The 72,089-nt window shown below is 33.7% G+C and overlaps 3 protein-coding genes and 1 pseudogene across 8 annotated transcripts; all 4 read right to left on the bottom strand.

Annotated features, from left to right (window-relative positions):
- Positions 1–36,267: 36,267 nt before the first annotated feature.
- Positions 36,268–36,905, bottom strand: LOC128230867 (uncharacterized). Its single transcript, XM_052943298.1, has 2 exons — positions 36,617–36,905; positions 36,268–36,449 (listed from the first exon to the last, which is right to left on the bottom strand). Exons 1-2 carry the CDS (start codon positions 36,903–36,905, stop codon positions 36,268–36,270), a joined length of 471 nt encoding a protein of 156 aa, XP_052799258.1.
- A 2,533-nt stretch (positions 36,906–39,438) lies between these two features.
- Positions 39,439–43,886, bottom strand: LOC128230173 (universal stress protein in QAH/OAS sulfhydrylase 3'region-like). Of its 6 annotated transcripts, none has more exons than XM_052942231.1 (5): positions 43,814–43,886; positions 42,979–43,387; positions 42,183–42,263; positions 40,478–40,584; positions 39,439–40,269 (listed from the first exon to the last, which is right to left on the bottom strand). In XM_052942231.1, exons 2-5 carry the CDS (start codon positions 43,043–43,045, stop codon positions 40,048–40,050), a joined length of 477 nt encoding a protein of 158 aa, XP_052798191.1. In that variant the 5' UTR covers positions 43,046–43,387; positions 43,814–43,886; the 3' UTR covers positions 39,439–40,047. The 6 variants fall into 6 exon arrangements, with proteins under 6 accessions (XP_052798191.1, XP_052798189.1, XP_052798190.1 ...); XM_052942229.1 differs by having other exon boundaries at positions 43,798–43,882; XM_052942230.1 differs by having other exon boundaries at positions 43,810–43,838.
- Positions 43,887–53,376: 9,490 nt separating this feature from the next.
- LOC128230175 (universal stress protein in QAH/OAS sulfhydrylase 3'region-like) lies at positions 53,377–56,481 on the bottom strand. Its single transcript, XM_052942233.1, has 4 exons — positions 56,187–56,481; positions 55,838–55,918; positions 54,416–54,522; positions 53,377–54,243 (listed from the first exon to the last, which is right to left on the bottom strand). Exons 1-4 carry the CDS (start codon positions 56,251–56,253, stop codon positions 54,025–54,027), a joined length of 474 nt encoding a protein of 157 aa, XP_052798193.1. The 5' UTR covers positions 56,254–56,481; the 3' UTR covers positions 53,377–54,024.
- Positions 56,482–58,862: 2,381 nt separating this feature from the next.
- On the bottom strand, positions 58,863–64,603 carry LOC128230176 (universal stress protein in QAH/OAS sulfhydrylase 3'region-like; annotated as a pseudogene).
- Between the last annotated feature and the right edge of the window lie 7,486 nt (positions 64,604–72,089).

Here is a 72,089-nt window from a genome sequence, read left to right as displayed (position 1 = left end):
AATTCATCCTTGTTTGAACACATCAGAGATAATGTAACGTTACGTCTAATTGGGCACGGTTTGTCTTACCTTGCGCATTCATGTTTTTTACATAGTCGCAAAACACAAGGTGTGACTCATTCTGTCCCTCATTATCAAAACGTAATGCCGACCTTTATAATCGTTATCATTTATTCGTAGTTTTATAAAATTAAGTAAACCATACCCAAACCATAATCTTTGTAAATCAATCAAAATAATTTATTCCTTGTTATGCAAAATGAGTAATAGTATCGAAGTAAATCTCTATCATACGAAGCTAAGTAACATGAGGATTACCATCCTCCAACATTTCAATATATTAACAATTCTCAGCAAGTAAAGTCTACGCAATATCGGAAGTGATTATTGTTTGCAAGTAATGGAGTATAGAGAATGTATCTATGAAAAGCTTATTACTCTTGCGATGGGTTTGTCCAATGACATTTATTGCATGCATTAGCATAGCAGTTTCGCAGAATTCTGAATATTTGTGTAGGCTTGTAACCAAGCGAATACCGGTACTTTGCGTGACAATGTAATATATTCAATCCGTGAGAGCCCAGACGATTTTAGCTTTCCAAATTAGGATGACACATCCATTTCAATATATAGACATTCAAATAAATGGATATTTTAGCAGCTTTTAGTGTCTCTTCATTCGTATGGAGGTATTTTCCTCATAAATACTCTCCGTTCGTACCTTGTTTTGTATGTTTGTCTTGCCTTTGTCGTGAAATACTGACATAATGCGTTGCCAGCATATATATTAATTCTTTTTGAATATTTTGATGTTTGACAGCTTCTTTGTTGACTGATCCGAACAGCATTGCTGTAATGATATAATACCCTGAAGAACAGACCAGTGAACTCGTTGGCAAATACTCAAAATGCATCAGAAGCAGGTATACGTTTTGGGAGACTGTTGTACTATGATGATGTTATATTTGGAAATGGTAATTAGCTTATTGAACTTTGGTTTGCCCAGTTAGTTTACATTTTACTGATCGTTCCAAGGCCGTGCCCTAGTTTTTTTATTTAGTATATACGATTACTGTACTTGTTTGTGTAGATTTTCATATAAATATTGTACCTGTCTTAAATATGATATGGTGTTAATTGGTGTGACATATCTGAATATTATTCTTGTTTTGCAACTTAACCCCGCTTAAACCTTCAGCGACTTTTTCCACTTTTCTTACAGTTACATGGCCAGCGAATGCATGTAAACATTGTTTCCTTGTAGTTTCGTGCATGAAACTGGATATTGACCATAAAACATGGATATGGTCACATTGTCGTTGAATTAACAAAACAGAAACTGCATTCGAATCAGTCAGGCAATCTATCTGAAAACATTGTAATATTGATACTTCTCCTGCAAAATCTCCATCTGACGTTTCTAACTTGAGAACTGTCATGAATCATTCTCGTGTGCTTTTCCAGGGAATAATTCCGTACTCGTGTCCTTTCCAGAGGCCAAGATTATTTGTCCCTGATGAAACTTTAACAAACGACCAGATATATGTAAGATAGAACCTTGAGATATCATATGAAGAACAATGTGAAGTTTAGATGTCTAATGTGACCAAATATGTTAATATTTTATCGACGGCACCTTGTTATTAGAGCGATTTGTATGCAAGTGACAGGATAAAATGTTGTAGTATAATTTAAAAAGGTTGAAACTGTTAAATGTAAGGATTAAAGGTTCGAATATAAGATAATTATTAAAGTTTGTCAGAAACTGATCATATCTACAGTGAATACCTATATCGCTCATTATTTCAAGGTAGGTAACCCAACTATTGTTAAAAGGAAATGTAATGTGTGTGCACTTTTTTGTTCCAATTTTCTCTTCGTTTTAATTTACCCATGTGCCATGAAAAATCTGAAGATTCGCCATGACTTTATAAACAACCTAACTTTCTAACTTTCTACAGCCAACTAGATTATATATATTTTCATATATTGTATTCATAATATATATATTCATATTCATAATATATATTTTCATATTATGTTATATATTATGTTAATAATATATTGATTGTGGATACTTTTTATTATACATATTTTGGTTTATAATGACTTTCCATGTGAAACAAATACTCGACGAACTAATAATACGAATATAATTAATGATATTATGATTAATTTATTTCATTTTTTTTAATGATCAACATTATAAATTGTCCAATGAAAAGGCTATATTAATGTAGTTTTCGATACATTTATTTCAGTACGTCGGCAGTCAATGGTATATATATATGACAGTGGCTGGCCCAATAAGTGGGTAGTTTACACATAATGATTTTTTTTAAACCGCAGATACCCTTCGAATGTCTCAATTGAAGTTATCTGTCTGTTTATGCAGTTTTTACCTTAGATACACCATGAGGCTTCATCTATTGATAGACGTAGACGTTAAAAAAATCATTTAATTGTACTAATAATTATTTAATAAGCTTGATACCTAATTATACCAGATTTAATGGTATGTTTTTTTTATATATGAACAACTGATAGTATGTGAATAAATGCAAATGTATTTGATTCTCTTTCGTATCAATCGGCAAATAAGCTATATTATCAAAAAATCTACAATAATAGAGACGAACCGAGTCTCATGAGATAATTGCTTTTTGATCTTTAGATAAACAACGCAATTTAGTTTAATGAAGATGATCTTACGCATTTTAGTTGGTTGAAGATGATCTTACTCGTATATTTCAGAGTGATCTAGGGTTAAAATACAGCATATGAATAGCTTAATTCGTAAACCTGATACATTTAAGGTCACCGTCCCTCCACATTTGCAAATTTATCATTGAATCACCGTTTGTGTCGTCTGAGTAAGAGCCGATGTTTTACATGACATTAATATGACAAAGTATTGAAGTATTTTCCTAGTGAACGACAAGTGTCATCTTCTCAGACTTGAGTGTATTTTCTCATAGTTGTCACCATCTCATGTCATCGTCTCAGGCATTACCAACAGTGTAGCAAAACGGTTACAACATTGCAAACGCATAGATCTCTACTATAAGGCAATGCTTATGTTATAACAACCTTATTGTCACGGTTAAGAAATGATTAAAGATGCACTTTTACTTCCAGAAAAGATTTACCACAATTAATAATATTGTTTTAATATTCCAGAAAGGATGAATAAATGTCGAAAACAATGGTTCTTATGAAGGAAACCGAGTTTAATTTGAAAGAAATGAACATAAATCACGGTATTTATACCTTATGAGACTATAGTAGACTACAGTAAATCTTTTAGCATTCAATATTTTCGTGCTTTCTGCTATTAAATACACAGTTACGCTCTTGTTATCAGTAATTAATGTTTTTTATCAATACATTATTTAGTAAGTAGTTAAAGGTTTATCAGTCAAAAATTATGTTTGTTATACATGTGTATGTATTAATTTTGAATAAGAGTGTCACTTTAAGCATATGAATAATGCATGTGTGTGTTAAAATGTATTGAATATATAAAAAACAATAACATACTTATACTTTCAGAGGAATTTTATACCAAACTTCAATTTAAATACTATTCAAGTTTTAAACTATGACTTTTATTTTACATTCCTACATAAAGTAATGTAGGGTAAAGCATTGATATTTTGTTGCATTAAATTTGGTAAAAAGTAGTCCTTCAGGTCAATTTTACATAAAATGGTGTTATTTAAAGGTTTATGTTCCGAATGCTACTAATATGAACATCACCGCTATGATGAATTCAACCTTTTCCAACTCTAGCAAAAAAGATGCGCATCTACTGAAAATAATCTAGAATCGATCGAAATTAAAATGAAGCCAGTTTATCATCATAACTATTTAACTTTCGCGTGATGGAAGTTATTTACTGATAGTACAGAGTGTAAATATATAATGTTCTCTTCTGTTATTCCTACAAGCAATAAATGTTTCAAAGTAGAAAAACAAAACGTTCTATTTCTTAAACCGTTGTAGGCATGGGAACCGATTGCCCAAAGACAGTGTTTCTGAACTTAAATTGAATGGCACGTACTATGTTAAAAGGTGATAAAACTCAGATAGAAGTAAACTTTACAATATGGACAACACTTATTTCATCCATCTTACAAAATGTATTAGTTGATCGCCAACCTTCTACTGTATGCTTATGAACGACAGAAATGATTGAAAATTCAATCGTTAATATTTAAGACGCAAAACAGAAACTTTCTACTAAATAAGATTTAGGATTTTTTCGAAAGTATTTTTCTGTTATATCTGTCAGCATCAATATATGTGTATATTGTTTTTAGATCGCTGTATCCAAAGATTTTGTTTAATTAGTTGCAAAGAGCTGTGAAGGTTAAAATAATTCCAGAGCTTCGTAAGATAAACTGTTAACAAATGAATTAAACATTTTCGTTAGCCTTGATTGAAATTGATTTAAGCATTCCAGGATTCATCTATTGTAATACTATTTGCATTTCCGACTTCCGTGTAAAGAGAATTATCTTTGTAAGTTAGTTTAAGTGTGTGTGTTTTTTCCAGGTAAGCTTTCAAATTAATTTTGACACTCAATTGCAATCAAACCATTAAAACATCCACAAATTTCAGACAAAATGTATATGTGTTCAGTACACATTGTCTCAAAGTAGATTGATATTAAATGGATCACAGTAAATGTATCATACTTTGCACTTTATTAAATCGTATACTCTTAAATAGCCAATGTATTTGGGGGGGGGGGGGGGGCGTCAGTGATAAAACACGACAATTTCGCACGTTTGGCTAAATATCGCGGTGATAGAGTACGTTGCATGACAAATAATTTATCTGCAGCACGCGTGTATCGCAATCGTATTTGTCCTCAAAACTCATAAGATGAATCAATTGAAAAAAGACAGGCGTTCAAAGAAACAGAGTAATGGAATTTTTATGACCATTTGTTTCCTGGGGGAATAGGGTTCAAATGACCATTTAAGTTCATGTAATTATGTTGATGATGTTGTTTGTGTTGTTTTGTTCTATCTACTAGCTCAAAAGTAAAACAGTTTGCAAAAAAAACATGCGAATAATACAATGCATGTTTTAAAATCTCTTTGTGTTTTTCAACCCAACTGAGTACTACAAATACTGTAGAGTTTTCGATTTATTTATTTTTGATCTCTCGAAGAACATTAGCCTTCATAATTTTGTTCTTGCTATTTTATTATATTTTCATTTTGCTTTTACTCTTTATTGGTACAATGATGCATTCGTAGTAAATCTGTATGAAAACATGATGTTAAACCCTAGATTTACTAAGGCGAGCAACGTCAGATTGTTGATTTTGAATGACTGAATCATGCGTTTTAAGAGTTGGCCCTGTTGCTCCGACGTGATCCATTGACTTGCCTTTTACTGACCATGCCAGGGCGGTAATCTCACCATTTAGTGATTTTAGTTTAAACATATTTTATTCATCAGCGTATACACACATATTATAAAGACAAACAGAAAACACATGTACAATCTAGAAAAGGATTAGAACGAAAGATATTGATGAATGTCTTGTTTGTTTGGGATGTTTATACGTTTGTGTCTGTCGTTCAGTGTCGTTGTCGCACTTATACACAACAGAACAACCATCTCGTTGGAACTTTCAAACACCATGCCATAGTAATCATAGTCATCATAATATTGGAGTGCTGATCTGTAAATCCAGACTAGTTCGTAACCACACTCATTTTCATTGCCGTCTACAGCACTGTAATCAATCTATATCACCAAAGATATGTAAAATACCATAAGCATGTCTACCAGATAGTACCGAATTTTTACTTATGAAACGTCAAAATTTCGCGAACTAGAAGTCTCTACTTGTAAAACTTTTCAACCTCAAAACCAAACTCCAAGTTAGCGCCGAAATGTTTTTGTCCATTTTTATAAATTTGCATGTGTACTCATGTTTGTTACTGCTCATGGCTAGTGTTATTTTTAGTTCGTGAGATGGAACTCCTTTCTCATCGGCTGAATCCGGCGGTTGTGAAAAGTCCAGTAACCTTTGCGCCAAAAATAATGCATTTTATAATTGCTAAGCAATGATGGGTTTAGCAAGTTATCACACAACGTTTGAACTGCCACAAAATTATGAAAATACGTATTTACACCAAGGTTTTACAATGGAAACAACAGTGACAAGATAAACATGTGTTGAATTTGCAGGGTTAAGGAATGACTTTCTTTGAAAACAAAAAGGCCAACTGATTTGCAATTTAATTTGCAAGGTAGTTGAGGATGATTTCCATCTAATTTCATACATCACCGTGTTATTCAATGCCTCAATATATGTTTTTTGTTACAATTTGTTCTTATGTTTACATATCGTACTAACATTCTAAGACTTGAACACATCCGATGTGAATCTGGGATTGATTATACTGCATATGGTTTTATCACATACCAAATGCGTAGATTGCATTGTATTCATTTTGTAGTTTCAGCTACAAGCTCTAGCCTTTCCTATGTTAAATGTTTAGTCAAATTCACTATAATTATGCCAGTTTCATCCTATCATTACAGTGATTTGGGCATATCGCGAATATTGTTAAGTTACCAGTTTGATCGTTTAAGTACCTCATGAGTGTTGACTGCCAAAAAAAAAACAAAAAACAAGCAAACTATCGAATTGGCTCTATTTAAATCCACGTATTACTCTTATTGGTAACAGTAGTTGGCATAATATCATAACATTTCATTACTAGCTTAGTGGCTTTAGTAAACATTGAGGTATGATCCTTTGTTATACAATTTGATCAAAAAGGTGTTGTTTCTTCTTTCATACATTTGCCACCTTTGACGGGTATCAGATTGATTCATATCTTTTATCGTTCCTTTCGGGTACTGAAGTGTTAAACTCTATACTAATCCCCCAGACCTTTCTTCGGATCAGACCGTGTGCATTTACTTATCTCTGAAAACATTTTCTTGTCCATGAAAACATGTCAATCTGCTTCTTAAGAAAACATTACAGAGTACCATATTTCCAATCGTGATTTTCAGAACTGGCAGTGTTTATTGTTAATTATTACAGTGGTATGATGTTTTATGTCCATGTGGTGTTTAGCCATAGTGTGTTGCTTGTTTCTTATAGTCTGGGAAATTGAACAGTAACAATACCATTATTTGTTTACGTCCTTTTGTATTTAGGGTTGTGTCAGTATTTGCCTTTGTCTATATTAATAAACATTCGAAAGGTACGGAACCGAAACAAACAAAAACATGATTTGATATACAATCTGCATGATGATCTGCGATTGGCGTTTAAACGGTCACCGTCAGGCAATAAAGTGCCTACATTAGGCCACAACAAATTGATCATTTGTTCGTCGGATTTGCCGCACCTAAAATTCGAAAAACGAAAAAAAAATAAAAAAAACTTTTTTTTGCGCCCGCACTTACTATTTGGCCGCGCATATAATTTATTTTTTTTACTTCTGAATTTCCTCTATTATCTGAAGTTTTTTTACTTAAAATTTGAACCTGCAGCGTCGACTTCGCCTTTTTTGAAGGTATTTCCATGCTTTACATTCTCCGCGAGCAAACTTTTCTCGTGTCAGGACAAAATCAGGTCCGGGTAACCGCAAAACAGCCGATATTTGTTGACAGTCTTTTTTGTCGGGAATATTTTTGTTATCTATTTCCGGTATTAATTTGCAGGATACTTTCAGTTTTCGTACACATATAAAAATACACATTTTTAATTGAAAATCAATGTCATAGTCAATGGATTATAGTCTTCAGTAAACAACAACAGTTTCACAGCGTCGAAGGCAATAATTATATATGTGTGTTTTAAGTAATTCATTGTTTTGTACTCAAAATTTAGTGTTAAATAATAACTTAATCAGATTTTGAGTGCAAAACTTATATTAAAATACACGGACACTCGACTTACAACAAATGAACATGTTTTCGTGAGTTATTTTTTAAATTCTAAAATGCATTTCTCAGTTTTATACTCGTAATTGTTAAAAATAGAAGGACTTGTAAATGTTTCAGAAACAGTCTGTATTTATGCACCATTCAATTGTAACCATGCCCCCCCCCCCGGGGTTGGCTGGACCGAAAGTCAAAGTCCCCTCTATTCCCCGGACCTTGGGGGTTGTGGTTACAATTGACTAGTGCATTACACATACATGTACAGTATAAAAATAACATCAGTAAAATCAGAAAATAAAACCTTTTATAAGTAAAATGACTGTTTTAATTTTCTCAATTCTTTGTTCTTATCCACTTGGTTTCTTTGATCGATTTGTAGTAAAGTGGCCTGTTATTAAAGTGGCCTGTTTCTTACGGGCATTGAAGCTATGGAGGGTGTCATGATTATTTTTTTTCAAGGCACGGACCTATAAACCATTGGTTCGTGGTAAAGGCGAGGTCTTGAAAGGGAAACATCTTTATTCCACCACCTGCTCTAATATAATGACCGGTGCCACATTTGCAGATTTGTTTAATACTGCTTCAATTGTGTTGTCCCGCAATTTAATCGGCAGTGTCTTAAGTAATAGTAAAGCACTGGATCTTATTGCCATTTGTTATATATTGAGACAGATTTTCATGTGATACAATCAAAACCTTTTCATTTATATTTAAACTAAGAACCTATGTTTGCAATTAAAAAGCATTTCTTAACATATTGCAAGATAAATTTAGTAAGAAATAAACTTTTTAATTTTTATTTTATTTTTCGCCTTGCGCTCGCCTCTGAATCGCCTTAAATTTAAAAAAAAAGTATTTTAATTTTTTTTTCGCTCGCTCGCTCCTACGTTTTTTGGGCAAAATCCGTAGAACAAATGATCAATTTGTTGTGGCCTTATAATCGTTGAGAATGAGCGCTGAAGTTGAAACTATAACACAAAGCTTATCATTAAAAAGGATATCTTTTTTTTTTGGTAATTAGCTTCAGCATGTAAGCAACTGTTTAATATTGATTTGTGTAATTTGGTAGCAAAAATATGAAACATTATGTCAAATATTCGTATCTTACCATATCCACTGTTTGTATAAATTATGTTGTTGTTTTATCCCCGAAAACTAATTAAAACAATACTTTTCTCAGTTCATTATCATACGGTTATTGAGTACTGTAAATAAAGTGTGTTACGTAGGTACCGATAATGTTTCTTTGGAATGTGGATGTTACCACATATGCACGAATATTAAACATAATGGGACATCGGTTTAAAAAAAAACCATAATCATAAATATTTGCTAACATATAAACAGCATTATTTAAATTCTGATCATTCACAAAATAACTTTCGATGGGTGGGTGTCAGATTTTCCCTCAGGCAAGGTAGACCTCGGACGTAAGTCCGCTTGAATCAAGCAAAAACAGGAATTTAATTATGTGACGAGCTATGTGATATTGTTGCATTTAATAGTCTTATAGTAGTAAAGTGTATATCAATTTACAGCATCGTTTTTGACTGACCCTAACATAATTGCTGAAAAGCTAAAATATACCTAAGAAAGGACATGTGGGCTCGTAGAAAAGATGGATGAAACCGAATGTAGTATTTCTTTGCAAAAACATTCCTCGATGTGTTTAAAAGCATATTGAGGATTTTCACCAATAAAATATGATCGGAAGGCCAAACACATTTCTTTTTTAGTTTTGTGTTTCAACAAGTTTAGATTCAAATACTCGTTGCTCCACGTTTAAATGTGTTGTGGGGAGTTGAGCCAAATTTATATTAAGTACTATTTTTTCCGATATTCTTTGAAATTCGGTTTGCAGAATGGTAGTTCTTCAATATGAATATTTGTTTGTGCCAAAATGCTCAAGGCTGTTCCATCAACAATGTACTTTGGCGTTTTGCTGATATACTTTTAAATATGATACGAGGAACGTTCTATAGGTAGCTGCGACGTCAACGTAGCTGCTATATCAGGATTTTTTGTAAACTTACATATAAAGAATACTACTATAAAGAGCATTGGTGTTTCTATTTTTTGCACGTTTTCCAAGTGCACAAGTACTTTAATTCGATTTAAAAGGCAACATAACATTTTATACTGTTTGAAATATCTGTTTCAAGAGAAATTATCAGAGAAATGCAAGATTAGCGGCCTACTGGGTAAAAGCGCATTAGCAATTTGATAAAGCGTAGACAATGCGTAAGGGGAAATGGCACGTTCGTACCATACTGTTGCAAGAAGAGTATCCTTGTTTAAGAAGAATGAGCGTGAAGCATGGCTCTATTTTTCAGACGGCTAGCAAAGAAGATAGCAGTAGTTTCAAAGTTTCAAACTGGTCATGTAGAATCTATTTTTGATATCGACAGGATTGTAGATTGAGCACAGTATTGTAACAGGCATATTTAATAGGGATCATGCTCTATCAATTTCATACCATCTCTCTGAAATGTATATTTCGCTTTTTATCAATAGCTTTACGGGTTTTACGGCATTTTCAGATTGAAATTCACGCATCAAAATGTGTTCTTTGTGGAAAACTATACACGTTTCTGCTATGACACTAACTATAAATGTACGAACCGGTCTTGCAACAACGTAATATATTGAACTTTGAATGAACACAGAATATTTTAGAAAAAACAACGACAAAGCTCCAATCCTTTGTCACTATGGTTATTTATTAAGGATATATATGTGACAATGTTACTTTTGGCAGCCAATACACAACCTTCATACAACGTTGCTACTACGTTTAAACAATCATGCATTATAGCCGTTGTAACAACGTTTTATGAAAGCTGTGTATTGATTGACAAGGTGAAGTTGCCACGCCCACATTCATAAGGTTATTATAACTGTATGGTAGTCACAACGTTATGGCAAATCGTATGGACAACGTTATCGATTCCGTTGCTACAACGTTGTCACAGCGTTAACTTTGCTGGCTTGTTGGTGCATTTAATACGGAGCTATATGTTGAAATTTCTTCTGAATGTTATACAACTGTTTGTGGCTATATTTACATTCCAAGTTATAGCACTAACATATTTCTGTCATTGCAGTAAAACAAATATTAGTTAGGATTTGGGAAATGATAAGTTTGACTTTTAAACGTTTTAAAAAAACAATAGAGAAGTTCCATCTTCGTGTATCATAGCAAACACATAACGGTACTTTTGGCAACCGATAAACAGACCTTCATACAAAGTTGTCACAACGTTGAGACAGTCATGCAGTATGCGTTGTAATACCGTTTAACGAAAATTGTGTATTGATTTCCAACGTGACGTTGCCACATTCATAACGTTGTTAAAAAACGTTGTTTCAACGTTATGGCCTAACGTTAAGACAATGCTAGCGGTAACGATGCTACAACGTTGTAACAAGGTCATGTGTTTGCTGTGTTTGCCGTAACTTAGAACATTATTTTATCTGAGTATGTTGTTTTTTTGGTGCAAATGTACAGTCGGACCGGATAAGGAATAAACGTTTTATTATTACAAATCTAATGACAGTCGTATTGATAACGCCATTAATATATCACTCAGAAAAAATAAATTTGAATGGCCATGCGGATTGGCGAGAAATAAATTTATGATTTTTTACCACATAATGATCGTATACCATCTTCATTCAAATATAAAAAAACAATTTGTAGTGATTTCGTTTTTAACCAACAGGATTCCGAAAAAAAACTTGCTAACAATACAATTTTCTTCGTAGCAGGTGATTCCGGGGTATAGTTTAATAACATGTTAAATGTATTAGATCTAATTTTGTCGGATCAATGAAAATGCCTGACGTTAAAACCAGTGGTTGCTTTGAGCCAACCCCCACTCATCCAATTTCTTAACAATTAATCTTATTCGAGAGGGACATTCAATGACGATTCCGTGAAACATGTCATTGCTCAACACCACTGGAGTATTTTAATAACCTGCGATGTTTTTGGTTAATTCTCACTTGAGCTAACTGTTTCTTTTTGTATCCCAAACGTGAGGTGCAAACAATTAGTATACTTAACTCGACGCGATGCAAAGGTATATTTATCAAAACCTTCCTCGATTCGAGCAGGCTTATTCATAACTACACTTCCTTCAATAATTAATTTGTATGTTTGTCTTTTTCGCTTTTGACGAACAATTTCTACGTAAATACATTGCAAGGATCTTCGTACTTGTTAACCGATTCTTTAGATCTTTATTTTCATTTGTTTCAGCTTCTTTTTTGACTGATCCAAATATAATTGCTGAAATGATAAAAGATACCGAAGAACTGACCAGCGAACTCGTCGACAAATATTCGTGCAAAATGCAACAAAAGCAGGTTATTGTTTTGAAAGATGGTTTACTATAATACTGCTTTGGCAAGTTTGGAAACATAAACTCGCCCGTTCCTGTTGTTATGACGTGATTTGTTATGGCTATGATATATCTGAATGTAGAACTCACATAATCCAAAAATTGGGAACAAAGCACTCATTTCACTTAAAGCTTTCAGCGACGAGTATATATACTGAGCTTTACTTACAGTTACAAGGCCACGTGAGACAACAGTGTGGAAAGCCAGGGGAGGCGATCTTAGAGTGTGCCAGGGAAGAGGGCACCACCATGTTGATACTAGGAACTCGTGGAATGGGATTAATGCGTCAGACCTTCATGGGAAGCGTTAGTGATTATTGCCTCCCCCATGCGGCATTTCCCATCCATGTCTGCAGACATAAACCGTTCAAAAATGACAATTATCCAAGCTTGATCTAGAAACATTTATATAACAAAAATGCCGCAGTAAACGAGATTTAATATAAATTCTTATTTGCTTTTGTACAATCTTCAGCTGAATCGGAATACCAAGCCATTGAAGAGAATCATACAGTGTGCATTTAAGAGAACGACGCGTACTTGTCATACGTGGCAGTCTCTAGAGTATGTTTTCATAAATGTCTTTAAAGTGGGCTACGTGAAACACATATTACACTACTGTACTAATGCACTTAAACACATTCGGGATTAAATAAAAAAGAAACAACGGCATCCATGAAATTAATCTACATATAAATTGTGGAACATAATAATAATACGGATTTTGGAAAGATGGAACGGCAGTTCTCTTATTTAGCATTTATTCATCCTCTACTGAGCGCGTTCTTTATGCCAATGACGTGGAAAGGGATAAAATAATTTATAAGCTACGCCTTTGTCTGTTCGGATGAAAATAAACACTTTGTTTTTGTTGCAGCGTGAGACTGACCATTCGAAATATGGATCTCCATTGTTTTCTTTTCACATTTTTTGCATGCAGAAGCGACAAAACAGTCAAGCAATTTGATAACATATTAATCGTGATACTTCTCCAACGATGTCCCCGTCTGTGGGTTCGATTTTGAGAAACTAACACGAATCACTCTCAATGGTTTCCTTTTCGGGAGCAAAGAAAAAGTGCATCTGGTGCAGAACGACCTAATGTGTGAAAGCCGGGCACCTTTAATGAATTGTTTCTTATAAGTACTAATATACGTTGTGATATTACAATAAAATAGTTTAAAAAAATGCTACTTGGTATTACTGAAACGTCCCAATCGTCGGTTATTATTAAACATTGAGGTCCCTGAAATTGGGCAAAGGTGGTTTACCAAACATCTACTGTAAAAAGAATTTTTAAAATTCGTGCGCTCTTGATTATCTGTTTTACCTCGTCTTCGATACATGTGTCATATAATACATATGTCAGAATATTTCCCATGTAATTTCAGGCACGCTAATAAGCTATATTAAAGTTCCACTAGAACACATATATTTTTTGCGGTACTTGATATTGTACCCATTGTCGATTATATTGTTTTACCACGCATATCTGAAGCTCAACAAACTGATGCAATCTAAAACTTATCCATTTTCTTCTCTTTAATTATTTTTGTTCTTGAATATGTATTTTTTTTTTCAATCTGATGGAAGTACTCGAGGCCCATTTTATATTGATTTATGCATTACTGTAGGCTTTGACCTTTATTTAAAATAATGCAGAGCTGAAGACAGAATGATATTAACCGCAGACAACATTTTCGAATGTTATCACTCAAATTGTGTGTCTGTTCGTGAACTGTTATCACTAAAATGGCCATCGGGATTTGTGTTTCATAAAGATGTTCAGGTAACAGTTTCTTCATAGATATTGTGTGACATTTTAAATACCTGGAATATTCAAATATTCATAAAACATGTCCACTGATCCTAGTGGTTTTGAATCTTGAACAAGTAAAATCAATCTTAAACATTCTTAAAAAGTTTTAGTTCGGGCACACATGCAAAACAGCCTTTAGTTTGAAGTGTTTGTAACTGTGTAAATATTGATTGTACATTTGTGTATTTAGTAAAGTGTTGTTTGGGCCATTGCCTTTTAAACAGGTTTATTTTTGAATATTCGTCTACTGCGCTTGTCTCTGTAGTTTAATAAAAAATAGTCAAAGTGGAAATCTAGTTTATTCTAATGAATCTAGGTCCCCATGCAGACACAGCTTAGTTAATAAACAATACATTACTTAATTAAAAAAATACATGCATGTAGCAAAATGCATGTAATGTACTGGTTTTTATTAAATAACTAGTTCTAATAGGTTTTACCCGATTGGGAGACTATGTATTCGAATGAAACGTACATGCGTATTTCTTTTTCTGTTCGTATCATTTCGTTTATCGGTAAATAAGTTATAATCAGATAAACTAGAACTATAGGAACGAGCCGGGATAAATCTATATTTGTGTTGTGATAATTTGATTTGGATTCATAGATAAATGACGAAATTAAGATTGTTCTTCAGATGATTTTTATCATATACTTCAGAGTAATCTAGGGTTAAACTCAGGTCTCGAATCGCTTAACTCGTCAACCAAAAACCGTTTTGATCACCGCCCCTCACTATCTTTAAATTATTTTACAGTTTAAACACCGTGTAAATGTCGAGAAATTACCATTGTTTAAAAAAGAGCCGAGTATTAGCAGGATGTTTCTATAAGTTCCAAAAGTATTGAAGTATTTCACAATTGCAAAACAAACAGAGTGACAGAACGGTTATACCATACGGTTTACATCACAGTCGCATAAATCTCCACTTTAATAGTGTCTACTAACTCTGATATTCATCTCGAATAATGTTAATATCTTTAAACAGAAAAAGGAACCATGAAATAAATTTTGGTTACCTGATATAGCGTTTAAGCGCCAGACCCCTTGATATAAAAGTCTCATAGTTGTATATGCAAATTATATCCAAACGCTTTGTCATTCATGTCCCAAAATATTTATGCGAAAAGCTACAGAAGCAAGCTCAGTAGCAAAATGTTTAAACATAAACCCGATTTAATGGCACTGGGTAAACGCCAAAGACATAGAACATAAACTCACAAACAAGAAACATGGAAGAACAGCACAAAACTCCACAAGCAGCACAGTGCATACATACTATTTATAAAAAAGCTTTGTCATCTAGTAATGGCTCGAGATGACTCACATTCTGTTTTTATCAAACCAGTGTTAAAGTATAATACTCGTTTAATCTGCTAAACCTCAACGCAGCGGTTTGCACATTGCTTTGATTGAACCAAATTTAACGACATGGTTAAACACCTCACATGATGGTTTGCCCTTCACGGTAGTTATCCCGATACCCTTTATCTAACTGCAGCGACACCCTTTTTAGGCTTATGTCGTTTAACTGGTCAAAGTTTACAGTTCTTTCATTGGAGGATGGCGTTTTGAATATTTGAAAATTGTTCTCTTAGGTTCTTTCCTACAGGGGACACCCTTCCTGCTACCACCCTCTAAACATTCTTAGAGCAAAATAATGACGTTTATATTTTGCCGGCTCAATCAAGTAAACGAGTGTACAGTTTAGTATGCTTCTAGTACACTCTACCTTACTACTTCAGATCGATGACGAAGTTAATTCGTTCCTCTTTTCTAACGTTGATGTAATAGAAAGCATCAACGTCGTTTGCTATTATGCTTTCATTTCATCGAAACCTCGATTTGTCATCTGAATGTGTCTTTTCATTTACGCGGTATGAAGATTTTATCAAGAAATATGTTCATTTACCCTTTTACATAGCGACAGGGGAAATCACCATGCAATCATTGTCATCAGTCCCGGCGTTAGGTTTATATTTTCGTTAGACATGCATTTTTTCCTAAGCGGTTTTGACCCCTTGATGAACACAATGTAATTAAATGACAAATGAACTAGCAGGGTCCGTTTTTCCGTCTAAATGATATGCACTAAAAATGAATAGAAACGGCGCCGTAAGGTCCTTTGTCCAGAAGGCACATCTGATTCGGTACGTCCCTTGATTCATTACCAACCAGGTGTACCATTATGGACAATGGGCACACCAACGCCGTTTTTAACCTTAATATAACTCCGTTAAATACGTAACTAATTGCAGAGATACATGTCTTCGTAACTTGTGAAAACTCAGTTGAATCAACTAATGAAGATGCAATTTTATCTGGAGTTATTTAAGAACTCTGCAACCTCATGTTAACATCATATGCATTATAAAAGTTACATTTCATTTTTTATTACAACAGGTAGAACAGGTAAAATATTTTTGTTGCCTCAGCGTGTAATAATGCAATTTTGAAATTATCAATCTTGCATATTAGATGATGTTTTATTGTTTATTTCTAAGTAAACTTCCTGGTCTGTTACGTTCTTGTTAAACTTGGTTATGTGTTTTTCAGTTTTATGTCTGTACTTTATAAAATGTTAAGATCTCGACAACTGCATTGTTAACGTCGTGTTTTATAAAGGTTATGTTTCATTTTGTTAACAACAAGTACAACAGGTTATGCAATTAAGAATCTTAATTGTGACTAATATTGCGTTTTTAGAAATAAAATTCATGCATATTTAAGATGCTGTGATATCTTCAGGAAAGTTCTATTTTGTAAAATAAGGATACAGAAAATACGAGGGAGCACTTTATTCTGTTTAAATTTAGTATGAGACAACTGTGAGGTTTGGAGAAGCTACTTATTATTGAATTATATATATATGATTCGCAGGGCCTACGCTTTCCTCTTGAGTCTACCAATTCACTTATTGAAATTAGCTGAAAGCACCTAAGAAGTAGGAACTTTTCTCTATACACGCAATTGGAACATATTTACAAAAAAACTGCGTATGTAGTTTAGGTAAAACTATCTTAATTCCTTAATTGCAGAAAATCTGCATGAACATACCAAAGTACAGTTTCGAAAAACATAATATTCATTTCAGATACTGACCTAAAATCGACAATTCTGCATTATATCAACACAAAGAAAAATGAATAAGTATAACACTGATATTTGAAATGTTATGCTTTCATCAAAACACTATTGGAAGACTATTCAGATTATATTTTATTAAAACAATATATCTCCAATATGACATTCCATTCCCCTTTACATTTGCTCAAAATTTATAGGGCAAATTGCACCGATTTGGAAATACTACTCAGTGTTACATGTGTATTGTTTTTGTTTTATCCTATTAACACATAACAGTGTTGTACAATGTCAGACAATTGGCTACTTTCCATATTTGTAGGTTTTGAAACTGAATAATTAGTGGTTTAAAAAAAACTGGATCTACTTTTTGTTGTTTACATTTTCACAACATTGTTTATAATCCTACGTGATATTGCGCATCTTTGTCGAGTTCAAATATAGTTGTTAAGCCAAACAATTCTTTTTTTCAGATAAGAAACGTAACTTTCTTTCAACATTAGGTTGTTTGATATTTTGTACACAAAAGAAGCGCTTATCTCATATCTGGTGTTGGTAGATTGATTTATGTCATGCATACAAACGTTTGCGGAACATTATTATATAGAGGATATTTGTTTATTTCAGTGTAAGATTGTATTTTATTTCACGAGTGTCATAGAAAAACATATTTTCACGAATGGCTAAGCCACGAGTGAAAATATAGTTTTTCTATGATCACGAGTGAAATTGAATACGATCTTACACTGAAATAAACAAATTTTCTGTTTATTTTATGCTTGTTTTTGGAGTTTGCTAGTTCCGGTTTGTTGAGAAAAGGTTCTCTGCTTTTCATTCTTAAAGTTTATTATTCGCTCGTTTTTTAGTGCAAAGCTCTTATGAACAGTAATCAATGAAGTTTTATAAGTGCATATATGTTCCAAAAGTAACGAAAACACTTTTATTTTAAGCGGGGCAAGAATACATAACCAAACTATTACGCCGCCATTTAATGAATGAAAATTTGGAAGGTCAAATGTGTTAGCAAAACAAATGCGGATAATCATTGGATTGAAACATTTTTCTTAGTTTTAGACTGTGTTTCATGAAACATAAATATTCAGAACTGTCTGTCAGAGACCAGTCTGTTTCGCTTGAAAACAGGTTTGTTTTCCAGGTAAAGAGCGAATACCACGCTAGTTGACAAATTTTTAGGCGTGGGTGGGGTAAAAAATATCAGATTATCTCTAAATTGTTGAGTGAATTCTCTGAGAAGCTTGTTTTACGTATTATAACGACATACAGTTCAAAATACATTTGAACGATGATATAAAATTATTTTTATGTTCGAACAGTTGTTTTTGTCTGTATTTGTACGAAAGGAAATGTTCGAACATTCAGTTTCAAGATCAAGAAAACATTTGAACAACGGGATAACCGGAAATAAACGGTAAGTTGTTAATTTCCAAATACATATTTATTTAAAATTATAAAACATTTCTTTAACCTTTAAACATTTTTTGCCCACATTTTCTGGTTCAAAGTGAAGTGTTCTGTTTTGATCAAGGGGAAGTAACTACAAAGGATTTTAAAAGTAGTTCTGAAAGTTGATTTTTTCACTCCTTATTTTGCAGTGAAAATATCACTGTTGTTATTTCACTGATAAAACCCCATATTTCATCGAAAAGCATGAAAGAAAATTTATTATTTAATGACTCATTGAAATATGATTCAGATAAAAGCACGATGCATACAGCTGTCAGGCATTATCGTACTTAGCAAAAACGGTGAACAAAACGTGTCACCATTAAGGGCAAATTCATCGATTAAAAATTTGATTTACAGATGTTCGTCATTAAATGCATTCATCATGAGACCCAAAGAACTCATTCTCTTGATTAAATATTATGAAGGTAGTAAATATTAAAATTATTCGTAAAATACGATGTTTATTTCAGTCGAGAGTTAGGCTTTGGGAAAATATCTTGATCTTGAAGTTTCCACAAAACACATAAAGCTCAACGCATTACTTTTCTGAGAAATATTATACTGCTTTTTACATTCCAATGTGTCGAAGAAAAACGCAGACATAGTTTTATCTGTGAACGAACTGATGGACAAAGGAAAGGGATTTTGACCTCTTTCAGGCGCCACAAAAAGTAAAATCAGCCTATATTACCCTTTAATATCTCAATTCCAAAACAAGCCGGCATACTGGATAAACCATTATATGTTGTTATTTAGGCCAGTCGTCCTAATAGTTGTTATCCATAAGAAACAAATTTGATTTTCGCTACGAATACACCATCGCGTGATACACGCAATAACATAGGTTAAGGTGTGCAGCCTTGTCAATGGGAATGTTCTTTCCTTTTTTCTGTGCATGAAATGGTTGTCTAAAATCTGATTTTCTTGAACGTTCGTCAGAAACAAAGCCAGATTTTATATAGACAAAGTTTTCGAATGTAAATTTCATTTAAGGCGTTGTATGTAGAACATGTATGTTTCTAAAATTTGAACTACAATATGGCGTATGAGATATAATTTGCTGGTATTAGAAAGTAAATAAAAGCACGGTCTTCAATATGAGTAGCACTTGTGTCACAATCATCATACAGGATACATTAATTGATCGCTAGTTCCATTCTGTAAGTTTTTGAATGTCGCGAAACGTTCAATGGAAACATGTCAGACGTTTTATCAAACTCGTATCATATACCGAGTTTCTTTTAAATATGTATGTGCAGCAAAGCGAACTGCAACGTATTTTAAACACACAGATGATAAATTGACAAACACCTCAACTAGTAATACATGCATACTTTGCTTTTTTTTTCAACAGAAGCAAAGCATTAGGCGCGGCTCATTTTGTGACGCAATATTTACAATTAATGGCGTTCATTATAAACGCGATTCTTTATTCGTAGGTCTGTGTTAAAATGAAACGTTTGCCAATATCAAGACCTCCAAATAAACAATAACCAGCCCATAATCGACTATCTTTGCAAATTATTAACGATGACATATTTTGTTATGCTAGTAAGTTTTAATTTGTTGAAGTAAAGCACTATCATATCAAGCCAACTACCGTGCGCTAAGGACGAAAGCACCATGTTGATTTATTACTTATAAATAACAGATGAACGGCGGAAAATTATATTTGCGTTTGCATAACTTAAAGCTCAGTCAGAAGAAATGAATATACAGTGTACTATTAAAGTGAACGACATCTTATTTTCATGCTTGTCTGTCAGTGAGGGTCTGAATTCTTAATTCAAAATCTTCTAGAATGCCTTGTTTCTATTATTTAGATAGTCAGCCACGTGGAGCAGGTGTTAAACAATTATGTTGTAATGCACTAGGCTGCAAGTCGGAACTCTGTGAAAACGCAACAATTTCGGAAAATGCTTTTATGCATCCTTTTAACTGTAAATAGGTAGAATAGGTGAATAAGAATAAGAATACTATATCAGGTATACATTGGAACACTGAAACGGTAGCTATCCTCTTACATTACTCCACACAAGACTCATTCTGCAACCGGTTTAACAGCGTCAGTGTATAACCGTGATGCTCTTCGATTTAGGAAATGAAAAAACAAGTACATTTATTGAATCCAAATATTCATCATTATTGGAAATACACTGTGACGTTGAATTTTGAAATTAAAGCATTGTATTGGTGAAAAATCTTTAAACATGTTAAATTTCAGTACAGCACTACCATTCAGAAATATTCCTTGTTTGGCATGTTTCTAATTTTGAAAATCTTAATATACAAGAGTTATATGATGAGCGAAAACAAAACCACAACAAATTTAAATTTAAATATTTGCATTATATCATAAATCCTGATAAATACAAAATAAAAAACAGCATATTGCATCACAATAACTAAAGTAAATGCCATAGGAAATTATTCAAGATGGCGTACGAATCGACAAATCACCGTGATGTTTCCGAAGTGGGATTTAATACATAACACTGGGTCACAACAGCGTTTCATTAGTGCATACGAGGTAAATCATGGATAATTTACTAAATAACAAGCTCACCTGCAATTCATGCTGATTTCTATGCTTTACCAATAATTATTAGTTAAGTTTCGAGATATGTTTATCATGAAATCTCGAGAAAACCTAAGATTTTGTGGTAAAATGGCAAACTTCTCAAGGAGTAACAATGAAACATGTGAACAACTGAGTGAAATTCTCATCAAGTATTGTTTCGTTTTGTTAATGCCCTAGGACAACAGGTTTGAAATCAGTACATGTTATGCGAATAATGTTAAAACCGTACATCCATAATATACAAAATTACTTACATATTTATCAAGTATCACATTACTTACAGTATTTAGGTTGTATGCTGGGCACATGGCTAGCTCGTCTGTTATATCGGAACGGCGCATAGCCGTCTAAAATGTCATGCTTTGAGATCTTCTATACACAGGTTAGTGTAAATTACCTATATTTTATTTTATTAAAGGTTAATGCATAACTAAATGGTGCATAATATGGGTAATCAATATCTTCATTATTGGAGGCAATAGGATATTGAATTGAATTGAATTGAATTGCCATCAGGAAAGGTGCGTTGACGTAAAAAGGGAACAAGTAATTTTACGTATTGTTTCTTTGTAGTTACGTGAATAAAACCTAAAGCCTAAAATTTGAAATAAAACGTGTATCTGGTCGTATGTTCACATTTTTCAAGAATACACAAAACAGGAACTTTGTTCGAATCAGTCAGGCAATCCATCTGAAAACATTGTGATATTGATATTTCTCCTGATACTTCTCCTGCGAATTACACGCCTTACATGATCCGAACTTAATAATGGGAAATGAATCACTCCGATTTTCAGGAAATATTCAAGTTTTCGTGTCTATTTCAGAGACCAAGATAACTTGTCCGTGATGAAACTTTGACCAACGACCTGTTAGGTGTAAGGTGGAAAACTTGAGATATACTATGAACAACTATAATTATGAACCTTAGATGCCTGATGTGACCCCTTATTATTGTGGTATTATTTGAATATGTTTTAAGTGTAGAGAACTTATATTTGGATATTAGTCAAGTCCACAATGAATGCCCTATATGTATGCCTTTTATTTCCCAGTTTTACTCCTCGTTTTGCTTGATCATGTGACATGAACAAATCGATAGATTCGCCAACGTACGTGTGTAATGTTACTTTTTATTTGATTATACTTATATAAGTAACGGTTACGATGTACTACACACACACACACACGCGTGCACGCACGCACGCACGTTTTAAATCATAATTTATTTATTTCAATTTCTTTTATTATATAACATATTTAACACTGGATACACCATGCAGTTTCATCTATTTGATCATAATATCAGATTTAATCGTATCTTTAACATATGAAAACCTTATCATATGTGGATGAACGTTCTAGTATTTGATTATCTGCCTTATCATTTCATTAATCGGCAAAACAGCTATAATTAGATAACCTCAAGCTATAGGGACGAATCGGGTTTCATGAGGTAATTGTATTTTGATTCTAAGATAAACAACGTTTGTTGAAGATGATCTTTATCGTATATTTCAGAGTAATCTAGGGTTTGGATAAGACATTCGAATCGCTTATTTCGTAAACCCAATACAATTCAGGTCAGAGTCCTTCCCCGTTTTATTAATGAAACGCCGTGAGAAAGAGCCGATGTTTTATTAGACATTTTTATTAGTTTCCAAAGTATTGAAGTATTGTCCTAGTGAACAACAGTTGTCATCTTCTCAGGCATAACCAACAGTGTAGCAAAACGGGTTCATCATTGCAAAAGCACATATCTCTACTATAAGGCAATGATTCGATCAATCGGTTAAGCAAGTGATAAAGCATATGACTAGGTGCATGTTTGTGTGTTAAATAATATTGATTATAAAACACACACGCACACACGCACGCACGCAAATACGCACGCACGCACGCACACACACACACACACACAAAACGTATTCATGTTTATAATATAAGTGTGTGTAATAAGTTCCTACCGCATTACGCAACTATTTAAGAATACGTTCAGACATATAAAAGGGTTTAGCATTGACACTATTTTTTACATAGTATTTGGTAACAAGTATTCCTTCGGGTCAAGCTTTAATAAAATGGTGCTACTTAAAGTTTCGTGTTCCGAATGCCATTTATATGAACAACACCGCTATGATGAATTCAACCTTTTCCAACGCTAGCACAACAGCTGTGCATCTACTAAAATGTTCTAGAATCGATCAAAATTAGAATTAAACCAGTTAATCGTTATAATTATTTAACTTTCGCGTGATGGAAGTTATTTATTGACAGTATAGAGATTAAATAAAGCATGTTCTCTTCTGTTATTCCTGCAAGCAATAAAGATTAAAAAGGAAAAAAATAAAAACAAGATTTATTTCTTGAACCAATTTTCAAAGACAGTGTTATGGATTTAAAGCGTATGGCACAGTATTGTGTAAAAGGTAATAAAACTCAGACAGAAGCAAAACGTACCATATGGACAACACTTATTTCATCCATCATACAAGACGTATTAATTGATAGCCAACTTTCTACTGTATGCTTATGAATAACAGAAAGGATTGAGTGGAGACGCAGAACGGAAACTTTCTACTAAATAGGATTGGTTTATCGCCATGTTTTAATGTATTTTGTGTTTTATCTCTCAACATCAACATATATACGTAGTTTTTTTCTAGATCGTTGCATCCAAAGATTTTGTTCAGTTAGTTGCACGGAGCTATGCATGCAAAAAAAATCCAGTGCTCTGTAAGATAAACTGTTTACAAACGAATAAAATATTTCCGTAAGCCTTGATTGAAATTCATTTGAATCTTTTGTAAGAACATTTGCATTTCCGCATTCCGTGTGAACAAATCATTAACAGGACCGATTCTAATGATGGCTGCAAAAACGAATAATTGCTAGTGATACAGATGACAGCAAAAATTCGGAGTATGCTTTTACTGTGAGTTTCTGAATTATAGAATTCTAAAACGAACCACGCTTTAAGAAAGCAAATCACGATCATGATACTGTTCTGAGGTTAAGTGCCAGTATTGTCTTGACTTGTCAAACACATTTTCAATATCTGAAATTGTTTCAAAATTATTAAAGTATCGCTCGTTTGCTTATATTCATTTCGTATATTTGATATTTTACAGTTTACGTGGACAATGTCCATCGCCATGGCGATCGCATCGTCCTTGTACACGTGCCGTTATTCAAAAACATACCCTCTGCTTGTGAGAACTATATTGCATCGTCGCCAATGGTTAATATGTATGTTTATTGATTATGTTATCTTTCTATCCTTTGCATTATTATTTCATTTGATACTATGTATTGGTTAGCCAGTCAAGCTATGACATTCTTTTTTATTGTAAATATACGTATGCAGCATTTAATATCATAACAATTTCAAGAAATGCAAATATAATCGGAAATATGTATAGGCTGTCATTTAGGATAAAGTGGACACATTATCCCTTTGCCGGATAATATAGGTTAAGTAAATTTACATTTTACTGATGGCTCCAGGGCGGTACATAACAATCCTTGATAAACACTCCTAGCTTTGTTTATTAGATATCATGTAGTGTGTTGTTTGTGGAGTTTTGTGCTGTTGTTCCCTGTTTCTGGCTTATGATTTTTTATGTATGTTTTGTGGCGCTGACCCTGTGTCATTAAACAGGGTTTATGTTTAAACTTTCGACTACTGGACTTGCTTTTCATATCAATATTGACGAAAATAAAAGTAGCCAACTATTTAATTGGTACCATTTTAAATCAACGTGTTACCTTAATTGGTTACACTATTTTTGGCATTATATTTTGGGCACATTTCATCATTAGCCTAGTGGCTTATGTAAACCTTGTGTTGAACGCCTTTGTTAGCCATACTGCCTGCAATAAACACTGCAATAAATACTGTTTAACTCTATGCTCGTTACCTCGTTTACTTTGCATTTACTTATCTCTGATAACATTTTCTTCTCCATGGAAACATGTCAATTTTTTCTCCAGAAAACATGACAAAGTACCATCTTGCCAACCGTGCTCTTCAGAGCTGTCAGTACTTAGTTTCTATGAGGGAATTATTACAGTGTTTTTATATGTTTAATGATCATGTGACGTTTAGACCCATGTGTGTTGATTCTATTTTATGGTCTTAGAAATTGAACAATAACACTTCATTATATGTTTGTGTCCTTTTGTATTGAGGTTTGTCCCAGTATTTTTATTTGCCTTTGTTTACATTTTTTACGTTTGAGTATTCGAAAGGTAGGAAAGCGGAATAAAAATAAACATAATGGATGGTAACCATCATCCATTAAAGTGCTTACATTATAATCGTTAAGAAAAATCGTAAAAGTTAAAAATATCAGCCACAGAGCTTGAATTCCAAAGTTGTTTAAATATTTAGTTTAAACATGCAAACAAATTTCTCAATATTTATTTGTGTAGTTTGGTGGCCAAAATTACGTCAAATATTCGTACCTTACCATATCCACAGTTTGTGTAAATTATACTGTTTGTATTTTTTCCGAGAAATAATTAAAATATTTTATTTGTCAGTTGGACGAACATAAATCACAAAAATAAATTTAATGCATAGCTCAAGTCGACGTGATAAAAGTCGAAGAAAAAAACATGCCTGTAGATCGCCAAACAAGTTATTTACTTCAGGGATAACATGTACACACATAAGCTCGAAACATTGATTTGTTTTGATAGTACTGTAACAAAAGTATTTGTTTTCGTGAATACACTTTACTCATATGAATAAATAGAACGGAGATAAAAAAAACAACTACTGCACATAATGAAGGAGTAATCTTAAAATCATTCTGTTCGGTTAACATTTTGCAAAACAAACATTTAAGGTAAAAAAAATGCTCCCTTTGTCGCTGATCGCCAACATCGTCGGCAACCGTGGTACTTACTTCTGTTACACTTCATATATATCGTGGGACAAATGACTGACAAAATCTCGTTTTAATGAATATGCATGAGGCAGGAGAGACAACTCTTCTTCCAATGATTTCGCATATGTTACACTCAAATTACACTCAAATAGTATTTGATAACTTAACAGTTTTAGTAGTCTCCTTGGCCTTGTGGTCTTGACTAATGTTAAATATTATTGTACTGAAAACGCAGACCAGGCTCACCTCCGGCAATCGCCAGAATATTATTCAACCGAAAAGCATGTGGTACTTTGCGGAAACTGCCTCATCAATTATGCATGATTACGAGATTTTCCTAGCCAATTGCCCACGGTACACAATAAAGCAAAGAGTAGTGTGTATCGGGGGTATCCGACGATGCTCGTCAAGGGGATTGAGAAACATATAGAATACTGTTATATTACCGTATAACCTTCATCTATTCGGGGAAAAGCTGATATCTAAAATCAGTACTTACAAAAAGCAACATTCAGGGCGGTTTTTATACAAGGCTTCGGATTCAATTAAAGTATATTTTTTAAACACACCGTACTTCAAATTCAATCGTGCGAGCGAGAGTATATCATTTCATGTGTTTTCTGCACCTCTTCTTAATTGAACACGGTATCCTTCAAATGTACCACTGTTTCCGATATATATTAATCCTTTTCTGTAAATTAAAACAATTGCATAAACTGTGGTACTGCTTTTTGGGGGGTATGAGTGCTGGGACAAGAACTTGTTGTCTTCCAGCCTGATGCAACATGGATTGCTTGGAAAATTATCGGTGAAAAACTTCAGTAAGTGCATCTTCTTGGGAGAAAAGCGACATACCTATTTAGGTTTAAACTGAAAAAAAGAAATGTCTGGTTGTCATATACGTTAAACGCTAGAAATGGCATTCTTCCAACCTGAATTGTTGTCTGTTTGCATTGAATGTATAGGTAAATTAATTAGTAGTGTGTAACCTAAATTGCCAGCATGTAACGTGAAAGATACAGGGCTAAGTTTATGTGATATATAAAAAAATTCACGTATTACCCAAGACAGAGGCGAAATACTTTGTGGAGCATATTACATTTATTTTGTTTTTGCTTTATAGTGTCTACAGATTACAGTGTACAATATCAAAAGCGAATGTCATAGTTTGACCGACTAAGCAAGACATAGTATCAAAACAAATATTGCAAAGAAAAGAAAGTTCACATAGTCAATAAACATACATATAGACCTTTAACAATTGCTAAATCTATATGTTTAAATAGGAACATTTCAATTTGAGACTACAGCGACGACGACAATGTTATAACATAGTACTCAGAGGCCGAGAGTATGTTACTGTATTCAGGCACGTGTAAAAGGACGATCCAATCGCCACGACGAAGGACATTGTCCACATACACTGCAATATAAATTAAGAAACTCACAGTCAATAAGAAGTGTTCGTTTGTCGGACATCATTAGAGTCGGTCCTGTTGAAGAGGGCGCTTTGTTCACATGTTTGAATGGTAACCGCAGTCGCCTCACCACGTATATTGTGTAATAACATACTTAAGTCATTAGGTGTTTCAGTGGTCTACATAATTTATGTAAACCTCCCACCAACAGGGCCAGCCACTGTATTATCTACCTTCACCATATTAAATCGTTCGACAAGGCAAAACAATACTGGCCCTTAATCTCAGAACAGTTTCATACTCGTGATTTGGTTTGATAAAGCGAGGTCAAATAAAGAAATCTATAATGAAGAAACTCACAGTCAAAATCAAACTGCGAATTTTCATGGCCAATTAAAGCAATATCAATTGTACGTTTTTCAGCCATCATTGTAATCGGTCCTGTTGTAAATATGCGTTTCATTCAATATGGAAATGCAAATGTTGTTACAATATATTAATACTGGAATGTTTGAATCAATGTCATTCAAAGCTTACGAAGTAGTTGTTTAATTCACTTGTAAAAACGTTATCTTATAAATATAGTTTCCTAACAAATAACTGTGCAACTAATCAGACAAAATCTGTCTATACGACAATCCATTAATAAATATATTTTTACTTCGATGTTGGCAGATAAAGCGGAATAATACATTAACTACTCAACTATTTCTGTCATTCATAAGCATACAGTAAAATGTTGACAATGTTTATATATCTTGTATGATGGATGAAATAATTGCTGTTCATATTGTAAATGTTGCTTCTTTCTGAATTTTATTACCTTCTACACAATACAGTGCCATAATACTGTCTTTGGAATACGATTCCTCCGCCTACATAAGTTCAGGCGTAATCGTTTAAACACGTTCTAGGGAAATAAAACTTGTAGTTTTTCTACTTTTAGACCCTATATTGCCTACAGGAATAAGAAAAATGAAAACATGATACACTATATCTAAACTCAATACTGTCAGTAAATAGCTTTGATCATGCGAAAGTTAAAATTTATGATGATAATCTGGTTTAATTCTAATTCCGATCGATTCCATATAAGGCGATACACAACAGTAATGCTAGCGTTTGCAATGGATAAAAGGGGACTTAATTTTCATAGCGGTGTTGTGGAAATCAGTTGTACTTATGTTTATATACCCCATTTTATGTAAATTGACCCTAAGAAATACTTTTTCAAAATCATATTTTAAAATTATTGTCAATGCTTAACACCCTTTTATAAGTCTGAACGAATGCACAAGTACCTGCTTTTTGGCAGTGGGAACTTGTTTTTTTCAGGTTATAAAGCAAAAGTTAAAGTTGAAATGAATTAATAATTTAAAGCTTGTATAGTATTTACAATAAAGTTTTATATAAATTTCACCTGAATTTACGTTTTTTTGTTTGTTCAATAGCCAATACCACACACACACAAACACACACGCGCGCGCACACACACACGCACGCACGCACGCAAGCACGCACGCACGCACGCACGCACGCACGCACGCACACACACACACACACACACACACACACACATGTACTAGTCATAAGCTTAATCGTTTGCTAAATCTTGATTTATAACTATATCATTACCTTATATAGTGTGTGTATACCACGTGATAAATTACGTCGTATAAGCTTTTTCGGAAGGCAAGGTTTTGCTTAAAATGAAGACTTAAATCAAAGACAACTTTTCTTATACTACACAATTTTCAATACAACAAAGTGCAGTCTATGCCACTAAAAGAGTACCGCCTTTGTTTTATTACCGAAGTTTGATAAGGTGGTTAGTTTCATCCAACACTTCGACAAACCTGTTTCCAAAATAATGTTTTGACAGTGCTCCGTCAGACGGCCGTATTGTGAAAAGGTTTGTCGAAGTGTTTGAAGAAACTAAACTCTCAATCAAACTATGGTAAAAGACCGAAGGCGTGTCTCCTTAAGTGGCGTAGACTGCGCCAAGTTTCATCTAAAATGGTGAAGAAATAGTGAAGTTATCTTTGTTTTAAGTCTTCATTCGAAGCAAAATATTGCCTTCCGACGTAGCATTTATGACTCAATTTATCACGTGGTATACACACACTGTTATAGTAGAGATCTACGCGTGTGTAATGTTTTAACCGTTTTTGCTTCACTGTTACACTAATGCCTGAGAAGATGTCAGCTGTCGTTCACTAGGAAAATACTTCAATACTTAAGAAACAATTTTTTGTCAAGTAAAACATCGGCTCTTTCTCACAGCGTTTCAATGATAAAATGGGGAAGGACGGGGACCTTAAATGTAATGGGAGTACGAATAAGCGATTTGAGTGCTGTATTTTAACCCAAGATTACTCTGAAATATACAATTATATTATCTTCAACAAACTTAATTGTGTTGTTAATCTAAGGATCATAATACAATATGTCACTATTGTTTGAGATTATCTAATTATAGCTTATTTGCCGATTGATGAAATGATACGAAAGATAATCAACGTTTATTCGCATACTATAAGGTATTGATATGTACAAAACACACCATTAAATCTGATTTAATAAGGTAACATGTAAATCGAATAGATATTAGTACAGTTAAATGTGTGTATTTAAAAATCGGCATTTTCAGTAGATGAAACCTCACGGTGTATCTAGTGTAAAAAAACTGCACAAACAGACAGATAATTTCAATTATGATATCCGACTATGTATCTTACCATCCATTAAGTCTTCATTAAATGTGATATAACTGGGTATCAAGCTAGTTATTGAATACAAAGTAGTACAGATAAATGCATATACCTATTTAGAAAAACGTCTTCATGGTGGTGTATCGAGTGCTAACATCCAGACGAACAGTATACCTGGTAAACAATTGATTTGTTTGTTTATTTGAGTTTATCAAGGTCTGCCCGCGCCCATTGGCTGCATTATGGCTTGACCCCGCCGTGACGCCATCACGACTTAAATTGTGTTTGAATGCCATAACTGACATGAGATAGAAGTGACAGCAATTCGCAGTCAAATCCAGACATTGGGAGACTTGAAGAAACAGAGTGAGATACAAGAAATCCGGGTGCGATACCCTAGCTCTTTGCGAAGAGACCTCTTGGTTCTTTAACGTGCTCAGTGTAAAGCACCGATACACGGGATACAACTTTCCTGGGTAGAACCAGTACTGAGTACACCACTTTCCCAAGCACTACCCTTTAAATGCCAAGCGCCAGGCAAGGGAGCTACTTGTACCAGCTTTTAACGTCTTTCGGTATGACGCGGCCCGGGATCGAACCCACGACCTCCCGCTCCGTAGGCGGACGCTTAACCACAAGGCCACGGAAACGGTTGGTAAACAATTGAGTCTTCACAGACTCACCTGATTAAATTCAATACGGACTGTTGATTTACGTAAATAAATGTACAGCAGGTTTGATACTGTCATCTCTTTGATATAAATGGCGAACAGTAGTTGAAGATTGTAAATATATGTGTTTGAATAGTAACCGCAGTCGCATCACAGCTTAAATGGTGCAATAACATACAATATTTCAGTTTTTAGTGTTCTACATTAAATTATGTAACTACAAACTTACCGGGCAAGGCACACTTAAATGTATCGCTTAACCTGATTTAAAATGTATTTTCATTGGACAAAATATAATGATGACCATTAAAAAGTTATAGGAAATAGAAATCAAGTAATGAAAAATTAATTATTATATATATTGATAAATTTGTCGAGTTTAAGTTACGTGATGTAAATCATTATGAACCACAGCAAGTATAATAAAAAGAATCCACAACCAACAATTAAATATAATCTAGTGGGCTGTTAAGTCGTTCAGTTTGATTATATACATGGCGAATCTTCCGATTTTTCATGGAACATAAATCAAATTAAACGAAGAGTAAAACAGATCAACAGCATGTACACATACAAAAATTCCTTTAACAATATATGTTGGAATAACTACCTTCAAATGATGAGCGATAACAGAGGCATTCACTTCGTATTTGGCCAGTTTCAGAGATTTCAAAGTTTAACAATGATCTAATAAGATTTGAACCCTTAAGCCTCATCATCTAATTTGTATTCAGATCTAAAAAAACAAATAAAATTACAATACAACATTATATTGACACACCAAATCGAACTTTTATGAAATGAACTAAAGGTAACGGACACACAAAGAAGCATGCTCTTTTATTGAGCAATCGGTGATAATGTTAAATTTTGATGCCTGGTTACCTCAAACCATATCATCATTTGATGTTGCCTGCTTATTTATAAAATGAAAATTAATTGAGCGATGATATATAATAGAAAGAATTACTGCATTTCGTATTTTTATTCTTTATTTCAACTACTTGCATACCGAAAATGGACTAGTTTGCAATATTTAAAGGGAAAAACCCTGTTTGTTTTATCTTCTCGATAGAATATTAATATATCAGTTATCTCCTTTTAAACATATTCAAACAATACCACAATAAAAAGGGGATACATCAGACACCTCAACTTCAATATATATGCAAAAAGCTACAGAAACATGCTCAGTAGCAAAAAGTTTAAACATAAACCCGGTTTAGTGGCAATGGGCAACGCCAAAGACATAGAACACAAATTCACAGACAAGAAACATAGAACAGCACACAACTCTACAAACAGCACAGTGCATAAATACTTTATATATATATATATATATATATATATATATATATATATATATATATATATATATATATATATATATATATATATATATATTATTTGTTTTATTGATAAGTTTCCTCAAGAGGTTTGTGCACATAAACTGGTTTAAACCCCCAGTAAATTTACATTTTACTGACCGTTCCAAGGCGGTACCTAACAATTCTTGATAAGCATTATCCACGTAAACTGTAGAAATGTCATACAAAAACTATACAGGTTTGTTTTAATATGTTGCGTGTATACTGTTGCATTCCATTACCACATATGTGTTCAAACAAGGAAGCATTAAAACTAATAACAAACGACGTCAACAAGTTGAAGTATTTATTAAAAAGTTTGCTACTCAATTATCATTAAGAACAATGGTAGTACTAGAACAAAGAAAACAAATATTTCTTTTACAAAACATTTAAAACATTCGTAAAAATGACAAGTTTCAACTCACAGTCAAACGCAAACTCCGAATGTTCACTGTCATCTACAGCAATGACAATTGTTCGCTGTTTGCCATTTCTGGAAGCGTCCCTGTTACAGATGCGGTGCAAAAGTATTTGGCAGATACAACTATACTTATAAACTGTTTACTGTTTGATAATAAAGCTTATTATGATGTTGCTAATTTAATTAAGTATATTTTCGAAGCGCCAACTAGTTAAGTACCTATTCCAGAGAAAAGGGCGTATCCATATGTTGTTTCTGACATATATCACAGAAAAAAAATCACATGTTATGATGTAAATACTTCATCGATAATGAATTCCCATGAAACGTCTAGCATGTTAAGTGTATTCTCCATTGAACGTTTCTCGACATTCAAACACGTACAGAATAGAACTTGCGATCATTAAATGTATCTTTTATGATGATTTTTAAATAACTGCCACTTATATTGAACACGGTGTTTCTATTTAGGTTTTACTTATACCAACAAACTATATCTCCTACACCATATTGTAGTTCCAATTTTTTATACAAATACAAATACAAATACATTTGTATAGCGCAAAAAGTATTGTTCAATATTCGATTGCGCTTCACACAGTTCATGCGCTATTTCACACAAGGTATATACAGTCATTTACACATAAAATCTGGTAGGCTCCTAATTATAAAACAGTCCAAACAAATAAGTTTTCAGTTCCTTTCTAAAAGTAGGTTCACTTTTAATGTGTTTTATGTCTCTAGGAAGAGCATTCCACCATTTTGGCCCAACCACAACAAGTGATCTGTCAGCAATTCTGGTTCTGGTTCTTGGAACAATAAATTGAATGTCATCAGAAGATCTTAGTCTGTATTTTCCCTGAACACGGTTTAACAAAGACCTCAAATAAGAAGGAGCTGTTCCCTGCACAATACGGAACACAATGACAAGAATTTTAAACATAATTCTTGCCCTCACAGGTAGCCAGTGAAGGGATTTGAGGACTTCGGTAGTTGGATGACCGTATGGTGTGTTGGTCACAACTCTTGCTGCTTGGTTCTGAACTTTCTGAAGTCTGTTAATCTGATAGGCAGGAATTTCCGTAAATAATCCATTGCAAAAGTCAATATGAGAATGAATAAGGCCGTTCACCATTATCTCTGTTGATTTTTGTGAAAGGTGTTTACGAATTTCTTTCAGATTTCTAAGCTGAGCATGCGCAATCTGACATTTTTTCTGATATGCATGTCAAAATTAAGCGTACTTTCCATATGTACACCCAAATCTCTGACATTATTAACACATTTTACTGATGATCCACCAACTCTCACACTTGAAATGTTAAGTTTTGCTAGCTGATGTTTAGTGCCATACATGATAATTTCTGTTTTTGAGTTATTCATTTTCAACTTAAAATTTGTCATCCACACAATTATATCATTGAGACAATCATTAAGCATTTCAAGCACATTCGCCTCATTTTGTGCATTTCCAGCTTGAATTCTGAAAGCAATTTTATGATCATCAGCATACCCATACAGTCCAGCTGGGTATTTTTGTACAACTTTGTTCAGAGCAGCAATATACATGGTAAAAATAACTGGGCCTGCACAGGACCCCTGTGGTACACCGAACTGCAGCTGTTTTGTGTTGGAAGATGTGTTCTCAACAATAACTTTCATTGTCCTTTCAGTTAAATAGGAATTTATCGAGTTCAAAGGAATACCTTTAATACCAAAGTCTTCCTGAAGAATTCGAAGTACAATTGGAATATCCACTGTATCAAAAGCTGCACTGAGGTCAATCATGACAACGATAGTAACTTTATTGTTGTCAAAAGCATCCAATAAATCACAATACATTTTCATCATTGCAGATTCGACACCATGACCCTTTCTGTAAGCGCTTTGATATGACGGAAGAAGTCTGTTTACTTCGATGTGATGAGTAATTTGTTGTAATGCAGATTTCTCAAGGATCTTTGATAAAAACGACAAGTTTGACACAGGCCGATAATTTTTAAGTTCTAGAGGGAGACCCTTTTTCTTCAATAGAGGCTTTATCACAGCACGTTTCCACTCTGTTGGAAACACCCCAGATGATAATGATCTATTTACAATTTCTGTCACAACTGGTATAAAAATATATACCTACATGTTCTACATGCAAACTCTACTTATCAACATAGCTAATATATATAATCCTTTTGTAAAAGCTGATTGCTTTAATCAAGACAAGAATATGCCATTTGAGATGAAGAATTCGCCAGCTACATTTTAGCGGCTTTTGTATGGTGAATTCTGGTATTGATGGCTGTGACACACACATCGATGTTAACACAATTGACTCCGACACAAGGAATTACTATCTTCAGGAATTTAGCGTCATGCTAGTGTTACCTTTTTAGGTCATGATGTGGAACAGAGTGAAGTAAATCCTAATGATGCAATGGCCAATGCTCTTTGGTTTTCATGTGCATCCATGTATTGCTGATGAAGTGTTTTGTTATTGATATTTATCGAAAATGCTGTAACAATTAAACAGCTATTGCAGAACTTCTGAATTATTTGCTACAGAAACGTTTTAAGGTAGTGGGGTACGTTGCTCAACCAATTTTCGACGTTAAAAATAAATATTTTCTAAATGTACTTAAAATTGTTCAGCATAAAGTGCCAAGCTTCCTTTAATCATTTATGCGAAATAAAATACCTTTCCTATGAAGGTTAGTGCAAAAAAATCTTATATGGCACCGTAATTTCTTTAATTTCAAGGTAAATTGCGTCATCAAATATTTAATTCTCATCGAAAAAACATGTAAATTGCTATAAATATACAATGAAACAAGCATAATACGTTTTCATTTTCATATTTGCACACACAAGAAAGATAAATTAGAAATATCAGAAAAACACGCATTTTTAATATTCATTTTCTTCGTTTTTTAACGTACCCTTGCCGTCTTCAACGTCAAAATAAGTGTTTAAGATGACGGCGGTCCCCATGGCTATTTTTTGATATGTTATAGCCAAATGTTCAAACTTTCAAAATGTAAAATAAAAAATGGAGATTTTCGGGCTAATGTTTGCAATATTAACCGTCACAATATTAACCACACGTAATTTCAAAGTAAACGACTTTATGTTCCGTTGAACGTCGACGTCATTGGTTATAATGAACTAACTAGCATATTTAATCACGTTAAACGTCTATATACTGACTACTACTACTACTAATAATAATAATAATGAAAGTGTTGCCAGCTTTTCCGTCATTTTTGCGCTGGTTTAGGGATCTATCACCTTTTCCGCCGAAACCTCTACCCACTGTTCATCTGTTTCCCTTCAATTCAATTATTTTCAACATTTAAGTACAATAAGAAAGAAACTATAGAAGCATTTCCTTGTATAACTAAGCTTCTAGTTCAATTATATCCGTCATTGGAATGCGCTTACTTGAATTAAGTACAGTTATGTTTTATACCATAACTTTATAATAGTTCATTTGTAATGTATGACTAGTTACTCAGAATTTCGAATTTCTTCTTCCACTGCACGTGAACATGACTGGGCGGCAACTGCCTCAATGCTCTCGCCAATTTCACGCTCCCTGTTCTTGAGTGTCTTCTTATTAACAAGGGGGAGGTTCATGTAGGCAAGAATATTATTCATTTGTTGTTCCCCAACGCCTGCGTTGATCATGGCTGAAAGAATCGAAGCATTTCAAAACATATATACAACCTATTTGGCGTTAATTAGGGATTTTTGAGAGGTAACATTCATTAAAATAATAGTAATATTTATGCATACTGAAAACTGCAGCAAACTATTACTCAGCTTTGTATTTGTAATTTTCGAAAGAAATATTTACCTGCAGCTAACTTTGTATTTACATCAAAGTATCGAGTCCCGGTTTTGTGCTCACTAGCCTTGTGTCGTTTTCCAGTCGGCACTGTGTTGTCAGCCAGACATGACATGCATTTTATATGAAGAATACTCCCAAGACCGTATATTGTTTCTGATGTTATGTTCGTAAGCGACAACCGTCCCGCGCACTTGCAGCATTTTTTCAAGCCGTCTATTAAAATCTTTAATTCAACAACTCGTCTTCCTTCCAAGTTACACTCGCCTATCTTACGAATCTGTACGAGATTCTGCATCCGTTTCTTGGTGTTTTCTTTAGTAAACTTTCCATTTTTCTTATAAAATATATTATAGAATAATCATGTCTTCTGCTTAGTTGCATCGATCTTCTGCATTTGTATTTTGTATGACGTTGTTTCCGGTTTTATTGAGCACGTGCACGGTTTCGACAAAAACGCACACTTGCTAACACAGATTGCACGTATCAGACTTTTGATCAGAAGGTCCGGGGTTTAATCCCCACTCGGAGCATCATTTGATGAGAGTACTGGTTATCATCCAGGAATGTTAAATGGTTATGATTTTATGTATATGATATAGATCTTAAAAAAGTTATGTAACATTCTTATGTATAGATGATGATCGCAAATTATAATAAATCTTACCTTTACCAAAACGCATGCACGTGTATATGCATAATCGCTATCATTCATGCAACATATAAAATTAATCAATCATTAATGCCAACCTATCAAAAACACATTTTGTTTTAGAAAATCATAATTCCGTTGCATTGGCTAAATGCTATTTTAACATTTCTTTCTTGGTTATTTGACAACAAACCGGCTTTTTTGCATTCAATTTTCAAAATATCGAAATTTAACGCCAGCATTACAACAACGTACATCAAAACAACGTTGACGTCAGCAACGTTAAAGCAAACGTTTCTGAACGCATTGTTTTAAATTGGTTGCTTAATTAGCCCGAAAACACATATATTTTATTACATAACACGAAAGGCTGAATATCAGGCTATTAAATGATATAGAAAAATATAGGTAGTGCCGTGCATTTAAGGAAGTTATTTTCACTTCAATGCCAGTCGTTGAACGTAAATATACGTACACAACTATCTAATGAAACTTAGCTTATCTCCTGCAAATTAAATAATATGCACATTTGTTGAAAATGGATATTGTATTAGTTATATAACTGTATTAAGGCATCTTTACAGCAATTTCCATTTTATAAACACAAACGGCTGATCAGTAATGCAAAACGTATCAAAAACGTAAAAAAGGGGTATCGTGTTAGATAGCGTCTTTTTGCACTTACCGACAACGCCGACATAAGTCATTTTGGCAAAAATGAGGAAAACATGCCTGACACATCATGCTAGCCAAATTTCAAAGAATTTGAAAGATATTTTATTTCGAACGTCAATTTTGACGGAGCAACGTACCCCACCACCTTAAGTCAATTTTGAAAAACAAAATTGTGAAAGCCATACTCAAGAATACACTATTTTCTAGGCACCAGATTTTGACAAAACGTTTGCTGTGGATGCCAGTGGTATTGGTGTACGGGATGTATTGATAGAAAAGGACAATGATTGGGTTGAACATCAAGTTTATAAAGCTGCTCAAAAGATTAACTAACATCCGAAAAAAATACTCTGAAATAGAAGAGCTTCTTGCTCTCGTGTTTTCTACTAACCATTGTGACTCTCGATTGACAAGATTATTTTACTCCTTCGCATTCACGCATTCATCGTTGTTTTCAGTGATCGCTGTACCCATTCTTTCTAACACAAATTAAAAAATAAAAATCGAAGGCTGCTGAGGTGGATTGTTACTGCAGAAATACATTCTATTACATTACACTTTCTTTTTTGTGGAAGGGTGAATTGTTATATGTAATTTAAGTTCAGTACTTTATGGTTTTCATAATCTGCTAAAGATTCAACAAAATAACTATATCTTCCCATTTTGATATTTTTAACATGTATTTGACGAGACTTCTTAACAATGTTTAGAAGTTATGGAATTAAAAAGATTTGTATAGAATTTGTAGAATGTTGTAGAATGTACTTGAACATTTTTGTTTTGTATACAAGGGCAAACTTCTCTGGTCGTTGGGGAAAAAATAAAGTTTCTTTAAAGGTTGGCAAGTCTTTATACAATAATAATATTTATAAAACCATGGTTTTAATTAAATTCATCTTTGAGGATTACTTGTAAGAATTATATGTAACTGCTGTTGGATTTAATTTAAGCCCATACAGTGTGCTCAATATTACAAGTTGATTCAATTCTGTTGGGATTCAAAAACACAAGGATCAATGATCATATTTTATGAATGTTTGGATAATATTTCAGGTATTTAATTTGTAACACAACTTATATGAAATAACTGCTGTCTGCACGTCTTCATGATACACAAAGCAGGTGTTGTTTCTAGTGATAACAATTCGCGAACAGACACACATTTTTAATGATGATATTCGAAAAGGTATCTGTGGTTAATATCATTTAGTATTCATCTCTGCATTAATCTAAATAAACATTATAGCATACAATAACGCATTTACAAAAGAAAATGGGCCTTAAGTACTTCCATCTCATTGAACAATGGTTTTAGATTGCATCAGTTTGTTGAGCTTCATATATGCGTGGTAAAACGACAATAGATTCAATTTCAAGTACCACCATGTATTCTTTTGGGCTGTTTATACAGTTGATACAGCTTGCCAATAAATACATGGAGAATCTTCTTTTTATGACACACGGATCAAAGCCATGGTAAAACGGAAATATAAGAGCACACGAATTAAAAATTCTTTTAAACAAGAGATGTTGGGTTAAACACCCATCGTCCAGTTTCCGTGATGTCAATGTTCAATAATAACTGACGATTGGAACGTATCAATCTTGTCTAATACATGTTTTAAACATTTTATTAAAATACTACAACGCGTTTTGATACTCTGAATCATCCTTTAATACTCAGTAAATAATAAATAAATGATACACAAGAGATCTGCAGTTCTAGCTTTCCAAGATAATCCATTGGTATATTATGTTTCACAAGTTCTACGTATATTAATATCATGGATGCCGTTATTTCGATTTCATAAAATCCCGAATTGCTGTTAAATATGTGCTTCACGTGGCTCACTATAAAGACATTAACGACAACGCATTCTAGAGAGTTTGAAATAAATTAAATATAACGCAAGTTCAGTGCATCTTGCTGAATGCAAATAACGTGACGTTCTCTTCAATTACGCAATGTGATTTCTCTTCATATTTTTAGCTTGGTTCTCCAGTTCAGCTGAAGGTTGTCAAAAGCAAATGTAGTTTTTATTTTAAATCCGGTTTACCGCGGTATTTTTATCATATAGGAGTATCAATATGAAGGTAGTATAGTTTATATACATTATGAGCATTGTTTGTCACTTATAAATGATTTATGTCTGCAGACAAGGACGGGAAATGCGGCGTGGTGGAGGCAATAGTCACTAACGCTTCCCATGAAGGTCCGCCGCATTAATCCCATTCCACGAGTTCCCAGTATCAACATGGTGGCGCCCTCCTCCCTGGCACACTCTAAAATCGCCTCCCCGGGCTTTCCACACTGTTGTCTCACGTGGCCGTGTAACTGTAGGTAAAGCGTATTGCTAGTACTTATCGCTATCAGCCTTAAGAAGAATGAATGCTTACAGTGTTCCTAATACTTAGATTATGTGAGTTTTACATTAAGACATATTATAGCAATAAATACCATATCATGTTTCAACGACAATCCCAGGCTAGTTTATATATCCAATCTTTTTATAACAGGTTTAGAGAATACTTTTTTTAAATACCTGCTTTTGTTGCATTTTGAACGAATATTTGTCGACGAGTTCGCTGGTCCGTTCTTCGGTATCTTTAATCATTTCAGCAATGATGTTTGGATCAGTCAAAATAGACGCTGAAACATATAAAAGTATGTCAACAAGAATCGGTTTATTAGTACGAAGGTTTTGGCAATGTATTTACGTTAGTATTACACGTCAAAAGCAAAAGATGAGCATGCAAATACAGAAATCAAGTGATTGAAAGAAGAGTCAGAAAAAGCTGCTTAAACATCCATTTGTTTGAGTGCCTGTCTATTGTAATGGCTTGGTCTTTTTAGTTTGGAAACCTAAAGCCGTCTGCGCTTTCGCGGATTGAATATATACAGTTGTCAGGCAATGTACCGGCATTTGTGTGGTTTTAAGCCTACACAAATATTCAGAATTTGCGAAACTTTCATGTTAATACCGGCAATATAAGTCATTGGACAAACACATCTCCAGGATGAAAAGCTCCCGTTAGATGCATACTCTATACCCAATAGATAACCAATAATAATAACTTCCGATTATGCGTAGATCTAATGTCCTTAAAGTGTCAATACAAGGAAATGTTGGATGAAAGTATGCATCGTCTTGCTACTTAGTTCGATATAATTGTGATTTACGTCGACAAGTTAATACTCATTTTGCATACAACGGAATATCTGATCCTTTTTTTGATATTCAAAGATCTCAGTATGGTGGTGTCCATTAAGACATAAAAATAAATGATTTTAAGATTAAAACGTACATTTCCGTCCAATTAAATCGCCATCCGACCTCCAATTAAGCAATACGTTAATTCAGTAAGACTTGCTGTTTAACAATTTAACAGACTTAAACGGCATTATATTGTTCCTGCAGAAAACACGTTCTATTCTAAATCACTAAAAACATTATTGTGTAACATCTTAATTATCAAGAAGTGGTCGCACACTACTCACTTATTTTTCATTTATAATTTAGACAATAGGTTCTGTTACACAATGGTCAGATTAATGTTTAGTTCTGAAAATATCTTGTCACGCCTTTTGTTTTGCTACCCTAAACACATTTTACGCGAAAGGAACGACAAACCTAACTAACGTGATTGTCGTAAGTTGACTCTGTCGAACACGAATAATTGTTAAGAAGTGGGATTGGGGTTGGGGTGTCAAAGCAACCACTGGTTTGACCGTCAGGCATTTTCAAACAAGTTCCTTGTTCCGACAAAAATGAATTTAAAGCGTTTGATATGTTTTTAAACGATTCCCCTGTAATACTGGTGAAGCTCATTCAGACGACAGCTAGTTTCTTTCAGAATCATAATTAATTAAAATGGAATCACTACCATTTGCTGTCTGTATCAAAATGACGATGGTTTACCATCATTATGTGGTAAAAAGCAATGATTTTTTTCTCGGCAATCCGCATGGCCATTCATTTTTTTCTGAGTGAAAATAAAAATATGGTTCTCATAAAGACTCTCATTACATAAAGATTTAAAATGATAAAATGTGAATTCCTTACCTGGTCCGACTGTCCATATGCACCAAAGAAAAAAAATACACTTAGATAAAAATAGTACTTAAAGGTATGGTGAATGCACATTTCTGTAGTAAAATATGAAAAGCGACGGAAATCGACATGTATTTAAGCTAGCGTCACTATATAATAAAAGGTCATGATATGTTCGTAATATAGAAATACTTACAAGCAGACAGTATGTTGCTGTATTCAGGAACATGTACAAGGACGATGTGGTCACCATGACGATGGACATTGTCCACGTAAACTGTAAAAAGGTACGTGCTTATATTTCGCATGTATAATTCTATGTTCCATAACCACTAAAGTGTCTATACCATGAGAAATACACGTGTTTGAAATGGAGGCATTAAAAGTGCATATTATAGGTTGATGCATCTTTTACTTCGTTTTAATGCATTATCATGTTTATCTTATATGACTTTAATGATCTAAACAAAAACAAAATATTTGTTTACAGATAAAAAAAAAATGTTAAAAATTGGTTAATTGAATTGATAGCAACGCGGTCACAATCCCCCACTCAAAAAAGCGCCAAAATATCGCTGATATTTATTGATCAGTACCCAAATCATTTCCCGTTTTGTTTTGACCATTAAAGTCAAACGAGATAGTCATGATAATGCATTGTTATTAAAAACTGTTTGCAACAACATATAGTGTGCGTCTTTAAAACATGTTTTCTTTAAGATGTTATGGAAACGAAAATGATACATGTATTATATACATTTGCATTTTCCCCTGCGTGGGGGGTGCATTTTCTAACGTTGTTATAACTTGTGGCCCAACCCAATTGTATAATTATATTATTTGTTGAAATGATTTATATGACGTGCGTATATTATATACAACAAAATATGATTAAACTAAATTGGCATTTCAATTAGAAATTGAATCATTAAAAAATAGAAAACAAATATCTTAATTTTCAAAAACTGACCACAAAGAGAGTTAAGACTCACAGTCAAATGCAAACTCCGAATGTCCACTGTCATCAATAGCAATGACAATCGTTCGCTTGCTTTCCATTTCTAAAATCAGCCCTGTTGCAGATAAATTTTCCTTTGGAACACAGGAAAAATTGTGCAAAAGGTTCTGGCGAAATAAAACAATACTTTTAAAGTGTTAAATTGTTTCGTAAACAATATGTTTGAGAAGCACACACAATGAATCAAACATTCACATTATTTTGAAAGAAATCCATCAAGTTGACTTTCCAAGCGGCTACTTGTTAATCCAACAATTCCAGAGAAACTGACGTTTTCATATGTTGTTTCTGACAGATATCGTAGAAATTCATTCACAGATTCCTTGTAAAAACTTCACCGAGAACAATTTCCATAGAGCGTCTGGCATGTTATGGGTTGGCCACTGAAACATTAAAACACATTCAAACATTATCGACATTTAAAATCGTTCAGAATGAGGCTTACGATAATATATCATGTATGATATAATTATGAACTCACTAGCTACTCACATTGTATAGTATGCGTTATTACTTTTCAATACTACCGACAAACTTAATCATCTCCACCATATTGTTCAATAAAACAAAGTTTTATATTCACACTTATTCTAAATTATGCCAAATTGTATGCTCACTTAACATCTTACTAAATGATGAGTGGCATCGATATGTTACGGATGCTTTGTTTTTTTCTCATTTATTTTTACACAAGGTACAAAACAATACACATACATTAAGGCAGTAATAGCATAATAACTATTTCATGTTGTTTTTTTTTTTATTTATAAGCCCTAATCCCCCGCCTACACACAAGCACGCCTACACACAAACGCTGACAAACACAAACGCATCCACTCCAACGTACACATTCTTCAATCTCTCAATGATGCTTTGTTACAGCAGTCACGCAAGTAATGTTTATACACGATTGGACCCTGCAGCGAATTGTGCTGTATTTGTTTACTTAGGTTAAGTGAAAATATTTTAGTAATATATCGACTTTTCCCTACCAGACAAAAGGAAAATAAGAAGCGTTCAAGAGGTATCATTTTACTAAGTTCGTCGATTGGTTCTTGAATATACACAAATGTACTGACCAAACCGAGAGTGTGTATGAGTGTGTATGAAACATAAACATGTGGTAAAATGATTCACTCTTTCACAATGTTAATACATGTGTAAAATGTCCTTGTTGGGTGTCCCGTTGAGTGTTTGTTAGGTATTGAATTTTGTGAATTTAAACAGTTCATATTTTTAATCCTCGTTTCTATTCACATGTATGGTGGTTAGTAGGTATTGATCTATAAATAGACACAGAAAGTTATGGAAACTTTGGCATTGTGGTAATTGTTAATGATATATGTTTCAATATTTGAATACTGTGCTTTGAATGTGAAAAATATTTAACCAGCACCAAGGATAACTCAATAAAGGGTCACAGAGAACCCTTATTTTCATTGAGGTCCTTAAAGGGACTGTACACCAGATAGGCACCATCTGTACAAATCTCAGGACAATTATCAAATAGAACATGTTACGCTTTGATAGCAAATTTGTAAAATAAAGTACCAAAATGTAAAATAAAATGTGTCGCAGACCGGGTTCGAACTCGTGTCGCCTAAATTGCAGTACAGCGTCGAATCCACTGAGCCATGACGGCTTACTCTAATTGAGTGACATAAGCAAGCTATACACCTACCTCGGCAATATCACATGATATCACATGATAACACCGACTAGCCAATCACGCATAAGGAATGAAATCTACATGGTAGACATACCCTGTATTTTCTTTAGTTGAAAATACAAAATAACTGCTAAACTTAAATAAATCGTAAAAAGTAAGTTCGCATTGTACACATCGATACCAAGTTTATGTCAGTTTTCAACAATTTTCTTTTTTTTCGCTATTTTATCATACGGAGTACAGCCCCTTTAATGTCGTTGGATTGACATAGTCATTTTTGTCTTACATGAAAAGGCTTTCAGGATCTCATGTAACACTTCAAGGAAACAAAACTATTATGAATTAAAAGTTTTAATACCATGCACATTTCTTGAATCCAAAGACAGTGAGTTGAAACAAGGTTTCCCGAGTCTGGATCTTACACGAGCGTCCATGGTGGATGATTTTTCACCCACCTTAGTTTAACAAACGAAAGCAAAAGCACATATTGGTAAATTTATATCTTTGCCCGCGGGTAATATTAGGCTTTCCAGCATGGCCAAATATTTGCACTACTTTTTTTGGGTGGGAGAAATATTCCGTATTCTGTGTTAAAAGCCGGATATGTATTGGATATGAACTCTCATTGGCTCCATACCACACTCTAATTTCGCTCATATAATGTATGAAGCCATTGAGTGTGCTAAACCCTGACATATTCAGCTACTATCAGTGAGACCAGTATTGCCCATAACTTCATTTTCGCGTACACATAAAATATATTTATACATTAAATCACAAACGCGGCATATATCTTCATCAGCAACGCATTTAGCGGATGGTTTTATGTTAAACATACGATCTTATCAAATGTGATGTAATCGGTATCGGAATCATTTCAAACCTCGGCTTATTAATTTGGTAAATGTTCAACATTACGTAAAAAACAGTATACATAAAATATCTTATTTTAGTAAATTATGCAATTATGCAACACTTCCACTTGGTGTTCTGGTTAAAGTCCGCAAACTGACGAAAGTGCTCGAGAGAATCCTACTGTGTTAAGGTTTTCATTTTGTTATGCATGATAAGGGAGAGACACTAAAATAAGCTAGACACTTACAAATCAGATTTAAATCATATCATTAATACTTCGTGCAAGCTAAGAAGATCGAACACTTAAGTCATATTGATATTTATTAATTACACAGGACTTGTGTGCAAAAATGCAAAATAATTAGAGACCATGGAATAAAAAGGAGCCCGAACTTAAATCAAAATATGTATATCTAACGGAATCTTAATATGTATCTAATCATGTATGTTGGGTGTATGTTTTTTTATGATGCTTAGTGTCTTATGTCTTATGACGTTGAGTTTATGCTGTGTTATGGTGTATGTTGTCTTGTGGCTTAAGGTGTCTGATGTCTTAAGACCTTGGGTATCTGTTGTCTTGTGGCGTTGAGAGTCTAATGTATTATGGCGTTGAGTGTCTACTGTCTTATGGCATTGAGTGTCTAATTTGTTATGGCGTTGAGTGTATGTTGTCTTATGGCGTTGTTACTCTAATTTAGTATGGCTTGAGAGAATGTTGTCTTATGGCGTTAAGAGACTAATTTAGTATGGCGTTAAGAGTATAATGTATTATGGTGTTAAGAGTCTAATTTAGTATGGTGTTAAGAGTGTAATGTATTATGGCGTTGAGAGTCTGTTATCTTATGGTGTTAAGAGTCTAATTTAGTATGGCGTTGATAGTCTGATTAAGTATGGCGTCGAGAGTCTGTTGTCTTATGGTGTTAAAAGTCTAATTAAGTATGGCGTTAAGAGTCTAATTTCATATGGAGTTGAGAGACTGTTGTCTTATAGCGTCAAGAGTTTAATTTAGTATAGCGTTAAGAGTCTAATTTAGTATGGCGTTAAGAGTATGTTGTCTTATAGCGTTAAGAGTCTGTTGTCTTATAGATTTGAGTGTCTGTTTTATTAAGACGTTGAGGGTCTGCTGTCTTTTGGCGTTGAGAGTCTAATGTTCTATTGGGACGTTGAGAGTCTGTTATCTTATAGCGTTGAGAGTATAATGTCTTATGACGTTGAGTGTCTGTTATCTTATAGCGTTGAGAGTCTGATGTCTTATGACGTTGAGAATCTATTGTATAATGGCGTTAAGTTGCTGTTGTGTAATGATTTTAATTGCATGCTGGGCTTTGAACTTTTTTTAGATAGATAAATTTCGGCAATGAGTGCATAACATGGACAATTAAAATAACATATACATTAATATAAAAATAATACATGCATGCAAATATGACTGGTCCATGCCCTGCACACCAACTCAATAAAGGGTCACAGAGAACCCTTATTTCCATTGAGGTCCTTTATTTCGGTGGAATGACAAAGAGAGGCATTTTTACTAACATAAAAAAGACGTTCAGGATCTAATGACACACTTCAAGGCAACAAAAATATTATGAATTAAATGTTTTAATACCATGCACATTCCGTGAATCTAAGGACAGTGAGTTGAAATGGTAGACGTTCCTTTAAACGTGACTGAAGGTATTTTATATACAACGTTTACGATCGTTTATTTAGACTATTTTAGTAACAATTTCTTGAGTGATATAACTGTACAACTTGTATGTAGTGACATGTTTTTTTTTCAGTATGAAAGTCGCATTTTAGGCATTTTAAGAAACGATTTGGTGTCTCCGAATTAATTTTTCATTAATACCGGTGGGAAAACACAGTTAAGTCAAAGATTACACGCCATAACAAGATTGTAAGTCCCTATGAACCTTATAGTAAGCAGAAAGGCATATACAATGACCTTTTGTTGCTTCCCCATACTTTACCAATCGCACTTAAAATGCTTTTAATTTCCTTTCATGGTTATTAACACAAGATCCCTCATGAAAACCCATCTAAAACGGAAATGATAAGATGTTTACCACGTATGAAGGCTTATGTTGATCTCAACAAACGGTCCATAGATATATACTTCAGACAAACCATTAGCCAACATGTTTATTTCTCATATCTAACACTCTGTTGCTTTATAGAATGTTCTTGCACGCTTATTGAAGTCTAATGAAAAATTCTTTTTACAAACCATTAGGTTTTGTCGCTTCTAATGGTGTGTCTAGCCTCTAGTATCAATGTACGTGTTGAAAGACATTTGTTGTTTTGATTAAGATAAGAATATACAGACATTAAAACAATAAACTGGAATACATTTAGGACTCCACTTCTTCCCTATCACGAGGAAGAGACCACACCAATTTTATTTTTTGTTCAACATATTTTGGCCGATCACAAATACAACGAGCTGAAGAAATATATTCAGCAACCAACTTCTTGGTACAGCTTATCACATTGGCATGTTTATGTGCCTTTAAATGCAGGAAGGCGATAAGATTCTTGGGAATTTCGAAATATGCACGTATTATTCTGTCTAGTATGGTTACTTATATAAGAAATGATAACATTAGCTGACAATTAAGTAATTCACTCTTGTCAATAAAAGTCCATCAGTTCCCTTCATGTGTAAGGTTAACTAGGTGTTAACAAGTGTTTTTCGTGAAACTATAAATTAATGTATTCAAAGTTGAGTAAGTGCACACTTTCGTAATTGTTTTGCACTAGCAATGCTTGGGGGGATTTTAGAACAGAGGAATGTGAAAACTCAGTGATAGGAAATTATGTTATCACATATCGAAAGGAACATGTCTAGTACATAATTAGAAAAGGTTAGCAAATTGCTTAACGTTTGAATGAAATTTAATAAAACTTAATTGCAAAAATAAAGTGTCTTTAACCTGCAACGTATCTATGACTTCTTACCGCACTAGACCAACGGCTCCATGACCTCTACCTGTAGTAGATACACAAGTACATGCCTTCTACCTGCAGTAGATCAATGGCTACATGACTTCTACCTACACTAGATAAACGGCTCCCTGACTTCTACATGCAGTAGATCAACGGCTACATGAATTCTACCAGCAGTAGATCAATGGCTACATGACTGCTACCTGCAGTAGATCAATGGCTACATGACTTCTACCTGCAGTAGATCAATGGCTACATGACTACTACCTGCAGTAGATCAATGGCTACATGACTTCTACCTGCAGAATTTCAACAACTACATGACTTCTACCTGCAGAAGATCAACGGCTCCCTGACCTCTACCTGCAGTAGATCAACGGCTCCCTGACCTCTACTTGCAGTAGATCAACAACTACATGACTTCTACCTGCAGTAGATCAACGGCTCCCTGACCTCGACCTGCAGTAGATCAATGACTACATGACTACTACCTGCAGTAGATCAACGGCTCTCTGACCTCTACATGCAGTAGATCAACAACTACATTACTTCTACCTGCAGTAAATCAACAACTACATGACTTCTACCTGCAGTAGAACAACGAACTTATGTTATCCCTTATGACAGGATTCATATTAACTTATTACTTTTGCATTTCTTGAATTTTTTTTATACCGAATGCTACTTGATACGTCTTTGTACAATATTAAAGCGAATATTATAGTTTGACCGATTAAGCAAGACATTTTATGTTCTATGTCTTTGGAACTTACCCAGTGCCATTAAACCGGGTTTATGTTTAAACTTTTTGCAATTGAGTTTGTTTCTGTAGCTTTTCGCATAAATATTGTATCAAATAACAAAATATTGCAAAGGAAAGAAAGTTCACATAGTCAATAAACATACATATTGACCTTTAACAATTGCTAAATCTATATATTTAAATAGCAACATTTCTATTTGAGACTACAGCGACGACGACGATGTAACATAGTACTCAAAGGCGAGAGTATGTTACTGTATTCAGGCACGTGTAAAGGACGATACAATCGCTATGGCGAAGGACATTGTCCACAGTCACTGCAATATAAATAAAAAAAACTCACAGTCAATAAGACGTGTTCATTTGTCAGACATCATTAGAATCGGTCCTGTTGAAGAGGGCGCTTTGTTCACATGTTTGAATGGTAACCGCAGTCGCTTCGCAACGTATATTGTGTAATAACATACTAACAATCATTAGGTGTTTTAGTGGTCTACATAATATATGTAAACTTCCCACCAACAGCGCCAGCCACTGTTTTATCTACCTTCACCATATTAAATCGTTCGACAAGGCAAGACAATACTCGCCATTAACCTCAGGACAGTTTCAGACTCGTTATTTGTTTTTTTTAAAGCGATGTTAAATAAAGAAATCTATAATGAAGAAAATAACAGTCAAAAGCAAACTCCGAATTTTCACGGTCATTTATTGCAATATCAATTGTACGTTTTTCAGCCATCATTGTAATCGGTCCTGTTGTAAATAGATGTTTCAATCAATTTGGAAATGCAAATGTTCTTAGAATATATTAATACTGGAATGTTTGAATCAAATTCAATCAAAGCTTACGAAGTAGTTGTTTAATTCACTTGTAAAAAGTTTATCTTATAAATGTAGAGGCTAAATCTGTCGATACAACAATCCATAAATAAATATATTTTTACTTCGATGTTGACAGATAAAGCGGAATAATACATTAATTACTCAACTTTTTCTGTCATTCATAAGCATACAGTAAAAGGTTGACGATCAATTAATATATATTGTATGATGGATGAAATAATTGCTGTTCATATTGTAAATGTTGCTTTTTTCTGATTTGTATTACCTTCTACACAATACTGTGCCATAACACTGTCTATGGAATACGATTCCTCCGCCTACATAAGCTCAGGGCTAATGGTTGAAACACGTTCTAGGGAAATAAAACTTGTAGTTTTTCTACTTTTAGACCCTTTATTGCCTACAAGAATAAAAGAAAAGAAAACATTATACACTATATCGAAACTCAATACTGTCAGTAAATAACTTTCATCATGCGAAAGTTAAAATTTATTATGATAATCTGGTATCTCTAATTTCGATCGATTCCATATTGGGCGATACACAATCGTAATGCTAGCGTTTGCAATGGATGAAAGTAGACTTATTTTTCATAGCGGTGTTGTGGAAATTAGTGGTACTTATGTTTATATACACCATTTTATGTAAGTTGATCCGAAGGAATACTATTTCCAAAGTTTAATTTTAAAAATATTGATAATGCTTAACCCTTTTGTGAGTATGAACGTATGCACATGTACCTGCTTTTTGCAGTAGGAACAAGCTTTTTTCTGGTTATACAGTTTGATTGAAGTTGAAATAAAATTAATAGTTTAAAACTAGTTTAATATTTATGCGAGAAGCTACACAAAACAAGCTCAGTAGCAAAAAGTTTAAACATGAACCGGTTTAATGGCACTGGGTAAACTTTAAAGACATAGAACATAAAAACAAAACATCACAAACAAGAAACATGGAAGAACAACACAAAACTCCACAAACATTAATACTACACACAAACATGTTGTAGTCATAAGTTTAATCCTTTGCTTAATCGTGATATTAAGGCAGTATTAACTATAGCATAGCCTTCTAGTAGAGATCTATCTGTGGGCAATGCTGTAACCGTTTTGCTTCACTGTTTCACTAATGCCTGAGAAGATGTCAGCTGTCGTTTACTAGGAAATTACTTCAATACTTAAGAAACTCATAAAATTGTCAAGTAAAACATCGGCTCTTTCTCACGGCGTTTCAACGATAAAATTGGGAAGGACGGGGACCTTAAATGTAATGGGTGTACGAATTAAGCGATTTGAGTGCTGTTTTTTAACCCAAGATCTTCAACAAACTAAATTTCGATATTAATCTTAGGATCCAAATACAATTCGTCACTATTGTTTGAGATAAGCTTATTTGCCAATTGATGAAATGATACGAAAGATAAACGTTTATTTACATACTTTAAGGTTTTGATATGTACAAAACAATTGAATTTGATTTGATTGGGTAACATGCTTATTGAATGCATGTATTTAAAATATCCGCATGTTCAGTAGATGAAACCTTACGGCGTATCTAGTGTAAAAAACTGCACAAGCAGAAAGAGTTCAATTATGACATTCGACAAAGTATCTTCGGTTTACCATTAAGTCTTCATTAAATGTGATATAACTGGGTATCAAGCTAGTTATTGAATAAGAAGTAGTATAATTAACTGCTTGTACCTATTTAAAAATACGTCTTCATGGTGTATCGAGTGCAAACATCTGGACGAACAGGCAATTTTTTTTAATTAAGACATTCGACAAAGAATACCAGGTAAACAATTGAGTCTTCACAGACTCACCTGATTAATATCAATATGAACTGTTGATTTACGTAAATAAATGTACAGCAGGTTTGAAAAATACTGCCATCTCTTTGATATAAATGGCGAACAGTAGTTGAAGATTGTTAATATATGTGTTTGAATAGTAACCGCCGTGGCATCATAGCTTAAATTGTGCAATAACATACTCAAAATAGTTTGTGTTCTACATTACATTATGTAAACTACCAACTTACCGGGTCAGAAACATTTAAATGTATCGCTTCACCTTATTTTAAATCAATAACGACTGACTTACTAAAATAAACGTATTGGAAAACTTCAGAAATACTGTATTTTCATTGGACCAAATATGATGTTTACAATATAAAGGTTATAGGAAATATATATAAAGAAATTATAAATTCATTATAATATATTTTCATTTTTCGGGAGGTATTCATTATGAACCACAGCAGGTATAATAAAAAGTATCGCAAATCAACATTTAACCTAGTTGGCTGTTAATTCGTTTAGGCTGTTTATATATATATTTACATGGCGGATCTACCTATTTTTCATGACACATGGATCAAGTTAAACGAAGAGTAAAACAGATCTACAAAAGGTTAACATAAAAAGAATCCCCTTAAACAATGTATGTTGGGTTAACTTCCTTGAAATGATGAACGATAACAGGCATTTACTGCGAATTCGGCCAGTTGCCACAAAATTTAACAGTTTAACACTAATATGAGATTTGAACCTTTAAGCCTTATCATTTAACATTTATGCAAACTTAAAATTGTATTATAGCATTAGCCAAAATCGAAGTTGATTGAAGAGAACTCAAGGTAACGGACGCACAAAACAGCCTGAGTTTTTTAAGCAATCGGTGATGATGTTTAATTCTGATGCTTGGTTAGCCCAGACCATGTTGTAATCATTTGATGTTGTCTGTTTATTAATAATATTAAAACTAAATGAGCAATGTTATATCGTAGAAAGAGTTACTGCATTTTGTGTTTTTATTCTTAATTTCAACTACAAGCATACCGAAAATGGACTATTTTGCAATCTTTAAAGGGGAAAAAGCCTGTTCGTAATATATTCTCGATAATATATTAATATTCTAGTTCTCTCCTCTTAAAACATATTCAAACGATACCACAATACAAAGGGGACATATCAGACACCTCAACTTCAAATTGTCAAGTCTCCACCTAACACCTAACAAGTCGTTGGATAAAGTTTATCAGGGACAAGTTATTTTGGCCCCTGAAATGGAAACGGGTACTGGATAATTCCCTGGAGACGGACACGTGAGTGATTCATGTCTTCAGATTATAACCGTTCTCAAATTTAGACCGTCAGATGTGGAGAAGTTTCAATATTACAATGTTTTCAGAAAGTGTGCCTGACTGATTCGAACATAGTTCCTGTTTTGTGTCCTCTACAAAAATTTGAACACCAGACCATGGATATTTTTTATCTCCAGCTTCAATATTCATTCACGAAACTACACAGAAACAATGTTTACATGCATTCGCTTACACAAAGTTTTCGCTCCGTCCGTTTTCACGTCAATGCACATTTCCAAGTAAGCTATGTGCCATCAGGAAAGGTAAATTGGCGTGGAAAGAGACAGAGCAATTCATATACCGATTAAATTATATGATGACTTCAGTATGCTATATGACTTTTGTTATTTACACTAATATCACTTTATTTATTTATATTCCAAATCACTGTGTCATACCTATATGTGTCATTTAACGTACTGAAGTCATTCGTATTCTTATTCACTAGTTTTACGTATTCATCTATATATAGGCATTTCCCGAAGCGTTTATACGAATGCGAGTTGCAGCTGAGTGCATTCTTACAGGATTGTGTACACGTGCTCCATGTGGCTCAATATCGAAGTAATACAAATAACACATTCAAAAACATGTTAAATTACTTTTTGAAAACAACAACTCATTGACAAGCATGAAAAGATTCGTTCTTTTCAAAAACACACTGTATAATCAATCCTTCTGACTTTTCAACGTTTTCTTTGTTATTCTCAGCTGAAAGTTTAGCAAAATCAAATGTTGTTTGCCGTTTTATTCGTTATATATAAGTACCCGTTTGCAGTTTTGATGGTATGTTAACTCTGTTTGTCATGTTTGAACGGTTTATGTCTGCAGACAAGGACGGGAAATGTGGCATGATGGAGACAATAGTCACTGACGCTTCCGATAAAGGTCCGCCGCATAACGCCCATTCCACGAGCTCCAAGTATCAACAAGGTGGCGCTCTCCTCTCTAGCACACTCTAAAATCGCCTCCCCCGGCTTTCCACACTGTTGTTTCACGTGGCCGTGTAACTGTAAGAAAAGGGGAAGAGTCGCTGAAGTTTTAAGCCGGAAAATTGCTGGACGATCATAACATTCAGATATGTCGCTGCAATAATCACCGTATTATATTTAATTGACGACCAAATAAACACAATAACATTTCCAAATACAACAGCTTCATAGAACACCCTTCTCTGAAAACCTCCTTTTGTTGCATTTTGAACGAGTATTTGTCGACGAGTTCGCTGGTCTGTCCTTCAGTATCTTTAATCATTTCAGCAATGATGTTCGGGTCAGTCAACAGAGAAGCTAAAACATCGAAGTATATGAAAATAATTTACATATATGCTGTCAACGTATTATTGCAGTATTATACAACAACCTAAAACCGTCTGGGCTCTCGCGGCATGAATATATACCATAGTCACGCAACGGACCGACATTCGCTTGGTAATTAGCTTACATGAATATTCATAATTCTGCGAAACTGCTATGCTAAGGCAGGCAATAAATGATGTCATTAGACAAATCAATCCCAAGAGTAATAAGCTACTGATAGATGCATTCTCTATACTTCATTACTTACAAACATTAATCATTTCCGATATTGCGTATATCTAGCTTGCTGAGCATTGTAAATATATTGAAATGATGGAGAATGGTTTGCTTCATACTACTAAGCTTTATATGATATAGATTAACTTCGACAAGTTTATACTCATTTTGCATTAAACGGAATATTTCATCGTTATTCATTAACAAAGATAGTCGATTATGGATTGTTGTTTGTTTAATTTAGGATTCTAGCGAACTTTGAATTTAACATTTTTAATTATGTTTTAATATTGAGTCACAAACTGATCGCCTATACTATACTAAACAGGTCACTATATTTAAATTTTGTAATTTATTGTGCATTATTATAAATTTATGAATATTTTTCAAGTTCTGTAATTAAAAGCTAATTCCCTATCACTAACATATATGATGTATTATGCTCACTTTCTTATCATAAAATTCATTTACATTGGGAATATATGACTTATAAAATAATTGGTATTAGTCTGTATAGAGTGCGTTAGAAAATTGAACAGAACGTCTATGATAACCATTTTCGGCGTTTCTGGCATTTACGGTTCTCTTGTTAATCCACTCATTTCAAGGCAGCAAGCAGGCTCAATTTACAAACAGACCTGCGATACACACTGAGCGGTTTAAATTGTTCAAAACAGCTCATCAAACAGTGCTCTCTTATGGTATTAGTCATTTAGGATTCTTTTTTATAATAATCAATGTACTTGAATGCATTGTGTGAACATAGTAAATATGTGCTAGATTGTAAAATATGCTAACTGTTACGAGCGTTTTAAGTTGTCGGCGTAGATATCACAAAAATGATGAATTTATAATTTTGCACTCGATTTTGCAGCGATTAAATCAGGGGAAATTTTAGCGTGATAAAACTTCTGATGAATGAGAATGTATATAACTTTACGTTGAGGATTACTTACAGCATCAAATTAATTATTGTGTTATCACAATATTTTAAGCTTGATGATACCGATAACTACCTCGACGTCAACGAGGGTCATAATATTTTTATAATATATGAGCAAGTACTTACAAGCAGAGAGTATGTTACTGTATTCAGGCACGTGCACAAGGACGATGTGGTCACCATGACAATGGAAGTTGTCCACGTAAACTGTAGAAATATCATACATAAACTGTATAGGTCTATTTTAATATGTTGCGTGTATACTTTTGCATTAAATTACCCATTATGTGTTCAAACAAGGATGAATAAATGTTATTACAACTGATAACAAACGACGACAACAAGTTGAAGCATTACTTAGAAAGTTTGCTTCTCAATCATTATTAAAAGCAATGGTGGTACTAGAACAAAGAAAACAAATATTTCTTTTTTAAAACATTTAAAACATTCGTAAAAATGACAAGATTAAACTCACAGTCAAACGCAAACTCCGAATGTTCACTGCCATCTACAGCAATGACAATTGTTCGCTTGTTTGCCATTTCTGGAAGCGTCCCTGTTACAGATGCGGTGCAAAAGTATTTGGCAGATACAACTATTCTGATAAACTGTTTACTGTTTAATGAATTAGTTTATTATGATGTTGCTAATTAAATTAAGTATATTTTCGAAGCGCCCACTAGTAAAGTACCTATTCCAGAGAAAATGGCGTATCCATATTTTGTTCCTGACATATATCAGAGGAAAAATTCACATAGTCCATGTTATGATGTAAATACTTCATCGATAATGAATTCCCATGAAACGTCTAGCATGTTAAGTGTATTCTCTATTGAACGTTTCTCCACATTCAAACACGTACAGAATAGAACTAGCGATCATTTAATGTATCCTTTATGATGATTATTAAACAACTGCTACTCTTATTGAACACCGTGATTCTATTTAGGTTTTACTTATACCAGCAAACTATATCTTCTACACCATTTTGTAGTTCCAATTTTAAATACACACATGTTCTACTTGCAACGTCATATTAAGCTCATACAAGCTTACATTCGAAAACATTGGCTATATCATATATGGCTTTGTAATTAACGAGCGGAAAATAAAATAAGATTTTTATTCTCACTATAGACAGCCGTTTGATGCAGAAAGCATATGAAAAGATCTTCCCTATTGACTATATTGCACACATTGACCTACGTTACTGCTTGTATCACATGATGGCGTCTATGAGTTGGTAATTTATAGCGTTTAAATGTGTGGCTTATGGCTGTCTACGCCTAAATTACAACTTTGCGGACACATATATAGCTATAGCGATTAAAAATGTCAAACACTTTTACTCAGGTGAGCGATTTAAGGTCATCATGGCCATCTTGTTTCTGTTTTAAGATCTAACGTTATTTGAGATGAATATCAAAATGAAAAGCATCTGAATGTATAAATATTTTGATTTGATAGTCAATACATTTAAACAAATGTTTGCACTGATCGTATATCATTGCCTTATTATGGAGACCTATGCGAGTGTGTTGTTAACGGTATGATGTAACCTCTTGGTCCCTCTTCTGGTTGTACAACGGAAAAATACTTCAGTGATTTTGGAACCTATAAAAGCATCCAGTTAAAACTCGGCACTTTACGTTTATATATGCTCCAAAAAAGTATCTCAACAAAAATATAGGTTTAGTCTTGATCGTTTTCATCTGATTATGGCTAATTTGATATTTGCAAAGCAAAATTGTAACAAGCTTGATATGTGAATATATCTTATCAGCGGAATCTGGCAAACTCTACTTATTAACCAAGCAAAGGAAATATAATCCCTTTGTAAAACCTGTTGGTTTCAATCAAGACAAGAATATGCCATTTGAGATGAAGAATTCGCCAGCTACATTTTAGCGGCTTGTGAATATGGTGAATTCTGGTATTAATGGTTGTCACACCCACATCGATGTTAACATAATTGACTCCGACACAAGGAATGACCATCTTCAGAAAATTAGCGTCATGCGAGTGTTACTTTTTCAGGTCATGATGTAGAACACATTCAAGTAAATCCTAATGATGCAATGGTCAATGCTCTTTGGTTTTCCTGTGCATCCATGTATAGCTGATGGAATGTTTTGTTACACTTTGTTATTGATATTTATTGGAAATTTGGTATAACTTAACAGCTATTGTAAAACTTCTGAATAATTTGCTACAGAAATGAAGTTCATTTTGAAAAACAAATCACAAAATTGTGAAAGCCATACTCAAGAATACACTATTTTCTAGGCACCAGATGGATACCAGTGGCATTGGTGTACGGGATGTGTTGATACAAAAGGACACTAATTAGGTTAAACATTTAGTTTGTAAATCTGCTAAAAAGATTAACTAACATCAGATAAATACTCTGAAATAGAAGAGCTTCTTGCTCTTGTGTTTGCTACTTACCATTGTGACTCTCGATTAACAATATGATTTGACTCCTTCGCATTCACCCATTCATCGTTGTTTTCAGTGATCGCTGTACCCATTCTTTCTAATACAAATTAAGAAATAAAAATCAAGGGCTGCTGAGGTGGATTGTTACTGCAGAAATACATTATGTTTCATAACACTTTTTTGTGGAGGGGTGAATTGTTATATGTAATTTAAGTTCAGTAGTTTATGGTTAAATAATTCGCTCAAGATTCATCAAAATAACGTTTTCCCATTTTGATATTTTTAACATATATTTGACGAGACTTCTTTACAATGTTTAAAAGTTATGGAATTAAAATCATATATGTATAGAATTTGTGGAATTTTGTAGAATATACTGGAACATTTTTGTTTTGTATACAAAGGCGAACTTCTCTGGTCGTTGGGGAAAAACAAAGTTTCTTTAAAGGTGGGCAAGTCTTTATACTAATAATATTTGTAAAAGCATGGTTTTAATTAAATTAATCTTTGAGGATTACATTTCTACGTTTTGTAAGAATTCTTTTTAAAATGTTGTTGGATATAATTTAAGCACATACAGTGTGTTCAATATTACAAGTGGGTACAGTTCTGTTGGGATTCAAAAACACCAGGATCAATGAACATATTTTATGAATGTTTGGATAATATTTCAGGTATTTATTGTTACACAACTTAAATAAAGTAACTGCTGTCTGCACTTCTTTATGATACACAGTCGGTGTTGATTCTAGTGATACCAATTCACGAACACACACACAATTTTAATGATGACATTCGAAAAGGTATCTGCTGTTAATATCATTCAGTATTCAGCTCTGCATTAATTAAAATAAACATTATAGCATACAATAATGCATTTACAAAAGAAAATGGGTCTTAAGTACTTCCATCTCATTGAACAATGGTTTTAGATTGCATCAGTTTGTTGAGCTTCATATATGCGTGGTAAAACGACAATAGGTACAATATCGAGTACCACCAATACAAATATGTATTCTTGTGGGCTGTTTATACAGTTGATACAGCATGCCAATAGATGAATGGAGAATCTTCTTTTTATGACACACAGATCAAAGCCGAGGTAAAACCGAAAAACAAGAGCACACGAATTTTAAATCATTTTTAACAACAGATGTTGGGTTAAACACCTATCGCCCAGTTTCCTGGATGTCAAGGTTCAATAAAAACTGACGACTGGCATTTTATATATTACTACAACGCGTTTTGATACTCTGAATCATCCTTTAATATATAGTAATTGATAAATAAATGAAATACAAGAGATCTGCAATTCCCGCTTTCAAAGATATATCCGTACGTATATTATGTTTCACAAGTTCTACGTATATTAATATCATGGATGCCGTTGTTTCGTTTTCATAAAACCCGAATTGCGGTTAAAAATATGCTTCACGTGGCTTACTATAAAGACATTTAAGACAACGCATTCTAGAGAGATTGAAATATAACAATTATTTCGCCAGTTCAGTGTTGCATGCAAATACTGTGACGTTCTCTTCAATTACGCAATGTATGATTTCACTTCAAATTTTTAGCTTGGTTCTCCCGTTCAGCTGAATGTTGTTCAAAAGCAAATGCAGTTTTTATTTTAAATCTGGTTTACGGCGGCACTTTTACTATATAGGAGTATCCATATGAACGTAGGATAGCACATATATCATGAGTATTATTTGTCACTTATAAACGGTTTATGTCTGCAGACAAGGACGGGAAATCGTGGTGGAGGCAATAGTCACTGACGCTTCCAATGAAGGTCCGCCGCATTAATCCCATTCCACGAGTTCCAAGTATCAACATGGTAGCGCCCTCTTCCCTGGCACACTCTAAAATCGCCTCACCGGGCTTTCCACACTGTTGTCTCACGTGGCCGTGTAACTGTAAGTAAAGCATATTACAAATACTTATCGCTATCACCTTTAAGAAGAATGATTGCTTACAGTGTCTCAACTATTTAGATTATACGAGTTTTACATTGAGATATATTATAGAAATAAATACAATATCATGTTTCAAGAAAATTCGTGGCTAGTGTATGTTTCCGAACTTTCTATAACAGGTCTAGAGTATCCTTTTTTAAATACCTGCTTTTGTTGCATTTTGAACGAGTATTTGTCGACGAGTTCGCTGGTCCGTTCTTCGGTATCTTTAATCATTTCAGCAATGATGTTTGGATCAGTCAAAAGAGACGCTGAAACATATAAAAGTATATTACCAAGAATCAGTTTATTGGTACGAAGGCATTGACAATGTATTTACGTTAGTATGCGAAAGATGAGCATGCAAGTAACAGAAATTAAGTGGTTGAAAGAAGAGGCAGCTTTTAAAACATCCATTTGTTTGAATGCCTGTCTATTGTTATGGCTTGGTCTTTTTTAGTCTGGAACCCTAAAACCGTCTGGGCTCTCGCGGATTGAATATATAATATTGTCAGGCAATGTATATAAGTCATTGGACAAACACATCTCCAGGATGAAAAGCTCCCGTTAGATGCATACTCTATACCCAATAGATAACCAATAATAATAACTTCCGATTATGCGTAGATCTAATGTCCTTAAAGTGTCAATACAAGGAAATGTTGGATGAAAGTATGCATCGTCTTGCTACTTAGTTCGATATAATTGTGATTTATGTCGGCAAGTTAATACTCATTTTGCATACAACGGAATATCTGATCCTTTTTGATATTCAAAGATCTCAGTCTGGTATATATATGTTGGTGTCCATTAAGACTTACAAATAAATGATAACGTTTTAAGATTTAAACATACATTTCCATCCAATTAAATCGCCATCCAACCTCCAATTAAGCAATTCGTTAAATCGTTAAAGGTGCATTCTTTCTCCCAAATTAGATTTACCACAATTAATACTTTTGTTTTAAAGTACCAAAAAGGATGAAAGAATGTCGAAATCAATGGTTTTTATGAAGGATATCGAATTAAATTTAACAGAACGGTGTATGAAACACGGTTTTCTACCAAATGGGATGATAGTGGATTGCAGTAAATCTTTTAGCACTCGCCAATCATTTAATTCGCGTATTCAGCTATTCAATAAACGGTTACAACCTTATTATCAGTAATTAATATTTCCATAAATGCATTATTTAGGAATTATTTAAAGGTTTATCACTTAAAATTTATGTTTGTTATGCATGTGTATATATGGATTTTGAATAAGAGTGTCACTTTAAGACTTGCAGTTTAACAACTTAACATACTTGACGGCAGTATATTGTTTTTGCAAAAAACATGTTCTATTCTAACTCAGAAAGAACATCATTGTGTAACATCTTATTTATCAAGAAGGGGTCGCACGCGTCTCTCTTATTTTTCATTGAAATTTTAAACAATTTGTTCTTTTAAACAATGGTCAGATAAATGTTTAATTTTGAAAAATCCTGTCACGCCTTATGTTTTGCTACTCAATACATATTTTCCGCGAAAGAAACGACAAACCTAACTAAAGCGTGTTTAAAACGGTGTACAGAACAAAATAAACATCCACTTACATTCAGGATAAAGAAACTTTAAAAAAATGTTTTGTTTTTAAATTTTTGTTACTTTTACGTAAACTCTAATTCGTTCAACACATTTCGATTATCAGCGTTCGTCCGCTACGATAAATCAAAAGTATAAATATGTACACAATAAGACGAACAATATTGTAACGACTTCAATTTGAGCAACATTTAAGTTAGCGATTCGACCAGATACTTATGGTCAATATTGCTTCGACTACCAAGGAAATAAATCGACGAATATATTGCAACGCCATTTGTACAAAAACTAATTTCGAGCAAAACACCTCTGTTTTCTACTTCCGATGCTTTAATATAACTTAACAAGAACTATTTTTGTATATATATATACTGTTAGGTGTCGGTTTTGTAACTAGTTGTTTGTCTGTGTTATGTTTGGTTTATGTCAGTGTATGAAATAGAACTCAGATGATCTTTGTTCTGTTTTTGCCTAGATACATTGTAACCCTCTTTTAGTTTAACTCTGCTGCGAGTAAAGTTCAGGCTTATTGTTAGTGTTTGAACCTAACGTTTCCCGCATACAGACAGTGAATGCGCTGCGAGGCAATAGGTATATAACCCGAAACAGTTAGCTCACGTGAGCTACCGTTAGCATAAAACGAAAATATCGCAAGTTATTAGCATGCGCCATTGGTGTTGAACGATGACATGTTTAACGTGATCGTCGTTAAATGACTCATTCGAACACGAATAATTGTTAAGAAGTGGGATTGGGGTTGTGGTGTCAAAGCAACCACTGGTTTGACCGTCAGACGTTTTCAAACCAGTTCCTTGTTCCGACAAAAATGAATTTATTACGGTTGACATGTTTATAAACTATTCCCCTGTAACACATGTGAAGCTCATTCAGTCGATAGCTCATAATTAATTAAAATGGAATCTACCATTTGCTGTCTGTATCTAAATGACGATGGTTTACCAACAGTATGTGGTAAAAAGCAATGATTTTTTTCTCGGCAATCCGCATGGCCATTCATTTTTTCTGAGTGTAAATACAAATATGGTTCTCATATCGACTCTCATTAGTTTAATATTTAAAATGATAAAATATGTATTCTTTACCTGGTCCGACTGTCCATATGCATCAAAGAAAAAATACACTAAGATAAAATAGTACTTAAAGGTATGGTAAATGCACATTTCTGTAGTAAAATATGAAAAGCGACGGAAATCGACATTTATTTAAGCTAGCGTCACTATATAATAAAAGGTCATGATATGTTCGTAATATAGAAGTACTTACAAGCAGACAGTATGTTGCTGTATTCAGGAACATGTACAAGGACGATGTGGTCACCATGGCGATGGACATTGTCCACGTAAACTGTAAAAAGGTACGTGCTTATATTTCGCATGTATAATTCTATGTTCCATAACCACTAAAGTGTCTATACCAGGAGAAATACACGTGTTTGAAATGGAGGCATTAAAGGTGCACAATTATAGTTTGATGCATCTTTTGCTTCGTTTTAATGCATTATCATGTTAATCTTATATGACTTTAATGAGCAAAACAACATGAAAATATTTGTTTACAGATAAAAAAAAATGTTAAAAATTGGTTAATTGAATTGATAGCAACGCGGTCACAATCCCCCAGTCAAAATACCGCCAAAATATCGCTGATATTTATTGATCAGTACCCAAATCATTTCCCGTTTTGTTTTGACCATTAAAGTCAAACGAGATAGTCATGATAATGCATTGCTATTAAAAACTGTTTGCAACAACATATAGTGTGCGTCTTTAAAACATTGTTTCTTAAAGATGTTATGGAAACGAAAATGATACATGTATTATATACATTGGCATTTTCCCCTGCGGGGAGGGCCATTTTCTAACGTTGTTATAACTTGTGGCCCAACCCAATTGTATAATTATATTATTTGTAGAAATGATTTATATGACATGCGTATATTATATACAATAAAATACGATTGAACTAAATTGGCATTTCAATTAGAAATTGAATCATTAAAAAATCGAGAAGAAATATTTGAAATTTCAAAAACTGACCACAAAGAGAGTTAAGACTCACAGTCAAATGCAAACTCCGAATGTTCACTGTCATCAATAGCAATTACAATCGTTCGCTTGCTTTCCATTTCTGAAATCAGCCCTGTTGCAAATAAATTTTCCTTTGGAACACACGAAAAATTGTGCAAAAGGTTCTGGCGAAATACAACGATACTTTTAAAGTGTTAAATTGTTTTGTAAACAATATGTTTGAGAAGCACACACAATGAATTACACATTCACATTATTTTGAAAGAAATCCATCAAGTTGACTTTCCAAGAGGCTACTTGTTAATCCAACAATTCCAGAGAAACTGACGTTTTCATATGTTGTTTCTGACAGATATCGTAAAAATTCATTCACAGATTCCATGTAAAAACTTCTTCGAGAACAATTTCCATAGAGCGTCTGGCATGTTATGGGTTGGCCACTGAAACATTAAAACACATTCAAACATTCAGAATGAGGCTAACGATAATAATTATATCATGTATGATATAATTAAACCACGTGCTACTCACATTGTATATTTTGCTTTATTACTTTTCAATACTACCGACAAACTTAATCATCTCCACCACATTGTTCAATAAAACAAAGTTTAATATTCACACTTATTCTAAGTTATACCACACGATGTGCAATAAGATTTTGCCTTCAAATTGTATGCTCACTTAACATCTTACTAAATGATGAGTGGCATCGATATGTTACGGATGCTTTGGGGTTTTTTTCTCATTTATTTTTACACAGAGTACAAAACAATACACATACATTAAGGCAGTAATAGCATAATAACTATTTTATGTTTTTTTTTATTTATTTATAAGCCCTAATCCCCCGGCCTACACACAAGCACGCCTACACACAAACGCTGACAATCACAAACGCATCCACTCCAACGTACACATTCTTCCAATCTCTCAATGATGCTTTGTTACAAAAGTAACGCAAGTAATGATTATACACGATTGAACACTGCAGCGAATTCTGTTATATTCATATACTTAGGTTTAGTGAAAATATTTAAGTAATATATCGACTTTTCCCTATCAGACAAAATAAGAAGCGTTCAAGAGGCCTCGTTTAACCAAGATTGTTGATTGATTCTTGAATATACACAAATGTACTGACCAAATCGAGAGTGTGTATGATTCATAAACAAGTTGTAAAATGATTCACCCATTCACAATGTTAGTACATGTGTAATATGTCCTTGTTGTGTGTCTCCTTGAGTGTTTGTTAGACATTGCATTTTGTAAATTTAAACAGTAAAGATTTTTAATCCTCGTTAAATAGTTTCCATTCACATGTATGGTGGTTGCTAGGGTTTGATCTATAAATAGACACAGACAGTTATGGAAACTTTGGCATTGTGGTAATTTCTTAATGATATATATTTATTCAATATTTGAATACTGTGCTTTGAATGAGAAAAAGTATTTAAGGTTTGAGCACAGGGAACGCAAAGTACTAGTAATTCGCTATTTTCAATTAGACGGTCATGTTAAGCAGCAGTGTGGAAAGCCCGGGGAGACGAGTATAGAGTGTGCTATGGAAAGGGCTCTTACCTGTTGATTCTTGGAATCCGCGGTATGGTTGAGGTCCGGCGGACGTTCATGGGAAGTGTCAGTCACTATTGCCTTCACAACGCCCATTTCCCAGTCCTCGTGTGCAGACATAAAACGTTCAAACACGCCAATTGATGTTTCTAAAGTGACCGTGACAATTCAAAGTAAGGAAGTTAAGAAACGTTACTTGAATGTGCATTTGTCTTTGTTTTGAGTTGCAAGCCATTAAGGCAATTACATATTTTGCAGGTTTTAATTGTTTATTCTAAACTCTGGACACATGCTTATATGGGTTACCTATGCGATACAATTATGAGTTTAATTTACATATTCCTTCATACTGTACAAAACATTAATTAAAGTCGTGTAAGTCATTTATTGTAAAATGGCCTCCGCCCCATATTACAACATATACAATTTAAAAACATAAAGTCATTATAGTTATTTTTTTCTTATTGACAGTATTATTCTTTTTCGTTTTGTTTGATATTTACATTTACAAAGTCATGTTTAGATTTTGCAGATGATTAATGAAGTTTTGGAAGTATTGCCTACCTGTGTACCACGAATATATGCCAAATTTGTCAAATGGAAAAAAAAAATAACAAATAAAGTTATTAACGAGAGTAATATCTATTATCACCAACGTACAAAATACCGGCGGTTACCTATTACTGGTGTAATCCGAGAAGTCCGAATATCTAGGTCATGAAGAGCACTTCCGGTATTCTTTGTTTACAGTATCTTTTCGTATATCTCAATATGAAACTTTCAATAGATATTTAGTTCCTAAGGGTGAAAAACACATTTATTATATCAAAATTCATTGGAAACATATTTTTTTAAACTTTTTCTTTTTATATCTGTTAAAATGAATGAATAAATTTTGAATAATTCACAAACAAATTTTGACAGTTGGCATCCATCTTGTTGATTTCGTCATCTCTGAGCATGTGCTTTTTGGGAGCACTGCTTCTTGACTAAACTTCTGACTTTTTAATGTTGAATAAAGATGCCAATATTGAACTCCAGAAATGGTGGTGGGATCCTTTGAGGGCTAAAATAACATTGTTTTGGTAAAAATGGGGAAAATATAAACATAATTTATTTATTGTTAACTTTTTTTTCCATACTTATTTATCTAACTGACTGATCTACATTCTCATGAATGGCACTGTATTGCTATATTTAATAAATGTAAAGAGGTCTATGCTCCTCCAAAAAAAAAATCCAAGATGGCGGCCACGATCGGTAAACAAAAGGCGACTAGAAATCAATAATTGTGTTCTCTGGTATACAAAACTTATTGTTACTGATGGCAAAATGATTTTTCTTCAATATGAGTGAAATTTAAAGAAGCTTGCATGTAACCTGGCCAAAATTCCATTGGATAGTTGCTTAATACACCGGTAATTGGTACATCCAGGATACCTCTTTTATAAATGACGCTTTCCAATTGTTTAAGAGCGGTCACGTGATCAAGGTGTTTCTACTTACACCATGAGTTAATTTTAATACACATTCCGACTGATTATAGATCCTCAAGTAAAAAGGTTTCTTACAATAAAACCGATTCGTTTGCTTTACTCATCAACATGTGGCATAGCGACCAAACAACATGCACATTAGATATGTTGCGAACATTCGAAACGGAAGTCCGAGATTCCATGCATTAATCAAACGTCAGAAGCTTTGTAACAAAATACTTAATTTATCCAAGAATGATTATATTTCGATTACACATTGCTTGAACCAAACAATATTACGTTTGTATATTAAACAATGCAATCAAGGTCTTGAAAAACTTAAGGGAAAATCGTCCGAAAGAATCTTACGGTATTGAACTCATAAATATTGAACTGTAAATAACGTTTAAGGCTGCAGTTAAACATTACTACTAATAACTTGGCAAAGTCAAGTGTTGACAATGAAAAGGGAGGTCGTGCTATTATAAATATATTCAATGGCCGAAGGTGTAAGATAGGTGCATCCCTACCTGAGAGTAGGATGTTTTGCGGAAACAAGGTTTCCCGAGTCTGGATGAATCTATCTTACACGGGCGGCCATGGTGGGTGATTTTTCACCCACCTTAGTTTAACAAACGAAAGCAAAAGCAGAAATAGATATTTTTATATCTTTGCCCGCGGGTAAGATAAGGCTTTCCAGCATGGCCAAATATTTGGATCTACCTTTTTGGTCGGGAGAAATATTCCGTATTCAGTGTTAAAAGCCGGATATGTATTGGATATGAACTCTCATTGGCTCCATACCACACTGTAATTTCGCTCAGAAAATGTATGAAGCCATTGAGTGTGCTAAACCCTGACACATTCAGCTACTATCAGTAAGACCAGTATTGCCCATAGCTTCAATTTCGCGTACACGTCAAATATATTTATGCATTAAATCACAAACGCGGCATATATATTCATAAGCAACGCATTTAGCGAACGGTTTTATGTTTAATATACGATCTCATCAAATGTGATGTAATCGGCATCAGAAACATTTCAAACCTCGGCTAATTAATTCTGTAGATGTTCAACATTACATAAAACAGTATACATAAAATATCTTATTTTAGTAAATTATGCAATTATGCAACACCTTCACTTGGTGTCGAGTGTTTGTTGTATTATGGCATTGAGAGTCTAATTTGTTATGGCGTTGAGTGTATGTTGTCTTATGGCGTTGTTAGTCTTGTTTAGTATGGCGTTGAGAGAATGTTGTCTTATGGCGTTAAGAGTCTAATTTAGTATGGCGTTAAGAGTATAATGTATTATGGCGTTGAAAGTCTGTTGTGTTATGGTGTTCAGAGTCTAATTTAGTATGGCGTTAAAAGTCTAATGTATTATGGCGTTGAAAGTCTGTTATCTTATGGCGTTAAGAAACTAATTTAGTATGGCGTTAAGAGTATAATGTATTATGGCGTTGAGAGTCTGTTGTGTTATGGTGTTAAGAGTCTAATTTAGTATGGCGTTAAGAGTCTAATGTATTATGGCGTTGAGAGTTTGTTATCTTATGGTGTTAAGAGTCTAATTTAGTATGGCGTTGATAGTCTAATTAAGTATGGCGTCGAGAGTATGTTGTCTTATGGTGTTAAAGGTCTAATTAAGTATGGCGTTGAGAGTCTAATTTAGTATGGAGTTGAGTGTCTGTTGTCTTATAGCGTGAAGAGTCTAATTGAGTATAGCGTTAATAGTCTATTTTAGTATGGCGTTAAGAGTATGTTGACTTATAGCGCTAAGAGTGTAATTTAGTATTGCGTTAAGAGTATGTTGTCTTATAGCGATAAGAGTGTAATTGAGTATAGCGTTAAGAGTCTGATTTAGTATGGCGTTGAGAGTCTGTTCTCTTATAGCGTTAAGAGTCTAATTTAGTATGGCGTTAAGAGTCTTATTTAGTATGGCGTTGAGAGTCTGTTGTCTTATAGATTTGAGTGTATGTTGTCTTAAGACGTTGAGGGTCTGCTGTCTTTTGGCGTTGAGAGTATAATGTCCTATTGAGACGTTGAGAGTCTGTTATCTTATAGCGTTGAGAGTATAATGTCTTTTGACGTTGAGAATCTGTTATCGTATAGCGTTGAGAGTATTATGTCTTATGACGTTGAGAGTCTGTTTTATTTCATGCATACCGGTGAAAGAGTGAAAAATATTAGTGAATGATAACTTGATCATTTCACTCTGGCTCGAGTGAAATGATAACCCTTGCTCAATTCCACTCTGTACAGACAACTCGGGACTATTTTTTCCATCTTTTAGAAGATTTGCTTCCCTTGATTTTGAAAAAAATACATGTATGTCACAAGTACATGTTTGTTGTCGTCTGTAGTTCATTAATATATACACATTGACCGAATCGTATTGAATTGTCACAATCAAATTATGCAATAATTTTAATAAAACAAACATTTTTTTGCGATTGATTATAACTATTAAATAAGAACAAGCTTACCAATTTATGTATCAACTATATCATGGAAAATACTGTTACAATTGGTAGGTATCGGTTGAATATTTACTTGGCCACATGTGCTAGTAATAGAGTTGATAGACCATTTCTTCCTACAAACTCTAACCGCGTACATGTTCCAGTTTACATTCATCAGTTCAACAATACATTTTTCTTTTAAAAAACTTTCAAAGTTTGCGCTGCATCCGTCTCAAAAGCATCATCGGGCACATCCTCGACATTTCCTCTGGGGTCTTCATAAACACACGGGAACGTGACATTCAACTTTAATAGATATGAAACTAATTCGCTGTCTCAACAACAAAACATCCTTCGTCTGCACTGAGCATGAATTCACCCCGAAAAAAACCCGTAAGATCCAGAGTCTGAGAGCGACAGTGACTAGATATACACTACGAAAAACACTAAACACAGACTTCCGTTGCTTTTACGAATACACACTTGTATAAGTCCATCATTGTTAATTTAAATCTGTTGAAATTTTTTTTGAATGTACAAAAATGTCACATGCTCAAGTTTCATTGAATTGTATTTCTACGCGATACATTTTTTTATTTACGAAATACTTTTTTTGTTTAAATACTTGTTTTTTGTCTCATTAAATGTTAAACATGATAGGTTTCGTTGATGGAACTAGGGTTTTATCTAAAAATAATTTCAATTCCAACAACCATTTTCATAAAGTGTGGAACTTTTTTTTTAGTGGAAAGACTGCTTGCGCGAAGAGGAGGTAACTTTGACATAGCGATTATGCCGCAGTTACCTTCCTTCGGAAAGAGGCCACAGAAATTTACTCTAGCTTGGAAAAAACACGATATATGCATGAAATAAAAAGAAAATTTGTTGAATTCAGTGTAAGATCGTATTTTATTTCACTCGTGGTCACAGAAAAATAACATTTTCTGTGACCAATCGTGAAATAAAATACGATCTTACACTGAATTCAACAAATACCCTCTATATTTTATAGCGTTGAGAGTATAATGTCTTATGACGTTGAGAGTCATAATAGTTAAATTTTTTAATACCATGCACATTCCGTGAATCTAAGGACAGTGAGTTGAAATGGTAGACGTTCCTTTAAACGTGACTGAAGGTATTTTATATACAACGTTTACGAACGTTTATTTAGACTATTTTAGTAACAATTTCTTGAGTGATATAACTGTACAACTTGTATGTAGTGACAGGGTTTTTTTCAGCATGAAATTCGCATTTTAGGCATTTTAAAAAACGATTTGGTGTCTCCGAAATATTTTTTTATTAGTACCGGTGGGAACACACAGTAAAGTCGAAGATTACACGCCATTACAAGATTGTAAGTCCATATGAACCTTATAGTAAGCAATAAGGCATATGCAATGACCTTTGTTTGCTTCCCCATACTTTACCAATCGCACTTAAAATGCTTTTAATTTCCTTTCATGGTTATTAACACAAGGTCCCTCATGAAAACCCATCTAAACGGAAATGATAAGATGTTTACCACGCATGAAGGCTTATGTTTATCTCAACAAACGGTCCATAGATATATACTTCAGACAAACCATTAGCCAACATGTTTATTTCTCATATCTAACACTCTGTTGCTTTATAGAATGTTCTTGCACGCTTATTGAAGTCTAATGAAAAAATCGTTTTATAAACCATTAGGTTTTGTCGCTTCTAATGGTGTGTTTAGCCTCTACTATCAATGTACGTGTTGAAAGACATTTGTTGTTCTGAATAATATAGGAATATACAGACATTAAAACAATAAACTGGAATAAATTTAGGACTCCTCTTCTTCCCTATCACGAGAAAGAGACCACACCAATTTTATTTTTTGTTCAACATATTTTGGCCGATCACAAATACAGCGAGCTGAAGAAATAAAAATACACTTTTTATTATTTACTTTGAAAAAAGGAGCGAGCAAAACAGACGCCCAAATATATATATATATATATATATATATATATATATATATATATATATATATATATATATATATATATATATTCGTGCTACGAAGGATTACCCTTAATGGTTGGAATATTTAAGCTATAAACCTAACTTGGTAATATCACGTGATAACATCGACTAGCCAATCACGCATAAGGAATGATTTCTACTAGGTAGACATACTTAGTAATCATTTTTAATTGAAAAATACGAAAAACCTGCGAAAATTAAATCAATTGTAAACTATGTGGTACTTCAGTTAGTAAGCTTCAATGCATTGTACACATCAATACCAAGTTTATGTCAGTTTTCGACAATTGTCTTCTTTGTTTTGTCGCTATTTCATTATACGGAGTACATCCCCTTTAATGTCAGAGAAATATAATAACATTGTTTGCCCAGTTTAGCCCAACAACCTTCAAAGGAAAGCGTTGTCGTGTATAATTGCTTTTAAATATTCAGCTTGACCATTTTTTCGAACGTATTTGTGAAATATAGGAGGAAATTGCTCACATTTTCTGAAATAATGATGAGGTAAATCCGACGAACCAATATCATTTTGGTTTGGCCTTATTCTCATTTTGAGCTGATACGATTTCAATGTTTGGCCACTGTGCCCACAACTTCAACCATTTCAACTCACTGCCCTTATAACCAATATGCACAACGTAATTAGAAATGATAGTGTGCTCTTCAAAAACTAAAATAACTCTTTTCTCACGATGGAGAATCGAGCCGTAGCATTCACGAATATAATGGAGTAGGTCCGTTCAAATTCGAGAAGAAAATTTCTGTTTCAAACGATATTTTTTACTATCTTAACAAATATGATGTGCATGTTCGGGCATG

The sequence above is a fragment of the Mya arenaria genome, chromosome 4, assembly GCF_026914265.1.
Source record: "Mya arenaria isolate MELC-2E11 chromosome 4, ASM2691426v1".
In the NCBI taxonomy this organism is placed as follows: domain Eukaryota; kingdom Metazoa; phylum Mollusca; class Bivalvia; order Myida; family Myidae; genus Mya; species Mya arenaria.
This window is presented reverse-complemented; position numbering and strand designations above follow the sequence as displayed.

Excerpts from the sequence above, each read along its gene's own strand:
- LOC128230867 (XM_052943298.1), bottom strand. The coding sequence starts at position 36,905 with ATGCAGAATCTCGTACAGATTCGTAAGATAGGCGAGTGTAACTTGGAA. Across the intron at positions 36,450-36,616 it reads AAATACAAAGTTAGCTGCAG|CCATGATCAACGCAGGCGTT; the intron begins GTAAATATTTCT and ends CGATTCTTTCAG.
- LOC128230173 (XM_052942231.1), bottom strand. The coding sequence starts at position 43,045 with ATGGAAAGCAAGCGAACGATTGTCATTGCTATTGATGACAGTGGACAT. Across the intron at positions 42,264-42,978 it reads TTCGGAGTTTGCATTTGACT|TTTACGTGGACAATGTCCAT; the intron begins GTGAGTCTTAAC and ends ACCTTTTTACAG. Across the intron at positions 40,270-40,477 it reads TCAAAATGCAACAAAAGCAG|TTACACGGCCACGTGAGACA; the intron begins GTATTTAAAAAA and ends CTTTACCTACAG.
- LOC128230175 (XM_052942233.1), bottom strand. The coding sequence starts at position 56,253 with ATGGCAAACAAGCGAACAATTGTCATTGCTGTAGATGGCAGTGAACAT. Across the intron at positions 54,523-55,837 it reads CAGTAACATACTCTCTGCTT|CTTCTCTGTTGACTGACCCG; the intron begins GTAAGTACTTGC and ends TCGATGTTTTAG. Across the intron at positions 54,244-54,415 it reads TCAAAATGCAACAAAAGGAG|TTACACGGCCACGTGAAACA; the intron begins GTTTTCAGAGAA and ends CTTTTCTTACAG.